This window comes from Dipteris shenzhenensis, chromosome 15 (genome assembly GCF_047967505.1).
Source record: "Dipteris shenzhenensis isolate YYH24624 ecotype China chromosome 15, Dip_SZ_1.0, whole genome shotgun sequence".
NCBI classification, from domain to species: domain Eukaryota; kingdom Viridiplantae; phylum Streptophyta; class Polypodiopsida; order Gleicheniales; family Dipteridaceae; genus Dipteris; species Dipteris shenzhenensis.
Window position 1 is genome coordinate 28,488,308 of NC_141610.1, and position 72,089 is coordinate 28,560,396.

General features: G+C 39.7%; 2 protein-coding genes across 2 annotated transcripts; one reads left to right on the forward strand and one right to left on the reverse strand.

Annotated features, from left to right (window-relative positions):
* Positions 1–19,654: 19,654 nt before the first annotated feature.
* Positions 19,655–32,709, reverse strand: LOC147893634 (protein TORMOZ EMBRYO DEFECTIVE-like). Its single transcript, XM_087386330.1, has 10 exons — positions 32,464–32,709; positions 28,951–29,085; positions 22,867–22,985; positions 22,601–22,763; positions 22,260–22,506; positions 22,105–22,181; positions 20,341–20,460; positions 20,133–20,263; positions 19,874–20,048; positions 19,655–19,765 (listed from the first exon to the last, which is right to left on the reverse strand). The coding sequence occupies exons 1-10, from the start codon at positions 32,707–32,709 to the stop codon at positions 19,655–19,657; spliced, it is 1,524 nt and encodes a 507-aa protein (XP_087242456.1).
* A 28,776-nt stretch (positions 32,710–61,485) lies between these two features.
* On the forward strand, positions 61,486–63,052 carry LOC147893635 (calcium-dependent protein kinase 20-like). Its single transcript, XM_087386512.1, has one exon. The coding sequence runs from the start codon at positions 61,690–61,692 to the stop codon at positions 62,605–62,607; it is 918 nt and encodes a 305-aa protein (XP_087242638.1). The 5' UTR covers positions 61,486–61,689; the 3' UTR covers positions 62,608–63,052.
* The last annotated feature ends 9,037 nt before the right edge of the window (positions 63,053–72,089 follow it).

Genomic DNA, 72,089 nt, shown 5'->3' on the forward strand with positions numbered 1-72,089 from the left:
CTTGTAGGTACATCCAACTTCATATGATAATCATGCACAAAAAGCATTCACAAAAGATCACTTATACCTAAGATAAGAAATAAGGGAATATCCAAAATATGCCAAAGGTTACCCTATAGGTTTTATGACAACCTTATTCTCCTATACACATCTACCCTAAATCTAGTGTCTGGCCTTTCTACATGTTGTACAAATTGCAACACTGATCTATGCTTGAACTTTATGAAACCAAGATGGTATAAGTAGCCTTATCTGTTCAGTTTATTGGTGTCGCACAACCTATTTTTGTGAATCAAAATGATGGACCATTTGTATTTTGTTGGTTTAGATTCTTTATGATGATTGTCATGGCAGTATATAAGTTTTGTTCTATGTAGTGGCAAGAAAGTGTTTGAATCACAATGAGTACAACACTCACCAGCTTTAAAAAAATGTTGCTTGAGTACATCCTTGTATGCACAAAGGAAGCCTTTGTAAATCTTTTGTGTAAAGAAAAATGTGTTTATTCTTGCTTGGATTTTTTATGCAACTTGTTGCTATTGTCAAAATATGTTGACCTTTGTGGTTGTGGAGATATATTTGGTGAATTTGAAGGTTAGCTCTCTAATTCAAATAATAATGCTACTGTCAAAATATGTTGAATTTTGTGTTTGTGGAGATATATTTGGTGAATTTGAAGGTTATCTCTCTAATTCAAATAATAATGGTTATTCTTTGGATGCACAATTGTGTCATCTCCTTTTGTTTCTTTTCAAGTATGACATCAGCCATGAGGTAATATGACAATGTGCTTTGATATGATTGTTTAGTGGTCATGCCATTGTAGGATTCTTATGATCCTACTTATGTCACTACAGATAGAAGGTTGATGATGGAGAACGAGTTTGGTAGACTTTGGAGTTGGAGTTGTAATTTTGTTGTGATTTAGCATTCTACCTCTTTGTCATCTATGAAGACTTCAAAAAAGCTTTTGTACATAGTTTGAATGCTCAATTCATATGCGTAAGACACATCATTGAGTTTTGTTCTTAGGTTAATGTCACTTGAATTTGTATCTCCTTTTATCCAAGGTTGAGGTCTATTGTTTAATAATGCCCCACTTGATCTTATGGCAATGATATGGCTATGAATGTGGCTTTTGTCTTTGGATCCAGCCATGTGCGACATTCCAATTCAATCACCGAGAAATATGCTTAATAGAAGACTGAGGACTAATTTTGAGAAGTGAGCTTACTAGAATCTAAGTACTATTGCAACTCTAGAGAGACAAAGTGAGAAACAATTGAATAAGTGTAGATAAAAGCATTTATTGGCTTGGAGAATCAATTCAAATATAACTCATCATATCCCAAATGAATTTGAGATGAATTGGGGATTCTCTCTACTAGAATCTCACTAGAATACAATCTATAGGTAGTGAGATTTAAATAAAGGGTTGTACCAAAATTGATTGAGCCCCATTTTAGTAGCCCAATAGGACTTGGAATTGGTAGACCAAAGAAATATTCCTTAGCTTTTAGGCTCACATGGCCCTATTAAGTATTCGATTGCACAATCTAACATGAAGCATCTTGTGCAGTCCTCTAGATTTTGGTAGTTTTAATCTACAAATTGAGAATGTTCTTAACAAATTAGAAGTTCTAATAAAGGGAGTCATCGATTGATTAATATGTTCTCTATCTAATAACTCTTATTTAGACCCAAGGTCCAAAATTGCATGTAATTTACAATTAAATTCACAAATGCCTTACCATATGCGTATATATATATATATATATATATATATACAATAAGCTAAAAAACATAATGATTACAATCCTCACATTAGCATGATGAGAAAGAAGGGAATTTAAGATCTTGATATCATTGATGACAAGTTGGTGATGACATCTATGTGCATTCCAGTGTCAAGGTAGATTACTTACATCCATCCAATAGAAGCTGATGTTAGAACAAACACAACTTCTAAGCCAGCTAGGACTGCAGGTGTCATAGACCCCAACTACTTGCTATCACATTCAATTTACACACTAGCATGTGACCAAGAGATCTGGCAAGAATTCAAATTTGAAAAAAAACCATTATGACTGACATTGTGGTAGGAATAGAAAAGGAGAAAGGAAAACTAGGGCAATCTAGGAATGCTTGAATTTAGGATACCACCTCTTTTTGATAGGTGAATACAAGTACCAATTTAGAGCGGGGAAGAGAAAGGGGATATCATCAATAAGCACGCGTTAGATTGATAGATATTTAGAGGCATACAGTAATGAGTGTAAGTAGGGGAAGAGAAAGGGGAGAATGCATTGACAAAGACTTATGCATAATCGCGTATGTTGGTTTGAATTAAAAAATATTATGAAAGGACTTATACCTACCACTAATTAGCTTTTAAAGGTCATTATTATGATAAAGCTTACAAAGATAAGAATTGCTCTAAAATCCAGAGTGTAAACCGTTAAACTAAGGCTATCTAGATCAGCATCAATAAAAGCTTGGCATTTTCCCTTCTTTGATAGTAATCAAAACATGGCATCCTTCCTGACAATAAATTAGTTAAGGCTCATGGCAATAAAGATGTACCATAAAGTCCTTAAGAGACTTGAAGACAAGAACAGTACGTGAGTGAAAAGTAAGTACAAGTATTAATGACCCTCTTTGACCACCACCGAACGGTGGAGGGAGGCCAAGTTTCCATAGTCATGGAAGCATCCTTAGACTAGTAGGATAAGGACATTTGTAAAATGTATCAGTGAAAGATGCTCGACTAGTTGGTCTAGGATATCAATCCCGAATATCAAAAGAACATCCTTTCCTTGAATATCAAATATCTAAAGAGGAAATGCATCTTCTCGTAGACCTTCCATACCATGGACAATGGATGTGTCCAATAACTTGATGCTAGTCCAAGCATCACAGCCTAACGACCAAGGTAAGGAGCTGGTCTCATAGTCCCCGTGTCATAATCAAGCCTGAAGCTTAAACTAGTTGAATCAAGTCGACTCAAGTATATCCATTAGTCATAACATTTTTCTGATCTTACAGTGGATATACCTCTATGTGTGTGTGTGCACGCTTATGTGCATGCATGTGTGCGTGTGTGTGTGTGTGCATGTGTGTGCGTGTGCATGTGCGTGTGCGTATACCTGTGCCTGTGCATGTGCGTGTGTTTCCAATCAAACAATCTAGCCTACTACACTACTGGACCAGTCTTCAGTGTTAGAGTAAACCAAATGCAAACAAATTCCATTGCACTTTTCAAACAACAAGTGAGAGTAATCCATTATTATTCAACCCCTTCAGACAAAATATCAAAGTGGGAGTCATAAAAAATACTCACATTCATATAAAATGTCAAAAATACAAAAAGAGTCAAAAGTAATCTCCAACAAACAATTCATTCCCATATTACAATAGATGGAGATTTAATCCACCATAAAGTTCTATCAAAAGTTGCCAATGTTGTATCTTATGTCCATCAAATCATGCTAAAGTTTTTACAATGCCAATCCAATGGAGAGGTATGCTGGCTCACCTGGCACCATCACAACCAAATGAAAGTTAGAACAATTCATTCAAGCTGTGGTAGGCAGGCTTCAATGCCGGCACATAGTTGTTATCCATGTCACTCTATCTAGATTAGCATAATCAAATCTTGGCAATCTAATGTTCAAAAATAATCAATAGCTGGGATTCATACAAATCATGAAATATTTATAAAATGTTAGAGTAATTCTCAATGGAATAAGTAGACTAATCAAAGGCCCCATTGTCCTTTGATCAATTCTCCACCAATCATAATATTGAATCATAAGAGGCCTATAAACAAGAACCCAAACTGATGCATAGAAACCATCATATAGACCCAAGGGTAAAACATGTCCACTCCTCTCGTATCCAAGACAATCCCATGATTCACATGAAAACAAATCTGGTACCTCATATAAGTGACAAATCTACAATCTGCCAAGGGAAACCCAATAGAACCTAGTGCAATCTATATGAGTAACATAAATATCCATGGCACTAGTAATTTCCAAGATCCCACTAAGACCAATCACTAAGTTTAATAAATAAGGAACTTGACCTGTAATTCAATAGACCAATAATTTGAAAGCTTAATAGCTAAGGATCTCAAATATGTCTATCCATTAATCTGAGGTATGCATGTCAAATTCATAAGGGAACTATGTAGAACCAAGGTCTGACAAAGGTATGTTCTACTTCCCAAAGAGTAGAGCTTAATATACAACCCATGAAATGAACAATCCAAGCTTAGTGCATAGCTCTTGAGGTCCATAGTTCCTTAATACAAAATCATCAAAGTTAATCAAAACAAAGCACTTATGAAAGGATCAAATGTTAGTAATCTCTAGGCAACAAATTAGAGGATCCCATGATTCTTAGCACTTCTTGGCTTCATAATTAGATTTTTTCTCCTAAATCAATACTACCAATGTAAAGAAGCATATCATAAAGTGTAAGCTATGTTTTGGTAGTTCTTTGCGACCATTCAAGTCCCTCATATATATTCATAGCCCGTCATTTGCTCCAAGCTACCAAAATATTAGGATTGTCTCACCAAAGTAGTAGAGGAAAGTTTGCAACAAACAAGACAAGAAGTAGATCTTTGAACAATCATTGCAACATGCTACGTCCAACTTTTAACGGCTCACGTTGAATGGATGAAGAAGAACTGAGGACCGTTTCTACATTCCAAATTACCCTGAGGGTTGTCTTTGTACTCAGATGAGGAACTACTTATTGCTCAATGGGAAGGCATAAGTGAATAGAAAGTTGTGTATTGCATTCTCCACGAAAGGGCTCGAGTTTCATACCTAGAATGATCCACCCACCCGCAGTAGCGTTCAATAAAGCTATGAGCTTATAATAACGAGACAACATTTGCTAGACAATTCAGCTCTCAGATAGACTCTTTGTTCCTCAAGAGGTGCACAAGGTTATCCAAACCAAAACCAATCTTCTCTCTTGTGAATAATTCAACGGGTGGGACTATGAGTATCCTCCATCTCCCATCTTCCTTCTTTCTTCTTAACACTCTGCTTGTAAATCCTGCCATTTAGGTAGCGCACCAAGGGACCATTAAGTCATTACTACCTTCATAAATGTTTTGAGTAATACAAATCCTCACTCTAAAGTACACCATTTACAATCCAACGTCTAAAGTAACAAGGGAGGTCCACAGCATAGGATTCCTTGTCCATAATCTCCCACTACACCCAAAATAATAAGGGACCTTAGAAGAGATATGTGAAAATTATTAATGTGTCACATAACTTGGTATTATTCCCAAAACTCTAATTCATATAATAATAATACTTCATTGAGTACAAGCATGATCACAAAGAGTTTAGTTTATGGGTAAAGTGGAATTCATTTCCCCTCAATATCAATGGAGCCCACCAATTATAGTTACACTCAACTATTACAAAGGTCCCCAAGTGTGTGTGTGTGTGTGTGTGTGTGTGTGTGTGTGTGTGTGTGTGTGTGTGTGTGTGTGTGTGTGTGTGTGTGTGTGTGTGTGTGTGTGTGTGTGTGTGTGTGTGTGTGTGTGTGTGTGTGTGTGTGTGTGTGTGTGTGTGTGTGTAAGACTTGACAACACCCCTTTGCATATTGAAAAGACAAAAGAGCAAAGCTAGACAATGGAATAGGACTAATTGCATTAATAGAAAAGTTTGTACAAGTCGGTCAATCCCTGTTTATAAAGGAAAGCAGCAGTGGGCCATTTTGTAGAAATGACTTTGTGGAACTGTATAGAAGTTGAGCTTGGATAAGCCCTAGCAAGCATCACTTTTATTGAAGAGGGGAGTCTGCCTACCTGCTACCATCCAACAAGAAAATTGGTGAGAACCAGCTTTAATCTTAGTTGGGAACTTAGGTGTCATAAATACCCCTCCCTTGTTATTGGGGTCACAATAAAAATAAAATCTTAAACACGAACTTATCAAGCTTGATGTAGACCAGTAAGTGAAAAAATAATTGGAGTAAACGTCTGCTTATGAGAAGAGTGTTCATGAATAAAAGCAAATTAACTTGGAACATTATCCATGTAATTTATAAAGAAAAAGTATAAAGGAGGATAATGTGAAAGAGGAAAATGAGGATTCAATGAATTCGTTTTGAAACAAAGTGTAGAAAATCTTTTAAAAAATAATTACTAATTGATAAATTTAAGTAAATTTTAACTAGAAAATTAATTGCTAGGGTAGTGTATGAAGCAGCAATGGTTTTACTAACAACCTATGAAACAAAGATATTTTTTTCAATACGATATCAAAATAAAATAAATTATCTATAGAGCGTGAAAGACACTTAAATTAAGATTCTAGCATGGAAGAGGTAATGTTTAATCATAGGATGCTTTAATAACCACCTAGTGAGCATTGAAACAGAGGCACTAGTAATGGAAAAAGGAAAGGGAAGAGTGTGAGAATTATCCTAAGTGAGAGCTAAAATTAAAGTACTAGGAATGAAAAAAGAAAAGGGAGAGTGTGGAAAATAACCTAAGTGAGAGCTTGAAATATAGTACTAGAAAAAAGGATAAAACAAAAGGGAAAAAATAATATAAATAGCCTAGTGAGAGCTTAAATTAAGGTTAGAGCACTTTAACGAAAAAGATGAATAAAAGTAAAAATGATAAATGATAAAAAATCCAAAGTAAACAATAAGGTATATATGGAAGGTACAAAGAGGGAGGGAAAAAGGATTAATATGGAAAATACAAAGGGGGGGTTAATGTGTAAAGAATAAAATGAAGGAAATAAGTGAAGGGGGCATGAGGGGGGTAAAAAATGAAGCAAAACAAAAACTAAAAAACTTAAGAGTCCATAAAGGTCGAGTCGTTGGAGATAGTGAAGATGCAACACGGCCCAAAAGTAGAGAGGAAGGGATGACCTTTGGAAGAGAGTCGACTGAAAGGAAATTCGAGCTAATTGTGCAGGACAATTAAGGATGGAATGCGAAGTGACCATGCGGGTTCGTGGGATATGAGGCATGAGGAAGTGTCGGAATTAGAGATAAAACAGGATAGACTAGGTGGATGGGATGGGTACAAGGACAAGGGAGTAGAGTAGTAAGCCATATGTGGCAGTACTACAGCAGAGGGAACAATATATGTGGCACAAGGTGGTGGGAATCAAAACAGTGAGGGCAGGCGAAGAAGAAATGGGAGCAGGCACAGTACGGGTGAGCACTTTATAAGGTGAGATCAAGGGTCGTGAACCCTTACGTAAAACCAAGGTAAGTAGAAGGAGCGACAATCCCAAGGGGATTTAGACAGGCGGGTCGGGGATCAAGGGGGGGTTTAGGTCACATGGAATTGGTAGAGTTATGTTTTAAGGAGAGCCATAGTGAATGTATGGAGTAATTAAGGAAAAAAGTTTTAAAAGTAAGAAAGTAAGAAAGATTAATAAATTGTTTTTACAAATTAGGAGAAAATAAGGCAAATTTTCTTCTTAAGAAGATAAGGGAAACTGAGAAAATTAAGAAAGGAAATAAAAATAACTAAATAAGGAAATTTTAAAGAAATAAAGAATAAATGGAGTAATAAGTGAAGAGGAGGGGAAAAGTAGAAAAGTAAGAAAAGTATAAGAAAAAAAGGGAAGTTTGAAAATAAAGAAAAAGAAGAAAGAAAAATAATAAGGAAGCTTTAAGAAAATAAAGAGATTAAGAAGAAATTAATAAATAACATTAAAATAAGAAGAGAGTAAGAACCAATAAGGGTAGTTAGGGAAATTTTAGAAAAAGGTTGGATTGAGAAACAAAGAGAGAGGGGGAAGAAGAGAGAGAGCAAGGGGGTTTAAAAGAGAGGAAGAGAGAGAGAGAGAGAGAGAGAGAGAGAGAGATAATGGAAATAATAGGGAGAATTAGGAAATAATTAGAGAAATTAGAAAAAAATATAGGAAGCACTAGGGAAAATTAGGGGAGAATAGAAAAAATTAGGAGAAAACTATGAAATTTAAAAAAGGTGCTAGAGTGGGGTAAGCTGAAAGGTTTTAGGGGAGTTTAGGAGAAAGAGAGGGGAGAAAAGAGTAGAGAGAGAGTGAGGGAAAATCTAGAGAGAGGGAGAAAGGGGGAAAGGCAGTAAAAAAGGTTTTTCAAGGGATTATAAAGAGAAGAAAAGTAATAAGTATGTTCAAGAGGACAAAAGAGGATAGTAAGAGTGTGTGTGTGTGTATCCACCATTAACCTCAAATTAAGTAACTTAATTTACTTTATATGATGGTATAATTCATATGGAATCCCCACTAGGTGTCATTTTAGGCTACCTAGTTTGTAGTTAGCCTATTACACACCTGATTTCCTACCTAGTAGATCACATCTTGACATGATGAATGTCTTTGATAGTGAATTTTTCTAGATCACATCTTGACAAGGTGAATTTCTTTAATAGTGAATTTTCTTTTTCTAGATCACATCTTGACATGGTGAATTTCTTTTATAGTGACCTTTTCACAATCCATATCAGCCATTGTATTTGGAATTTGTTGGTGTGGGATGCTTTTATTACTCTACATATTTTCACTGCTTTGCTTTCATCATTGATATGTAAACTATTGTTTGAATTTAGTCCTAATTTATTGAGATTATGATATTTTATGAGTAGGGAATAGGTTTGTTTGATTACCTATAGATATATTCTACTATAATGAATGTTAGCTCTCTCATTTCATACTTAATAATGTATGGTCTGCTATAGGCAAATCTCCATGTCAAATTGTCTATGGCAAGACCATTCCTACTTCATTGACCTGTCTTAAGCATTGAGTAGAGGTTGCTGACCAATTCACTAAGGATTTCTCTAGCATTTTGACTATTGTCTGTAAAAACATCAAGCTCACTCAAGCTGTCTACACTTCACGAGTGAACAAGGGTAAAAATAGAGTTTTATTCGCTAAAGGTGACCTCGTCATGCAATGTATTGAGAAGCACCGACTCAAGAGTGTTGGGACCCATCCTTTAGTTAAGATTTCCAATAAATTGTATGGTCATTTAAGATCTTGGAGCATATTAATGGCAATGCCCATCGGCTAGAATTACCCCCACACAAGCACATTCACAATTCTTTTAGTTTGCACCTAATGAGACCTTTCCATGGAGACCCACTAACTCCACCTATGGTAGAGGATGCACCTTTGCTCCAAGGAGAGGCCAAGTTCTTAGAGCCAAACCATATCATCGATAAACAAATCACTTAGATGAGATGTGGAAATTCCTATTCCATTTATCTTGTTACATTCAAGAATCACCCCATTGAGGATTCTAAATGAATGCTTGAGTAAATTTTCACCAGTACCCTAGTCTGTTGACTACCTTTTGTCGTGCAATTGAGGGCAATTGCAATTTGAAGCAAGAGGGATGTTATGAGAATTCGAATTATTGCATTAATTTAATCCTTCATTATTTAGTTGAGTGAGATCCAAGTTGTTTTTTTTTTATTTGTAGGATTTGTGAGCATTTCCTGTTGTAAATATAGCTTCTTTGATGAGGCTAGAAAGTGGGAAATAGTTAAATAAATGTACCAAATGCACTAGCATTCATAAATCATCAAGTCTCTCCTACACCAATCCTTTTGGATATATCCAAGAAATTTCGTGGTTATCAAAATAGAAACAAAAAACTTTGTTGAGAATAATCAGGGACAAATATCTAAAATATATATAACGCTTTTGGACATAGAACTATTTGTCATGTGAGTCAGCTTAGTGTTATTATAGGCAAATAATAAAATGTGTAAATATTTATCCCATGTGCTTGGTTGACCGAATATGTGACAATGTAACATGTCACAAATATTATTTTGTGTGATCTCAATTTGACCATTGGACTCGGGATGAAAAGCAGTGGAGAAGTCTAACTATGTACCAAGATTGTCATAGAGTGCGGTCTCAAAGTTACTACAGAATTTACTATCCCTGTCTGACATGATTACGTTCAGAAGGCCATTTGAAGCTTTCAATAAAGGCATCCCATTTAATGTGTCAATGCGAGATCGCCGGCTAAGTAAGGAGACGTCTATGACTTTGGTGATCGGTCTTAATGAGTAACTTGGAACCCATAAGATAGTGGTTCCATATTTTAAGGGCATGAACCACATCGGCTAACTCTTGGTCATCTGTGGAGTAGTTTAGCTTTGTTGGTTTTAACTTACATGACTCGAATGCAATTGGAGGGTTGTCTTGCATGAGCACAACCCCAAAACCCTGTCCACTAGCATTAGTGACCATGACAAAGAAAGGTCTCATGAAGTTTGGCATTGTCACACATGGTGTTTGGATCACTACCTCTTTAAGTCTCACACAAAAGCTAAAGTGCGCCGCTCGTCCCAAGAGAAAACATGAGTCTTACATAGGAGTGTGGTCAATGGATGTGCCTTGTGCAAGAAGTTCTTAATGAACCTACAACTCAAATGCCTTCAATTGAAACAATGTGTCCAAAGTATTCAATTTTGGACTAGAAAATCGACTTTTCTCTAGATTGGCATACAGTTGGTTCTCGTGTAAGAGAGAGAAAACAAGATCCATGTCTTTCTCATGTTCCTCTCAACTCTTGCTATAAACCATGATGTCATCAAAGAAAAACTACCACGATGTCTTGATAGGGTAGAAAGATATGGTTCATCATCCAACTAAATGTAGCAGGTGCATTGGTCAGTCCAAAAGGCATAACGAGGAATTTCTAGTGGCTAGTTTAGTCCTAAAAGCAGTCTTGAAAATATCAAGCTCGGACACTCTCACATAACGATCTGCTGACTTAGATCAACCTTGCTAAATATTCTGGCTCCTTTCAGCTTGTCGACTAACTCTCAAGATTGGGGTATTGATTCTTCACTATGATTTTATTCAAGGCACAATAATGGAAAGTCCCATTTTTCTTCTTGACAAAAAGAACGGTGCCCTAAATGGTGAACTTCTAGGTCAAATCAAGCCTCAGGTCAAAAGAACTTCTATTTGGGATTGAATTTCTTGTTGCTCAGTACAATCGTGTCTTTATAACGCTTTGCACAATGGTGCACTACCTAGGATAAGTTAAATCTTGTTATCCTCAGGTCTAGATTGAGGAAGGCCAGGGGGTAAGTCTTCCATAAAGGAGTCAATGTAGGTAGTAGAAATGGATCTAAAGGCTCTTGCTTATGTTTCTCATTCTTGGGACTAGCCTCGATCTTGTTAACCATAACAAGATATATCTTCTCACATTTACACAAAGCTCTTTTAGCTTAGGTATTGACGAAAAAGGCCACGAGGGAAGCATTCCAAAGTCATGGTCTCAGTCGAAAAAGGCCACAAGGGAAGGTTCTTCTCACATTCCAAAGTCATGGTCTCAGTATCATGGTCTCAGTGTCTTGAGTCACAGTAATGGTGCGCCCAAGATAGTTAGGTTGGCATTGTGATTGACACGCTAGGGCATACTTAGAATGAGATCTTGCTTGCATAAAGGAGCAACTAGGAAATCTCACCTCTTGACTAATGGCCCTAAAGTCACCTCAAGATCCCTAACAGTTTGCAAACAATTATAATACAATCCTTGAAAAGCTGATTTGACTTTATATTTTGTTTTGATGGATGAAAACCCTAGTTTTTTTTCAACAAAACGATGCAAAATGAAGTCATGGGTGCTTCCATCATCAAACAAGACATTATGTTCTTTTTTGTGTAATAGCGCAGTCATGTGTAACAAAGAGGTACGGAAAAGAGATGCACCTTTACCTGAAGAGTTGTTGTCAGTGTCTTTGGTCTCATTGCCCTCATCTCCACCCTCTTACTTGAACGATTTATCCTGAAATTCTTTAGTGATGTCATCAATATAGTTAATGTATGTGGGGTTGTTGCATTGTCCATTGCCATTGGTATGACCATTGGTTTCCTCTGTTGCTATTGATGGAATGATCCTTTTCTTTATTACCTGTCTTGTGTGAAGCAAGTGCATTTTTTGAGCATTCATAACAGTAGTGCCCCTTCTCTTTGAAATTGTAACATGTGACAAGTACATTATCTCTTCAATTTACAAGTAACTTAGCATGTTTCCAATTAGACTTACCATCATAACTACCAACTTTATCACTTATGCCCTCCTTCTTGAAGAATGGAGTATGTTTCCTTGCTCAGGGGGTGTGAGTAACAAAGCTTCTTCCTTGTTTCCTTTCTGACTCTAATGCTAAATCCATAGCATCAGAAGTTGTAGATGATTGAAGCATGCACACATCAGCATGAATAATAGGGCATAAACCTTCAATGAAGGTACATCATTGCTCCTTCCATGGCACTTTTTCAACGGTTTGCAATTGAAGCAGTGCAAAAAGATATTTCTTAGTGTATACATTCACATTTTCATCGTCCATCTGCATCATTCTTTGCCATTTCCTGGCAAGTATTCTCTTCAAATTGTGTAGGTAGGAAGCGCTTCTTAATTTTGTCTTTGAATACTTCCTATTTCTTTGGAATATCCATGCTTTTTGCAAGCACACTCCACCATAGTTGCACACTACTTGCCATGTGACTCACACCAGATAATCACCTTACTATATGCATCTCTGTTTCTAACCAAAGAGGTCAATTTGCACTAAGTGGACTAACCAAAAAGATAGAGATGGTCAAAGATATGATAAAAGGCCATAGGGAACTTAACAAATTGGCTCACAAAGAACATGTATTTTCCACTTCAAAGATAAGGCAAGTGAAAGGAATACTATAGGCTTTTCTTGTTCACATATATGCTATAGTTTCCACCTCTTCTACTTTGAGTAATGTTATGAGAATTGGAAATCATCCCATTAATTTAATCCTTCAATAGATAGTTGAGGATCTAGCCCGAAGAAAAAAGAAATCACTTGAAGAGAAAAGAAAAGGAAGAAGAAGTGGTGCCCAAATAGAATACCAAAATTAAAAAAGAGGAGCTCAAGAAGCTTCTAAAGGAGATGGGCATTTGTAAAAACCTAGAGAAGGGAGAGAACTGGTGCCAAAAATGCAAAGCCTAGGGTTATATGGTGAATGAGTGTTAGCCAAGTAGATCATGTGACAGTTGCAACTATCCAAGTAGAAAATATTTTGAGAGTAGAAAAGAACGTTTTACTCACTAGGAATGAGTACACTTTTAGGCTTCAACTCCAAACTCATGATGTAAGCTTGGAGTAGGTTGGCAATCCACAATGTACCATACCAAAGCACAACAGGTTAAAGTTTGCACAACTAAAAGGACAAACCAGACAAGTTCTACAAGACCATGAATTTCACTCCTACTTGTGTGACATTCATACCAATAGAAATACCACCAATTACTTCCAAAACATTGCCAATAGAAATAATTTTAATAGATTTGTGACATTAATACCAATAGGAATACCAAAACTTACTTCCAAAAGAGATTTGACATTTAAATTCACACCTATTGCTTTTCCCAAATTAACATTGGAAAAAACATACTACAAAACAAATGGCACATGAATGCTTACGAAAGGAATATTAACAAGAACCAATTGGATAAAGGAAGTATAATGAAATTAATTCAAAGGGGGTGAAACTTGTTTTAATTTTAGAAGAAGGTCGACAAGTCTTACTTCGAAACAAATTGCGTATAAATTTTAACAATTAGCATATAAAGTTTAACAAGAACCATGCAAAACCCAAAACCCATGTAGTCTCAAGTCTCACCATGCAAAATTAAGTCTTGATTTTTTCAATAGATCCCTTGATGTTGGGGGTCCAGAATATAACCACATCAGCTGTACCACAATAGGAGGCAAGAGTGTTCCTGATGCTCAGATGATCATGGCCCACCTCACTCGACCTTCCTTGCACTATGAGACTGGAGCCTGGAGCTACCGGCACTTCAGCGACAAATACTGCCACATATAAAATCTTAGCCAAGGTGTTGAGACATCGGTTGAGACCCCACCTCTCGGGCATCATTCATGCAGACCAGTTTTGTTCAGGAATGCAATATCTAGACAACATCTTTAGTTTTTTGGATGCAATGGATCGGGCTAGGGAGGAGTCACATCCTCTTTCCATCCTTGTCCTAAATTTTGAGAAGGCTCATGACAGGGTGGAGTGGTCCTTCCTAGAGGGTACTATGCATAGATTGTGCCTCTATGATAGGTGGATCAGGGGGTCTCAACTCTTTGTGTAGGAACCTCCATTGAGGTACTTATTGGAGAGGCCACACAAGGGAGGCATTTTCTCTATTCTGTTTGGTTTGACAAGCTATCCCCTTTCCCTCCTCCTCTTTCTTTTCATCGCTAAGGTGCTAGGTTATGTCTAGTGCTCTTAAGCAACAGAATTGGCAGGTATGAGGCTTTCGATCATATAGGAGGAGGAGTGACCGGATTCAAAGTTCATAGACAATATGACCTTATATGTGGAGGGCCCAACCATGAGCCTTAAGACATTCAAGGCTGCCTTGGCTATTTATTGCGATGCCTCAGGCACTTCGATCAAGTGGACCAAATCTATTGGCTTCTTCAAAGGGAGACTATCATTATCACTCGCAAGTGATAAAGAAGTGACAAGGACCCTCATGGTTACCTAGGTGATGAGGGTGTTATAGGAGGTCTTTTGGTGACATGAGGGTGACAAAGCAACTTCTTATCTGTGGTGACAAAGGGGTGACAAGGACCCTTGTCATCATCCAAGTGATAAGGAAGTGACAACATGATCTTTTGTCACATAAATGATGAGGGGGTCACAGGAACTTTTGGTCATCCTAGATTTGACAAAGGGGTCACAAGGACCCTTTGTGGTCACAAGCAACAAGGGGTGAACAAAAATTTTGGTTGTAATTTTATCAAGAGTGGCAAACATGCTTTTGGTCACCCAACCGATAGAAGAGTGACAAGGACCTCATGGCCACCCAAGTGACAAGGTGGTGAAAAGATGACGTAGTCATAAAAGTGACAAGGGAGTAATAAGAGGCCTCTTTGTCACCCAATCGATAAGGGGGTGGCAAGAGGACTTTTGGCCACACATTTGATCAGGGCTTGGTAAACACTTTTTGGTCACCCATGCAACAAGTGACAAGAAGACTTTTGGTTACACAAGTGGGGTGACAAGAGGTATTTTGGTCACACAAGTAACATGGAAGTGACAAAGACACCATTGGTCACACAAGTGATACGAGGATAACAAAGCCACTTTTGATCACATAGGTGACAAGGGTGGCAAGAACACGGTTGATGACAAATTCTAAAGGCTTTTGGTCAAGTGGGTGATAGGGTGACAAATAGGATTGTTATCACCCTTTCAGGCAAGGGATGATGAGGCATTGTGGTCACCCTATGTGAAAAGGCATGACCAAGAGGCTTGTTGTCACCCTAAGTGACGAGAGGGTGAAAAGAAACCTTGTTGCCACCCTAGGTGAAAGGGGGTGACAAGGAGGTCTTTAGTAACCCTAGGTTTAGCAAGTGACAAAGAGATTTGAAGCTCAATGGGTGATAAGCTTGGTGTCATGTTAGGATCAAAATGTCAAGGAGGTTAGGTGTATATAGGCTAAATCTAGCAAGTTTCCATGCCACCCTCCCTTTCTTCTCCTTTCAAAATTTCCCATCTCTCTCTATGCATCTATCACCCTTCAAAACCAATGCACACTTCCCCTTCCTATATTGTATCTCCACTCCAACCCCCTTCACGACTCGCAATTTACTCTCAACACCTCCGCTTGTTGCCACAGAAACCCTCCCACCCCCTTCTCCCTCCTTTCTTCTTACTACCAATGAACTACTCTCCAACATAATCTCTTTCCTACATGCATACAACCACCCCCTCTCTCTGATGTTGTCCAAATCACTGAGGCTATTTATCAATGCTTGAGCATCCTCCGCATTGAAATGTAATTTCCAATGGTATTGCACAAAGGTTTCCATAGCATTGCTTTGCAATAGGGCCTCCTTGTCCTATCAATCAGAATGGGAGGTTGGATTCCTATCTAGATTCGAAGTTTGGCAACATACAACCACTACCCCCATTGCCCGTAAATCCTAGTGCAAAGGTTTCCAAACCATTTCTATGCAATTGGGCCTCACATTATACACGAGCGAGAGAACGAAAGCATGCATGCTAATCATTTTAATTGAAACTAATTTTGACAATTCAACCTTTTATCAATATTGTTGCAAACTTGACAAGCTACCAAAAGCAATAGAAATATCCAACGATAGTGCAATCATTTCTCACAACACACTACCAATAATGCAATCATTTTTTCAAATCATTCATTCTGACATATGGGATTACATTTTTAAATTACCCAATAGGTAAAGACAATCAATTTTATCATCAAACCTATTAGATTCATTCTAAAGAAAAATTAAAGGAAAACCAAGCATAGTCAACTTAACTCCAATGGAATATTCAATCAGGTACGTCAAGTCATGGAGTACTCAATGCAACAAATGATAGATTGTCATAAGTATTCATGCACAATCAAACCCCTAAATTAATCATGATTCTCACAACTTAATCTTTGGAGAATTCTTGCATCGATGTAGAATGCTCCAAATGCATATCAATGATCCAAACTTGTTTCGACAATAGTACATTCATTTCTTAATCATGATATAGTACATTCTTTTTTATCATAAAAAACCCTCAATGATTTTGGCACTCAATACATGTCGAGAAGATACTCATCGAGCATATGAAAGCTATTCAACAATTGCAAGAGCAGAATCTTCTCAAACAATCAACAAATCAATTTTTCATTGTGACTATCAAGGACAGTCTTCTTAAAACAAATGCATCAAAATAGCACATTCGAAGGAAACAAAATTTTCCACAAGGAAAATGGCTTTTTTAAGTGATCAAACTTATGCTTTTACATGCCAAAGTAAAGATGTATCCATTTATTTCATTAATCATAATGTAGATGTATTTTGCAACTACTTAAAAATATAAATGACCTATTATTTATTTCTTCAATTATTATTTTTATATAAAAATGAGAATGTTGTATGTGCATGCAAGTATGATGTATAGATGTATAAACACATGCATGTATGTGTGCGTGCGTGTATGTACGCATGTATGTATATCAACAGATAGGTAGATGCATCTGTGCATCTATGGATACATATGTCTATATATCTACACACGTGCATGTGCACATGCACATATTTGTATATCAACAGATAGGTAGATGCATCTGTGCATCTATGGATACGTATGTCTATATATCTACACACGTGCATGTGCACATGCACGTATTTGTATAAATACGTGCATACATGTGCACGTGCGCACACACACACAACAAGATTCCATCACATAGAGACTACATACTATGCTGCTATGACATCCCCACGAATGTCAAAATAGAATGGGTGTAGACCTTTATAAAGATTTCTTCATGCATGTACATCTCTCCATACACACTACACACGAGCATCCATACATACAATGGTCTTCATATTGAGTTTCTTTCACCGTGCTGAGTTATGAGAAAGCCTAGCATTGAAGAACAAGACTACTCAAAGGTGGGGCCCACATATTCACCCAAGCTACAAGTGCATCTTCACATCTATATACATCTCCTTACCCACTTCAAGGGTCACCGTACATTTCCTTGCCTTAAAAAAAATGTTTGATTGATCTTTCATCAAAATTTAAATTTCTTGAAACAATGTCCTCCCAAAGCAAAGGCAAGCATAATTGGCTTCACGCCCACATGTTATTTTTTGTCCTGTCTCAAATATTGAAATGTATTTTAATATTTGCATCTCAAGAACATGAAACTAGATATAGATGGGTACCGAATGTGATAATTCTAATGCAAGAATGAAAACCAGGTTTGCAAAAGACATACCTTTCTATAGATCAATATATACATATCGATGTGTATCAATAGATATGTGTATCTAAAGATATGTCTATCTATATATCTATACACATGCATTACACAAGTGCACAGAGGCATGTACACATATGTACACATATATACGCATACACAGGCACATGTGTGAGCACGCACATACATATACACATACATGTACAAGCATGCCAAAGTTTTTTTGAAAAGACTATAGTTTTGACCTCATGGCAAGTTCCACAGAGCAAAGACTACATACTAAGCTACTATAACATCCGCACTGATGTCAAAACAGCGCCAAACAATAGGTGCAATCCATAGTCACATGAAAACGTGTTCTGTTCCATCAAAGCATTTTGTCCCAAAACGTTTCGGAAAAAAATATAAGACTCCACATGAAACCAAAAAAAATTCCACTTCACACAAATCATGGAGTATTTTCTTAAACATTTTTGCTCCATATTTTCTTCCGCTTGTAATGCATGTGACTCACTGTGACTCATGCCTTCTACCTTCCCATGTTGGAGACTTTTGAGCCAAGACTCATGAGCTGTTGCCATTCTGTTTTGTAACATACCGCATGTGTAATGTGTTATTCATCTAGATTCTAGAATCCATATGCTTTATGATTCCATAAATATTAAATGGACAGAAGTTGAAGCTTCAGAATCAACTTTGAAAGCTTTAAATAAATTTAAAGAATGTGTTCGTGCATTGAATTTCCTTTTTAGGTGTCTTGACTTGTATTCTCTGTTCACTTGAAACTTGAATGTAACATATGTTATTTGCCACTATCCTTATACATATTAAGTATCATTTCAAAAACTATCCATTTTCATCTAAAAAGACAAACAAAACAAAACATGCAGAAACGACAAAACAGATGTTGTGCCTATGGTGTGGACCTTGATATAAAGATTTTCCTCATGCATGCACATATCTCCACAAATCGACCACATGAGCATCCATATACAATGGTCTTCATACTGAGTTTAGCGGACTCAATGTGAGAAAGCCTAGCATTGAAGGAGAAGGCTACTCAAAAAGTGGGGTCCACAGTCTAGTCACCCAAGCTACAAGTGCATCTTCACATCTGTATACATCTGCTTACCTGCTTTGAGGGTCGCTGCAGACTTCCTTACCTTTTGACTGATATTTCAACAAATTTTAAATTTCTTGCAACAATTCATCCTCCCAAAGCAGAGGCAGGCACAATTAGTTTCACACCCACATGTTATTTTCTGCATTGATCGCAAATATTGAAGTGTGTTTAGATCTGTAGATCAAGAACGTGAAACCAGATTATAGATGGGTACTGGATGTGATAATTCCAATGCAAGAATGGAAAACATATGACTAACTGCACCAGATTTGCAAAAGACAAATACCTTTCTGTCACACAATACACACAGCATTAAACTATCAACAAAATTGCTCTATTGATCACGCTTAAAGCCCTGCATTACAAGAAGCAGTTTGTGAAATATCACGAAGCACTATGGTACCGTGTCAGCGCGATCCTTTATTCTTTGCCACCCTGTTGGCTTCTTTACTTCCAGATTTGAGTACTGTTTTTTTCCTCTTTTTCTTTTTGCCACGACCTGTAGGGCCTGAAAAAGCCTCAACAATGTCAGGTGTTTGTGATACACCATTTTCTTTAGTAGCAGTCAATGTGATTGGCCTCTTTTTAAATGAAGTCGAGTGCGCATTTTGCTTCTGAGAATCCTTGATACTATCTATCGATAAGCTTACATCAGGATCAGCTGACGGGCTTACACTGCAAACATTTCGATCCTCTTGCTCATGAAGGTGGACAATATTGCCATTGGATTCATTGATATCAAGAGGATTCAGAACTCAGGAAGGTACTTCTTAACAGTCTATCAATTCTGCTGAAATGCCTTTCAGTGTATGGTAGAATACCTTCAATCAACTCTCGAATACCTGGTATCTGCAGTAATAACATGCAACTCTTGGTCTTCCTGGCTCATACAGCATGTTCACTGTACTACTGAATGACAACTTATTAGCCAAAGTTACAGATTGTAGTTGATCTCACCTCAATAAATTCTGCTGGAGGGAAAACCTGGAAAAGTTCCAGGAGAGCACGCTGTGCGATATGGCAAAATTTAGGCTTTGCGTTCCATTCACGAATGTATTCCAAAAGCAACCGAAGGTGCTCCTTATCCAGCCCTTTCAGAATGGTTTGAATTTGCAGTTCTATGTTTTCTTGCCTGTAAGATGTCACTCCAGCTCAACAAATATTCACTTTACATCACCCATTGGCTGAATTTAAATACAACAATATGTGATCACACCTGAACAATTGAGTGAAGACACTGAGAAGTTTGAAAGGCCGTCTCAACTCAAAAGCAAGCTGTATGGCCTGTGCAAAATCAGCATCAGCCAGGGCATTTGCCAAATCTTGATCTTTCAAGATCTCTTCCTCCTGCACAGAGCGAGTAAGTCATATATTGCAGAAATCGAATGTAGGGCAGACAAAACTGTCCTACATGTTCATCTCACCTCTTGTTTCAGAGCTTCCTCCTCGTCAGCTTGGGTACAATCCTCCCATAAGTGTACAATTGAATCACTGCCACCGGTAGCCAGCATCTCATTCTTACTGTTCACATCCAGAGCCCATATCTGCAGCACCAGAAAAACTCCAATAAGGCATTAGTAATACAAAACGAGAACTGGAGCAGTAACTCTATTGTAATCTAAGTAACAGATAGATGATAACCATTTAAAATTGGTGGATGCCAAATTACAAACATAACCACCATACACAAAACATAACAAATCTAGACTACACTCTAGGTGGAAACACCAGCTAGATTGGATGTGCAAGGCTGTGTCACTAGCAATACCCAGTTGAACACCAACACTACTCCCAAGAGCGAGTTTGGCAGAGTCCAATCCAAAAGCTATGATGAACACTCTCTAGGACCACACCCACTGGTTGCTCTGCATCCAACCAAGCACCCAAATAACATGCACTCTCACCTCTAAGAATCCCTCAAAAGCCAAGAGTCTCTCACCACGTGAGAGTGCCTCTCTATCTGTTGGGAATGGAGTAAGAGTTCAAGAAGATGAAGGAAGCTGAAACGAGATTGCAGTAACAACAAAAAGAGAACACTAGGGTGGACAAAACCCTAGGATGGATGGTCAACATATATGTGGTGACTAGCTCAACCACAAACTCAAGTTCTAGCTAAGGTTAGGGGGAAAAACCTTATAAAGGGAAAACTATAAGTTTAAAGCTTGCAGAAAGCCTCCAACTTTGAATGAGGTAACTCCCTGACATATGATAATGCATCTCTATGCATTTCGTACGTGCATGAAAACACGATTCCGTGCCATGGCAATGGCACTCCAACTGTAGAATCGGAGTAGGCTCCTTCAATGAGCCATGTAGATCTACCAACAAATGTCTCAACAAAACACATTCACTGTGCTTGTGACAGCTTCCCTGTACTCAGCTTCACAACATGAGGTAGCAACCGTTGATTGTTTCTTACTCACCCAAGAAATACATGAATGTCCGAGATAGAAACAATTACCACTGGTTGACTGACTACACAAGGCCCGACAGATGGCCTGATCTACTAAGCTAATCGGATGGCAGTGACTGCCATCGTTCTGTTCAATAGGATTCACAGCAAGCCGTATGCTCATCTACTCTAGACAAGCTCTAACTGCCAGAAATTTGCCACACAATCTAACAGGGTAAAGGTAGCACCATGAAGCCGCGAGTTGAGGGGCCTGCAGCCAGCACCAGAGCAGCAAGGACAAAAGGAGGGGGGAGGCTGGTGAGCAGAGCAGAGGCGACTAGCAGAGCAAAAAGTGGGGAGGAGAGGGGCTCAAGGCAAAACAGCCAAAGATCGGCAGAGATACGAAGGTGTAGAACAAATTAGTTATTATCACCTCCCATGCGCTTCATATCCATGTATGCTATTAACAAAGCAACTGGCATCGATGCCCTGAATGTATAGAGCGCACAAGGAATAGACCTTGGCTGTGCTCATGAGGTATAGGATGAGCTTTAATGTCCTCATGCAGCAGCAGACTTATGTAGACAACATAGAGTGCACTCTCATTCAAACGGAATCTACAAGTAAAAATAACTCCCAAGGCACCAATTAACCTTTTTGGGAATTTGAATCTGATAAAGGTTAAAATATTTAGCAGCCCTTTCATTTGCTTCCCTTGCATGGCCTGACAGAAGCATATGTTGCAGCTGAGCCTCTTAGTTTTCCGAAATTAGAAAACCGGAAGTGAAGATGATACCTTGTCTTCATGACGATCAAATGTGTTCACACAATCATTTGTCTTTATGGTCCACAGTTTTAACAGACCATCAGCCCCTGCAAACATTCATAATAAGATTATTAATGAATTTGGTAGATTGCCGAAATTTCCATCTTCCAAGAAGTCCTGCTGACCTGAAGAGATAATCTGGGTTCCCCGAGATAGAAATGATGCCCTCAGAACACTAGAGGTGTGGCCTTCAAATGTCTTAAGACAAGACCCATCAGGAAGAGCCCATAAACGAATTGTTTTGTCACCCGAAGCTGTCATGATGCATTGATCAACAGGAGAAAATTGAACACACCAGATGCCCCTTTTGTGGCCACGTAGTGTCACAAGTGGGACTAGCTCAGGAAGTTTCCAAACACGAGCAGTTCGGTCCTGTAATTTGGCCCATTTAACAACATTTAACCCACAAAGATAATAAATATTAAAAACAGTAAAAGCTGAAGCTAGTCGAAACAGGCATGTGTACCTGGGAGCCACTACAAGCGAGACTATCATTTGGTGCCACAGCTATGGAGTTGATGTCTTTGTCATGAGCAGCAACCGTTGACTGAGAAGAAACCTTCTTAGGCCCCTCAGTTACAGAAGCTTGTTGGAATCCTTCAAGATTCCAGACTTTAATTGTGTGGTCACTGGAACAAAGAGAATCTGAATTCAAGTACCAAAAGTAAAAGTTTGGAATGAAAGAATGAAATATACAGTTCTTATGCTGTTAGAGAAATTAATTGCATATACCTGCTTCCACTGACCAGGAATTTTTTGGTTTTTTTGGAAAATGCAAGGGCTCCTACGGCTGCCATATGACCTTCAGCAATGGCTACACAAGAACCAGTCTCTACGTCCCAAATTCTGATCTGCCACACCAATATAGATCAAACAAATCATGTTTAATCAAAATGAATCTCTTGTTAATCTAGCAACCTTGCTTAAAATCCAGATTATGGTGGATCATGTAGAAACACAAAAAAACAAGCAGAAACTAGATGATATAACAAAGGAAGCAAAAGGTTAAAATTGGCAAGATAGATATCATCCATACAAAGCATGTGGTCACAAAGCCCTGAAACTGAGAGAGAACTTCAAAACTTGAGCTGTCTCTGAAGGTTGAGATCAAACTGATGGTACAGCACATGCATACATATATAAGAATGCATGCACACCCTTTCATACGTGTACATGCGCGCAGACACGCAGGCACATATCTTTAGTATATGTCCCAGCCAAATTAAGTAACCACGTATATTAAGAATATTCACACAAGAAGACCCTAGAACATCTTATGTTTGAATCGCCATCCAACCATAGAGTTAGTCAAAACTTTTGCTTGAGCTATAAAGTTAGGGTCTTGTGGGACCCACCCCATCAAAAAATGTTACACATCTCATGTAATATCAATCTAATGACAGCCACTCACAAGTTGAAAACTATAAACTGAGGCATGCATAGCAAGGACTAGCTACTCTCACACATACATATACACACACTGAGACATATTTGAGCATCCATTTATATAAATGGTCATCATGCTGAGTTTATTTAACACTCTACAGGAGAAGGGAAGACTTAAAAATGACAAAGGCTAGCACTAAAGAAGAAGGCTAATGAGAAGTAGTCCATATTGTCTTCATTCAAGCTACAACTACTTGTACAGAGTACACGATTTCATTCCCAACCAAACATTTCTAAGCAAAAAATGCTTAGACAATCCAGTTGATTCAACAATGCACCACTCAAGATGGAAATAATATATCACAATATCAACAACTCTTGACCATATTTGTTGCTCAATTCAGTTCAGGACAAAATCACATCCAGGCTAGAGCTTCAAGATCCAAAGCACCTTCAATTACATAAGAAATTGACCTTGTCTTTATAGCACTCTTAGCCTCATGAGAAGCATGGCTCATCGAATGACAATTTGTCCAAGGACTAGACAACTTACATAGACCAGCAACCAAATATAGGTATCAAATATCTTTTCCTCACTTATTTGATTGGGTAAGCGAAGGAGTGTTACATCGGATGTAGATGCAACTCATAATACATCCACCTGAAGGTTTGTACCTCTAAATAGTTAGTATAATGATGAGTGCCAAGTGCTTAGGCAATGCTAGCACTCCCTGGCCAAGAGTAGATTGGAAAAAAATGTCAACGTTTACTGCAACAAAAGAAATGACAGTTTCTTGCCCGCCATGAGAAAGAGCTCTTGAGCGTTGTATATGATAGTAATTCCAAATAATTTTGGAGGAAGCTTTTGGAAAGAACATCACCATATCATGTCAAGGACCCTACTGCTTAAAAAGCTGATACAAACACACTTTACGACCTTCCTGACTAATCCTTAGAAGATACCCTTCGCCCAACCACCTCCACGCTCTTTACCACAACATGCCTCAAAGAAGCCATCAAGAAGTTACAGAATGGCAAAGCCAAGGATCAAGAGGGCTTCCAAACTGAACTTCTAATCTACAAGTTGAGAGAAACTAGCTCCAATCCTAACCAAGCAGTTCAACTGCCAAGGTTCATGTGTAAACTCTTCAGATGCACATCAATTAGCATGCCAAGAGCGCAAGCATGCGAGCAACAAGGCAGGTAGTTTTCATATGAGGTCAATCCACACTAGATCAAATCTTCTACATTAGAGTCCTCATAAAGAAGCCATGAACTAGAAACAAAGAGCATATTGTGTCACGAGGCCGTGAATTCTAACTGGGAATATGATGCGCCTGCCTTCAGCCCCTTTTTTGCTCGTACACCTGTCTGCAACCTTTTGTACAGATCCCGTGCCTTGCTGATATCATTGCCCTGTCCACGCAGCTCTTGCTTGCTGGAAACCCTGCATAGATCTGCCCTTTCCATCTGTGGACAGCCCTCTGGAAATCTCCCCCAGAGATCTGCCCTCCATGCTCTGCTTGTTACTTCCTTCCTTTGTCTGCTGCCCACATGGCAGGCCATGTGCTGCCCATGTGGCAGCCCCATGTCCTTTTTTATTTTCCTATAGTCCACCTCCCTGATGCACTCCTCATTTGGGGCTCACAGCTGGGGGAGTGACCAACTCTAATCCAACATTGTGAGCATTAGTGAGTCCCACGACCACATTCGTGATCCCTCAATCGGCTGTTACGACCAGCCCGTGAACCAAGAAAGTAAACCCGACTAGCCCACAAGCTCTCTGGAGGTCCAATCAAGACGTTAGAACTTAGACCTTGAGCCCTTGACAGCTGAAGCACAACTATCCTACGTATGAGATTCGTGACCTCTGCCCACGAGCTCTTCACAGCCTGAGTTGTGATCATACCCTCTGGCAAATCTGGCTTGTACTACTCCACACTCACGCTCACGCGATGCGATTTGTCGATCTAGAAGCATTTTGCTATTTCCATTTCCATGCATGTAGGAACTTTGGATTTTAGAAAGTGCCATGTGGCACCTACGTTTCAATTTGCCCCTTTGGCCCCTCTTTGGATCACTCTAAAGGACCAAGTATAAATACATTCCAAAGGCACAACTAGTTCTAGGGGACCTTTGCGGACCTTACAACCCAAGGCCTTGCAAGGCTAAAGGTATTCACACGATTTGGGTCCATATGGGCCTGGTTTGGGGCACACAACAGGGTTGAAACTTGGGCCAGTGGCTGGGGCTGCTGCAACAAGAAGCTAGGGAAAAGAAGTATGATCGAATGGATCAGGATGATAAAGCAAGGGCTCGTGCAGATTTTCTTTCTCTTAAGTTAACAGGCAAGTTGGTAATCCATGCAAAAGAGATGGGACCGATGAGTGAGGCAAGCTTGGCTTGTCCAGGGTTATGTACACTTGTTACCCCTATCAATGGCATGTACAAAGTTTTGTGGATAGCGTGGAGTTTTATATCATGCACTTGGGGACTCTGATGTCTTGTTAGGAAGGATGTGGTGCCATAGGGTTGATGCTATACTGGATACTTACAATTGGAAGAACACTTTGGTGCATAGAGGAAAGACTCAAGTTTTGGATGTCAAACTTAAGGGATAGTCAATCCCTGTTGTATCTGGTTCTTCTCTTTACTCGGTGATAAAAAATCATCTTTTTGCATACTTAGTTTTTGCAAAGGATATGATCCAAAGCTTATTTTCTCTAAGCTGAATAAAGAGCGGACAGATTTCCTTTGTTAATTTTGGGGACTGTTTTTCTGACTCTTTGCCAGAGCAACTTCTACTCATGGCATTGACGTAGAATCAAGTAGTAGTCCACCGAACAAGCCACCATATAGAGTTAGTGTAGCCCAACAAGAAGAGATCAAGAGCTAGGTGAAGGATTTAAAAGGGACTGATTCAGCCTAGTTCACCTCCCTACTGTTCACAAGTATAGTTAGTCCAGAAGAGGGATTTCACCACAATGTAAATATCCTAAGTCAAAGTACAGTTGACCATTTATTTGATCATAATTAAAGAATTTCCCAGTCAACTAAGCCTGATTTCGATCAAGAAGACTTGGTTTATACCAAGGTTAACTGCGGTTAACCAAGCTGTGCCAACTTCGGACTATAATTAAGGCGCCTCGACCCTTGGTCAAAGCCCCTTAATTATGATCAAGAGTGTTGACTCCGGTCAACCAAAGAATAAATATATTTTTATATTTGTTATGTGTGCACATGTGTTCAATGGGGACGCCCATCGTGACTAGAATTAGTCCACAGTGTATTATTTGCATGCAAAGCACTAACAATTAATGGGTGCCATGGTGGTGCGCTTTAATTAATTGTTGCAAGTACTAAGAAGGGTTATTTTCCCAAGCGCTATGGAGCCTAACAAGCATCTAGGAGGCGGTTCGTGTGACCAAGTGCTTTGAAGACTCCAAAGTTGCCCTTAGTGGCATGTAATTAGGAAAGTAATGTAGAAATTGACAAGTGGCTTGTTGCCAAGAAAGAGAGCCTAAGAGCTCATGTAATGATGGATTCACGTTTTGGAATTTTAGAGAAGCAGCTTCACGCTGAACTCTTGTACTCACTTTCTCCTTATGAATAAAAACCTTTGAGGGATCCAGCCCGACGTTTGTCCTAGGCCCTAGTGTGCTTGTAGAGAGAGGGAGTGAAGGAGAGCAAGAGAGAGTGTTTGTAAAGGAAAAGAAAAAGCAGGAGGTTTTGTCTTCGAGGTTGCATTGGTATCAGAGCAATTGGCTTACCCTCTTCTTTAAGAAGGTGACCATTCAAGCGAACGAGTACGTTGGCCTGTGGAGGGCAATGGGCTAACATGGCGTTTCGAGCGCTGGCAGCTATCAGTCAGACCCGCTATGTCTATAATTGACGAAGAGCCAACCAAGAGAAGTGTGTACGCCCTCTGCCTGCTCCATTGCGTAGGCGCATGCGCACAGAGATAAAATTGTAATTGACGCTGAGGAAGGAGACGGGACACCTTGTGCGTATTGGACTCTAGAGGCCTGAGAGAAGCTTTGCTGACGGGACCATAGGCTCTACACGAAAGCTTCGTGGCAAGCAAGTGAAGGCACCGATGCCACGCTCACTTGAGAAGTTGGCCAAGCCCAAATTTCTACGTTTGGGAGCAGCCTCTGATCGCCATGCAAGAGCAGCGCTGCATTTGACAGAATCTAGGCGAATGGCGCACCTTCACGCCTGACACAGACGGACCTTCACGCAAGCTCCCGCAACACGCGACGCTGACCAGCAGCCAAGGTCTGGAAACCTTAGGCTGATGTGGCTTTTGCAAACGTGTCTGTGGCGCACACATGGCAAAGGTAGTCTTGACAGGTCAGCAAACACGTGGCACGTGGCAGCCACACGTGCAAGCTGACGTGGCAGCCAAGTGGCATACACGTGCAGGTGCTGACATGGCACACACATGTGGATAACATGGCAGTCCATGCTGGCAGACAGCTGAGATGGACAGATTAGTGGACGTGGCAGACAGCTCAGTGGATGACGTGGCAGGACATGTGGCAGCTGACCTGGAATGCCAGCTAGATAGCTGAGGTGGCAGACTTGAGGTTAAGCTAACCTAACTTTGGTTAGTGGACTGGTTAGAGGTCCAGTTAGTTGACCCAGCCAGACTAGTCTGTGACCAGTCCAGTTAGTCTAGACCTCCCTCTAATCTATTCCCATGCTGCTAATCATCCTCCCCCATGTCCTCATATGGGGAACCCCCAAACCCAACACATCCCAATATAGAGATAACCCTTTTCTATAAAGATAATGCTTTTCTATAAAGATAACCCTTTTTTGAACATGTTGAAATCTTCTTGCTCATGAAAATCCCTTTCTTGGAACGCCCTTTCTTTCTACATAGTATTTCCAAGTTTGTCTATCATAGGTAGACATAATTAGCAAGTAAAGCAACACTTATGCCGTCATCAGTGCCCAAACATAAGCAGCTATACTAGGATTCTAAAGACCCGCAGAGTCTCTTTGGGCAAACCCAAATATAAATTAAAACTTATATTAAAACCCAATATATCTCCAATCTTATAAATTAAAACTTTTTATGAAAGAAGTAAAAGAACAAAGACAAGAAGAAAGTTTGTAAGCGACTCTGAACTAAATTGAGAGTAAATGAGAACAATAAAAATAAAAAATAACTTAGTAATTAAAGCCACACTGTTCTCATCAGTACCTGAGCATAAGCTATCATCTAGGTTTCGAAAGATTCTGAAAAGACCTTTAACAAATCCGTGAATTCTATAAAAATAAAAAATAACTTAGTAATTAAAGCCACACTGTTCTCATCAGTACTTGAGCATAAGCTATCATCTAGGTTTCGAAAGATTCTGAAAAGACCTTTAACAAATCCGTGAATTCTATAGAAGGCATTATATAGCTTATAATACTTACCACATGATCTTTTCCTCCAGAAGCCAACAAAGTTGTTTGAATAGAGGAAACGCATGTGTCAAGACATAAGACGATATCTTTATGCCCAAAGAGCTCTTGCCTACAAGTCTTCGTCAGCAAATCATATATCTGGATCTGCAGACAGAGAATCACTTAGCTAATGTAAATTTGAATACTATTGAATTCAATTAAGCGTGGGATTCGAGAGAATGTTCTAATTAAATATAGCACATTAAAGATGTGTTAAAAGAACTAGTAAAGACACATATCATCCAACCTCAAGTACAACTACTATATTCATGTACAAAATAAGCAGAAGTAGGTACTCTAAAGCTACAAGTCATTTGCCAAATGTACAAATAACTCATGTATTGATTCTACGTCTCATACATCCTTTCAATCATTTGTAGGCCTTGGCAATCTCTCTCAGCCCCGCCTAGCTCTCTCTCTCAACCCCGCCAGTCCATCCTTCTCCCGTGAGGCCTCCTGAAGACAAAAATGCATCTCTCTCTCTATCTACCTGTGGAGGCTAACGTTGTTGCTGCCACCGTACCATCGCCGTCGTGCTGCTGCCACTGTTGGAAAGGTCACCTCCCCATCTCTAAGCCCCCAAATGAGGTGAGCATGGGGGAGGGAGACCTAGGGCAAGGTATGCCCAGAGAAAGGGGACAGCCACTGTACGGATCAGTACGGGCTGCTGCCGGGCAGTGTACGGAAGGTGTGCAGGGTGCGCCAGGGTCTGGACAGGGGCTGAGCAGAGGCGGATCAGTAGCAGCATGGAGTCACACTGTTGCAGCAGATATTGGGCAGGTCTATGGCCTGCAAACAGGGCTGGCAGGTGGCGGGGTAAGCACTCCAAAGGGGCTGGGCCCTGCATGGAACAAAGGGCTGGCAAAGGGCCCTAAATAGGGCTGGATAGGCAGCCAGCCAGCCAACCAGCTGGTCGGTTGGTTAGGGCTGCTACAGACCAGCCAGTCGGCCCAATTAGGGTTGGCTCGTCCGTTGGTTCTGGAGGGCCTTGTGCCCTATATAAGGAGCGCCTTTGTGCCCTCATAAATCCTCATCTAGAGCAGCCGTCTGACAGCAGACAGGAGCAGCAAGCAGGCTAGCCTTGGGCCTATCCATAGGAGGTGAAGGTGACCCTAAAGGAGCTGCAGACTGAGCTTGACTGGCAGCCCACCTAGGCTGGGTTCCAGACAGCAAGGTGGAGAAGATCTTTGGACGGAAAGTCTACTTACGCTCAAGGTGGAGCATGCGGGCTCGAGTCTAGAGATAGCCGACAGTGTCACCACAATGTAAATATCCTAAGTCAAAGTACAGTTGACCATTTATTTGATCATAATTAAAGAGTTTTATATGTGTTAATTATGGTCAAAGAGTTCTTTTAACGGTCAAAGGATTGACTATGGTCAAAGATACTTGACTCTAGTCAAGTAAACCTGACTTCGGTCGGGGAGACTTGGTTTATTACCAAGAGGGTTAACCCCGGTTAACCAAGATGTGCCAACTTCGGTTGGAGAGACTTGGCTATAATTAAGGCACCTCGACCCTTGGTCAAAGCTCCTTAATTATAATCAAGAGTGTTGACTCCGGTCAACCAGAGAATAAATATATATTTTTATATTTGTTTAGGTGTGCACATGTATTCAGTGGGGACGCCCACCATGACTAGAATTAGTCCACAGTGTGTTATTTGCATGCAAAGCACTAACAATTAATGGGTGCCATGGTGGTGCGCTTTAATTAATTGTTGCAGGTATTGGAAAGAGTTATTTTTCCTAAGCGTTACGGGAGCCTAATAAGCATCTAGGAGGCGGTTCATGTGACCAAGTGCTTTGAAGACTCCAGAGTGGCCCTTAGTGGCATGTAATAGGACTTAATCTAGATTTTAGACAAGTGGCATGTTGCCAATTTGAAATGAGCTTGAAGCTCTTGTAATAAAGGGATTTTCACGTTTTAAAAGGGTATTAGACAGCCCTACGCTGAACTTTTGTAACAGATTCTCTTCAAGTAATAAAATACCTTCGGGGGAGTCCAGCCCGACATGTTGTCCTGGGCCCTAGAGTCTTTGTAGAGGGAGAGAGAGAGGAAGAGAGAGAGAGAGAGAGAGGGAGAGCAAACAGAGAAGTGTGCTTGCTGTCTTTTACGAAGGAGGTTCCGTTCACAGTAATTGCCGTCTCTCAGAAGAGCGAGATGGATTTCATTGGTATCAGAGCAGGATTAAAGGCTTTTTCAAGCCTTTGACGATCCAAGCAGTAGCTTAGGCAAGGATGTGCAAGAAGAAGGATTCATGCCATCGCTGGATATTCATCGTTATATGAAAGCAAGGTGTGACAAGGCACCGGAAGACGTGAGAATTCTGTCAAGTGCAAAACTTCCGATCGGTGCTCAGTGCTAGAGGCTGTACATAAGATTGGCGACGGGAGAGTAAGGAGGGTAATACGAGAGTCGAGCGCTGATGGAGCGTTTCGTTGATAGACGGTTGACGTGGTCTTAGGGAGAAGGCCGTGTGGTAACCCAACTTCCAAGGCTTGGTCGTGGTGAAAAATTTCTAATGGATCCCTTCCGTCTGAGCACAGTGCCCGCCAATCCCATAGCCTAAGCAGCCCGCTGAACTGCGTATGCAATCCAAAAGCGTGCGGGCGATTTTCGGTTGCGTGTTCTCCTGTGTGTGCGTTTCATTTGGCGACGACCTCAACACTGAGTGCTTGCGGATGCTCAGGATGGTGTGGTTCACGAAGAAGATCTCGCGACGGACAAACTTGACTCTCCAGAAGGCTGGCTGACGGACAAATTGAGGCGGTGCGACACGCGACGCGCATCAATCAGCCAAGGTTTGGAACCTTAGGCTGATGTGGCACAGGACACGTGGTAGAGGGATCTGACACATGGCGCTGATGTGGCAGCCAACAGGTCCACACTTGCGATGATGATGTGGCAGCGCATGCAACTGACGTGGCCTTGACACGTGGTAGGTGCTGATGTGGGAGGGCTGACAGGAAGCTGATGTGGCAGCCAGCTTGGATGCTGACATGGCACTGACATGTGGCAGACAAGTGGCTAACCCGTGGTTAGTGTAACTTTGGTTAGTTGTCAGAGGTCCAGTTAGTTGGCCCAACCAAACCAGACCAGGTTTGACTAGCTAAGTCTAGGTGTAGTTAAACAGATTATAGCTGGTTAACCAGACCACAGCGGGTTAAGGCCGAGTTGGGAGCCAACCAAACCAGACCAGAACAGAACCAGTCTGGTCAGTTTACCAGACAGTAACCATCCAGTCAGACTAGAGCCAGTTAGTCTGGTTAGAGTAACCAGTCAGTTACTTCATCTGGTTACTGTTTCCACAAAAAAAAAAAAGGGACAGTTGCAGAGACTGTTTCTGCTAGCAGATTTCACCTATCTCTGTCTCTACAGGGTCAAAGCCCAGCATGAAAGGGTCAAAAAAATGTTTCTATGTCCCAAGCATAAGTATTTTCTTTGAGCACATCGCTCGCAGCCTGATAAATCAAAGACAACCTGGAAGACACCTCGCCTTAGTAAGTGAACATCTTTGAGTCGAGGGGTGAGGTATGAGGATAGCACCGTGAGCATCCAGTCTCTAGCTAGCACTCTGGAAGGGTGAGCCCCATAGATGCGCACAATCACAGTGATAGAACTTTCAAGTTCTACATCCCTCTTGAGTTGCCGCAGCTCGTCTTCTAAGAACATAACCATTTCCACGACCGATGAAAGTAGGATAGGACTAGTTGATTGGAAATCCATCGCCAATCGAGGTGGGAAGGCCGATTCAAACCCAGTTGAAAGATTCATCCGTCATGTCTATTGCAATTAGAAAGGGCGAGCAAGGAAGGACGGGGCTACAGAGGAGAAAAGCAAGAAAAGAGGGCAAGAAAGAAAAGGGGAGGTAGGGGGAGGGGCTGAGAAGGAGAGGGGCTGAGAAAAATAGAAAGGATTAGACATGCATTTACACATATATTCATTTACATTAAACTTTCAAATAGATGATACACATGGGAAAAATATTGAAAGATTAAAGCATTTGATATAGCAATCACAAATCCATTCATGTTCTTTAGTAAAGTGAATATTGCTACTTTCAAGTATATAAAGAGGAGGACGAGAGATCATTAAATCTCTCGTATACTTCAATCTATCCCATGAAAGCTTTGGCTTCAAATTCCTCTTTGACTTCAAAGGTCTCTCAATATCTATACTTCCTTTCTATATATAATTGTGTTTGTTGATCCACATGTAGATCCTATCTATTCAAATGCACTCCATACATAGTTTTCCCTTTGAATGACCACAGCTTCAAAAGTAAATAGAACTAGAAGCAGCTTCTCAAGTAGAAGTTTTGGACCACTTTGGATCCACTGGGAGTGTCAGAACTACAAATGGTGGCCTGGATATGGAGATCCAACATAGGAAATCCTTGCAGGAAATGAATTTCGTCACTTTTTGTAGGAGCTGTAACTTTTCACTAAAAAGTCGGATGACAGAGATGTTAGAAGTGAAAATGTAGCTCTCAATCTAATCTACAACTTCCTTGAAGACTTAAGTCAAAATTCTATCTCTAAGTCTAGATATTTGTACCTGTACATATGTGTGTATGAGAAGATTTGCTTATATCCTGCGCCTTCAACTTTGCAACCCAGCAAAACAAAATGCCAAAGAGGATTTTGCCCCTTTCTCTCCAACTGCTATAGCCGCTCCAAAATTTGCAGCTCCTCCTACTAAACAAGGATCTTTGGGATGCACCACTCTCTCTTCAGGCTAGAGGCTGCACCGGGCTGCTCACGCTACCACCAGGCTCTACTGCTAAGCTCTCATACTAGTTGTGACGACACAACAGAAGCTGAGAGGGTGAGAGGGAGCTTGAGAGACACAAGTTTTAGTGGGTCCAGAACACCCTAATCTTCTATTTCATCCATATATATGTGTGTTTGAGTATTGTACATATCAGGGTTAAGGTGTAGTGGCCTTTAACCCCCACATTACATAAACTAATTTTCATTGTAACAATGTGAATTAGGGATGGCCCTCTTCAACCTCTACATTGATGAGTTGACTTCTTTGGGCGAATCTTGGAAAGACTAAGATTAGGATGATCAACAACAGTGATGCCCAACTCCAATGCAAATTACTCCTGTAGTGTTACTAACATCCAAGAAAATTATTCACATTCGTTGGGGCATAGATCAACATTGTCCCATTATATGTGTTCTTGGGATGTAATCCCATAAGACTCTTATTCTCACCATGAAATGGGATACTTGAGCTAGAGTGACTACAAGCCATGCTGCATTGGCTAGATTGGAGAGAGAGAATGCTTTCAAACCCATTTTTCGCCTATTCACATAAAGACCTCCTCTTTGATTATGTGGTCAAACCAACCATGCTATATGCGAGAGCCTTTTGAAGAGTGGATCTTATAGAGACTAATTGGGTTGGATTGAAGAGGCTATAAGTCATGATGCTCTCACATATGATCTAGGTGAAGAGGTGCATTCCACATGACTTTATACTTGCAGAGTTTGTAGCTCGACTCTTACACACAGATGTGTCATTTCACACACTACAGGAAGTTATTAACAAGGTCATCAAGGACAATTGTGACATCTTTATTCTAGTTTTTGTTTTGAGAGCCAGCTTTGCTGTGTGAGGCACTTACACCCACCAGACATCTCATGGAGAGCTCTTTCTAATTGAGTTGGGTATTCGCGAGAGAGCCACATCCCGTTGAGATGATATTATAACAAAGGTACTTCATGCACTTGTTCAAGGAGATATTCATGAGACCACCAAGTTATGTATAGATTCGTATCACATGAAGTATGGAGAGGCATGGACTAGTTTCCGACCTCACTTTACCGGTTCCATATTGAGACTAGGCCAGAGGCGATGAGCCTCTACAACATTTGTGATCTATTGGAAGTTGACATAGCAGAGCATGTGCTTATGAGATGCTCCTAATACTATGATATGTGTGAAAGGTACCACTACCTCTCTGAGTGGGGTTTTTAGAATATGGACATAGTCATTTACCACCCGGACCTGTAGCACACAGCCCATTGTGTCTCAAAGGCACACTCATATCTAAAAGTGGTGTCATGAGTGTCCACATTTCTAACCCAATCTGAATGAAAATACTCATGGAACTCAATTCCACTCCTCTAGGTGCTTCCATACCCAATGGTACCCTTCAGGTATTCTCGAGTACACATAGGCATGCCTTTCAATGTGGCTCCATTGGTTTTAAAGCAAATTGACATAGGAGGTTGCTAGTAAAGAATGTGATGTGGGGCCATGTATTGGGTAGGTAGAATAAGCTTACAACCATTTGAGAATACCAGACTATATCTACTAGTTGAGCAACATCCTCATTGCTCAACTTGGTCCTAACATCAATTGGAGTGACTATGACTTTGGAACCCTCCATTCTAAATTGCTTTAGTATGCCCATGGATTGCCATAATACTTATAGATTTTGATCCCAATAAGATAATGGAGCTTTTAGATTCATCATGTAAAACTTCTTTTTCAATAACGTCTTCACATTTCCAATCTTCTCCATGTGATCCTTGGTTAGGATCATGTCATCAACAAGATCACAATCACTCCTTATTCCCCTCTAGGTTGAGGTACAAGTTGGCATTCAGGATTAGGACAATTCTATCTAAGTAATCATTGATTATTTGGTACCACACTCATCGGGTGTGTTACACATTATATGTAAATCCTTCCTTAGTCTACATATATTTTCACCTTGGAATTGGAAATTGGATGGATAATAGACTTTACATCTATTTGAAAGATGGGCCATTGCAAATGGGCATTTGTCCATAACCATTTGCCACCAACTTGGCTTTGTACCACATGAGTTGTACTAGACCTTCTATATCCATTTGGTACCAATGATCTTCTTAGTTGGTCTAGAGATCAGATCCCATGTCTAGTGGTTGTTCTTTGCCACTTCAAAGGAGTTTGTCTGACCTAAAACTAGTCTTTGAGAGATTTGCATTTTCACAGTTTTCCCATGTGAATCATACACCACGATGGTCTTTTCTTCTCATTCAATTCTCCCTAGATTTAGATAGATCCAGGTCTAAGTCTGTATACTTTGATCATAGATTTGGCCCTAGTTTTGGGAGTGGTATTGGGTTTGCATTGAAATGTGGGAACTCCACCATTTGGGGAGTCGATCTCTTGTAAGACACATCTTTGTCGATTGGCCTCTATCAACCACTCAAAGGCATCTACTTTAAGATTACAATTTTAAAGAACTTGTACTCACTCAAAGCCATATGCCTTAAGATTACAATTTTAAAGGACTTGTACTCAATGTGAATGATTTGGTCAATTACACCAACATAATCCAACTATAGCATCTGAAGCAACTATCATCCTGTATAAGAAAATCTAGCCAGATGTTGACTTTAAAGCCTTTCTTATTTTCATAAATCAAATTATTAAGGGTTTCAAGGTAACAATGTCTAGTATAGCTTGCATAAGAAAAAACCTGCATTAAACGCACGTCATGCTCACAGAGAACCAAGAGGGGCAATATGAGATGTTTCTTTGACTTGAATAGAGGGATGTTGTAATTTGCAACCAGGGTGGGCCATGTGGACCATTTTGTTGGTTGTAACACTAGGATGTTACTCCAACTATATTTTGCTTTAATGTTTGGAATTAAGAAACTTGAAGAATACCACATTTTCATAGATCGGGGGCTTTGCTCCTTGTTTAGGTCACTCATGACTTCTTTTCTATTTCTAATTTGATTTGGGTCATTTGCATCTTTTGAAGGTGGTGGTTCATTGACTTTTCAATCGAACCAATTACAAAGCATCTCACATATTGCATCCCCATATATGCCATCTTAAAATGCACTAGACATTAGGGAGGGTAGCTCGCGAGCCTGTTGCCTTAGTTTCATATAAAGATCAAGGTCGACACTCCTAGTAGTCATGTCTTCGTATTCTCATGATGACAACTAGGACGTGTAGTCTACAATGAAGAATGTGAGTAACATTCATCAACATTAAATAGGAGAAATGAACATGTGAGAGAAAACATAAAATAGCAAATTTACAAAAAAATTAAAGCATATCATGAGATACAATGCCTCATAATATGCTTGCAATATGGTGCAACACATTATAAATGCTACATGTCAATCCTTGTGGACCATATGATAAGGTGCAATGCCTCATAATATTCTTGCAATATGGTGCATCACATTATAATTGCTACATGTCAATCCTCATGGGAGAAAATTCAAGACTACTTGTAGGAATAATTGTGGATAGACATTCCTAAGGGAGAAATGTCACGATTGCTTGTAGAGCACATCTATGGTGCTTACAGTCCTAATATGTGTAGTTGTTGCTTTAGTAGACTACTAGAATATGCATACTAACATCTCCCCTTCTCCTCTTCTATTCATATATACTATAAATCAATAGTAAATAGATACATGACCCCTTGGGGTTAGGGTATCTAATCAACGTGCCTTTTCAGCACTCTATAGGCTACATACCATTCCATTGTATATAAACATGTGACCACGTTGAGCTTGCAATCCCATGGTATTGGTTCTCATCCCTGCACATCCCATTTCTCGATTTCACATCCCAATGGTGTGACCCATTTGGATGGATGCCAATACTCTTTGCATTTGCTTAGGCATTCGCTCCGACAATAGCTTCCCAAGCGTGGGGAGAAGGAAGAGTGGAGGCTATGAGTCCTTAGAAGGAGAATGGAGCAAGATGTGGTGTTTCTTTTACACCCAATAAACTCCTTTACTCTGAGCCTTTCTCTAAGGAGGATAGAGTAAGATGTGGTTTCTCTTATGGGCTCATGTCATGGAAGGAAAAGGCATAAAAAATGCATATTTTGAAGTGCCGTGCATTGTGCTGATCAAAAATGTGTCAGAAATGGGTCTCCACCCATAAGGTTCTCATGTCATGGTGGGGGAAAAAGGGGGAAATAGGCAAAAGCCCCTAAGACCCCTTGACTAAGTGAGCTTTATCCCTCACCTTCTCCCTCCCACTCCTTTCTTCCTAAGCTTATGACATGGAGCATTAAAAGTTGAAGGGGAAAAAGTTTTTCCTATACAAAAGCATTGCTCCGTTCTCTCTAGAGGCTACCTTAACCCCATACAAAAAAGAGAATGATGATGACAATGACGATGGTGTTAATGTTCATGTATGACCTACGTACATCCATGATAGGTTGTATGGCCGATTATATATGGTGGGACACATGCTACATGTCATGATCCAATAAATGATGCCGTGTCTCCATAACCTTTGGAATCTATGCTCATATAACTAAGCTATGTCCAAGTTGGGAGAGAAGACTAGCAGTTTTCAAATGCCATTGAGGTGAAAGTCTTGAAATTCTCTTTGATCCTTGATGAGGCATCACATTCCAAAGTCACAAAACTCTCTTGTGCCCTAATGGGATAGTGTTCATAGTCTTTTGGTTAAGCTATGGCCAAGCTGGGAGAGAAAACTTGCAATGCTAAAATGTGATGCTTGAGTAGGCATCACATTCCAAAGTCGTGAGACTCTATTGTGCCCTAATGGGAAAGAGTTCATAGTCTTAGCTATGGCCAAGTTGGGAGAGGAAATTAATGCCTGAGATTGTAAGAAATTCTCTCGTAAAGGCATCAATATTGCAAAGGGGAGTGTGGCTAAGACTCTATTGTGCCCTGATGGCATAGTAGTGTTCATAGCATAGTAGTGCAGAATGCTTGAGCTTGCAAGGTTGTGCCCTAATGGCATAGTGTTCATAGCATTTTTGAAGGTCCCTCTAGGATCCTTGAGCTTGCAAGCTAGAATACTTTCTTGCTGCGAGATTATGCCCTTGAGATGAAAGTCTTGAAATTCACGTTAAAGCTGAAAGAGGTATCACATTTCAAAGTAGTGAGACTCGATTGTGCCCTAATGGGATAGAGTTCATAGTCTTTGTGATTAAGCTATGGCAAAGGTGGGAGAGGAAACTAGGAAAGCTAAAATGCCCCGAGATGATAAGTCTTGAAATTCTCAGTGATGCTTGAGAGGAGTGTTTTTTTGCAATGAATCCTATTGTTGTAATTTAAAGATTGATTGTTTCATTTGAATAATTTTGAGTGGCTAGAGATTTTTATTTTGTAAATGTGGATGTGTAAGGATGGCTATAGGCATGCCATAAGTGCTTGATTGTTGTGTTGAAATTATATGTTGTCAAACTTTGATTCTAGATAGGAATCCAAACTCTCCATTTGATGGATTGGAAATGGGAGAGTGAGGCCCAATTGCATAGAAATGGTTTGGAAACCTTTGCACTAGGATTTACGGGCAATGGGGGTAGTGGTTGTATGTTGCCAACTTCGAATCTAGATAGGAATCCAACCTCCCATTCTAATTGATAGGACAAGGAGGCCCTATTGCAAAGCAATGGTATGGAAAGCTTTGAGCAATACCATTGGAAATTACATTTCAATGCCGAGGATGCTCAAGCATTGATAAATAGCCTCAGTGATTTGGACATCAGAGAGAGGGGGTGGTTGTATGCATGTAGGAAAGAGATTATGTTGGAGAGTAGTTCATTGGTAGTAAGAGGAAAGGAGGGAGAAGGATGTGGGACGGTTTCTGTGGCAACAAGCGGAGGTGTTGAGAGTAGATTGCAAGTCGTGAAGGGGGTTGGAGTGGAGATACAATATAGGAAGGGGAAGTGTGCATTGGTTTTGAAGGGTGATAGATGCATAGAGAGAGATGGGAAATTTTGAAAGGAGAAGAAAGGGAGGGTGGCATGGAAACTTGCTAGATTTAGCCTATATACACCTAACCTCCCTGACATTCTGATACTAACATGACACCAAGCTTATCACCCATTGAGCTTCAAATCTCTTTGTCACTTGCTAAACCTAGGGTTACTAAAGACCTCCTTGTCACCCCCTTTCACCTAGGGTGACAACAACATTTCTTTTCACCCTCTCGTCACTTAGAGTGACAACAAGCCTCTTGGTCATGCCTTTTCATGTAGGGTGACCACAATGCCTCATCATCCCTTGTCTGAAAGGGTGATAACAATCCTCTTTGTCACCCTATCACCCACTTGACCAAGAGCCTTTAGAATTTGTCATCAACCGTGTTCTTGCCACCCTTGTCACCTATGTGATCAAAAGTGGCTTTGTTATTCTCGTATCACTTGTGTGACCAATGGTGTCTTTGTCACTTCCATGTTACTTGTGTGACCAAAATACCTCTTGTCACCCCACTTGTGTAACCAAAAGTCTTCTTGTCACTTGTTGCATGGGTTACCAAAAAGTGTTTATCAAGCCCTGATCAAATGTGTGGCCAAAAGTCCTCTTGCCACCCCCTTATCGATTGGGTGACAAAGAGGCCTCTTATTACTCCCTTGTCACTTTTATGACTAAGTCATCTTTTCACCACCTTGTCACTTGGGTGACCATGAGGTCCTTGTCACTCTTCTATCAGTTGGGTGACCAAAAGCATATTTGCCACTCTTGATAAAATTACAACCAAAATTTTTGTTCACCCCTTGTTGCTTGGGTGACCACAAAGGGTCCTTGTGACCCCTTTGTCAAATCTAGGATGACCAAAAGTTCCTGTCACCCCCCCACCATTTATGTGACCAAAGACCATGTTGTCACTGCCTTGTCACTTGGATGATGACAAGGGTCCTTGTCACCCCCTTGTCACCACAGATAAGAAGTTGCTTTGTCACCCTCATGTCACCAAAAGTCCTCCTATAACACCCTCATCACCTAGGTAACCATGAGTGTCCTTGCCACTTCTTTATCACTTGCGAGTGATAAAGATAGTCTCCCTTTGAAGAAGCCAATAGATTTGGTCCACTTGATCGAAGTGCCTGAGGCATCACAATAAATAGCCAAGGCACCCTTGAATGTCTTAAGGCTCATGGTTGGGCCCTCCACATATAAGGTCATATCGTCTATGAACTTTGAATCCAGTTACTCCTCCTATATGATCGAAAGCCTCATACCTACCAATTTTGTTGCTTAAGAGCACTAGACATAACCTAGCACCTTAGCGATGAAAAGAAAGAGGAAGAGGGAAAGGGGATAGCCTCGTCAAACCAAACAGAATAGAGAAAATGCCTCCCTTGTGTGGCCTCCCCAATAAGCACCTCAATGGAGGTTCCTGCATAAAGAGTTGAGACCCCCTGATCCACCTATCATAGAGGCACAATCTATGCATAGTACCCTCTAGGAAGGACCATTCCACACTGTCATGAGCCTTCTCAAAATCTAGGACAAGGATGGAAAGAGGATGTGACTCCTCCCTAGCCCAATCCATTGCGTCCAAAAAACTGAAGATGTTGTCTAGATACTGCATTCCTAAAAAAACCTGGTCTGTATGAATAATACCCGAGAGGTGGGGTCTCGACCGATGTCTCAACACCTTGGCTAAGATTTTATATGTTGCAGTATTTGTTGCTGAAGTGCCGGTAGCTCCAGGCTCCAGTCTCATAGTGCAAGGAAGGTCGAGTGAGGTGGGCCATGATCACATAAGCATCAGGAACACTCTTGCCTCCTATTGTGGTACAGCTGATGTGGTTATATTTTGGACCCCCACCATCAAGGGATCTATTGAAAAAATCAAGACTTAATTTTGCATGGTGAGACTTGAGATTGGGTATTGGGTTTTGCATGGTTCTTGTTAAACTTTATATTCTAATTGTTAAAATTTATATGCAATTTGTTTCGAAGTAAGACTTGTCGACCTTCTTCTAAAATTAAAACTAAGTTTCACCCCCTTTGAATTAATTTCATTATACTTCCTTTATCCAATTGGTTCTTGTTAATATTCATTTCATAAGCATTCATGTGCCATTTGTTCTGTAGTATGTTTTTTCCAATGTTAATTTGGGAAAAGCAATAGGTGTGAATTTAGATGTCAAATCTCTTTTGGAAGTAAGTTTTGGTATTCCTATTGGTATTAATGTCACAAGTCTATTAAAATTATTTCTATTGGCAATCTTTTGGAAGTAATTGGTGGTATTTCTATTGGTATGAATGTCACACAAGTAGGAGTGAAATTCGTGGTCTTGTAGAATTTGTCTAGTTTGTCCTTTTAGTTGTGCAAACTTTAACCTGTTGTGCTTTGGTATGGTACATTGTGGATTGCCATCCTACTCCAAGCTTACATCATGAGTTTAGAGTTGAAGCCTAAAAGTGTACTCATTCCTAGTGAGTAAAACATTCTTTTCTACTCTCAAAATATTTTCTACTTGGATAGTTGCAATTGTCACATGATCTACTTGGCTGACACTCATTCACCATATAACCCTATGCTTTGCATTTTTGGCACCAATTCTCTCCCTTCTCTAGGTTTTCACAAATGCCCATCTCCTTTAGAAGCTTCTTGAGCTCCTCTTTTTTAATTTTGGTATTCTATTTGGGCACCCCTTCTTCTTCCTTTTCTTTTCTCTTCAAGTCATTTCTTTTTTCTTCGGGCTAGATCCTCAACTAAATATTGAAGGATTAAATTAATGGGATAATTTCCAATTCTCATAACATTACTCAAAGTAGAAGAGGTGGAAACTATAGCATATATGTGAACAAGAAAAGCCTATAGTATTCCTTTCACTTGCCTTATCTTTGAAGTGGAATTTGCATGTTCTTTGTGAGCCAATTTGTTAAATTCCCTATGGCCTTTTATCATATCTTTGAGCATCTCTATCTTTTTGGTCAGTCCACTCAGTGCAAATTGACCTCTTTGGTTAGAAACAGAGATGCATATAGTAAGGTGATTATCTAGTGTGAGTCACATGACAAGTAGTGTGCAACTATGGTGGAGTATGCTTGCAAAAAGAATGCATATTCCAAAGAAATAGGAAGTATTCAAAGACAAAATTAAGAAGCGCTTCCTACCTACACAATTTGAAGAGAATTGGCAAAGAATGATGCAGATGGATGATGAAAATGTGAATGTATACACTAAGAAATATCTTTCTGCACTGCTTCAATTGCAAACCGTTCAAAAAGTGCCATGGAAGGAGCAATGATGTACCTTCATTGAAGGTTTATGCCCTATTATTCATGCTGATGTGTGCATGCTTCAATCATCTACAACTTCTGATGCTATGGATTTAGCATTAGAGTCAAAAAGGAAACAAGGAAGAAGCTTTGTTACTCACACCCCCTGAGCAAGGAAACATACTCCATTCTTCAAGAAGGAGGGCATAAGTGATAAGGTTGGTAGTTATGATGGTAAGTCTAATTGGAAACATGTTGAGTGACTTGTAAATTGAAGAGATAATGTACTTGTCACATGTTACAATGTCAAAGAGAAAGGGCGCTACTCTTATGAATGCTCAAAAAATGCACTTGCTTCACACAAGACAGGTAATAAAGAAAAGGATCATTCCACCAATAGCAACAGAGGAAACCAATGGTCGTACCAATGGCAATGGACAATGCAACAACCCCACATACATTAACTATATTGATGACATCACTAAAGAATTTGAGGATAAATCGTTCAAGTAAGAGGGTGGAGATGAGGGCAATGAGACCAAAGACACTGACAACAACTCTTCAGGTAAAGGTGCATCTCTTTTCCATACCTCTTTGTTACACATGACTGCGCTATTGCACAAAAAAGAACATAATGTCTTGTTTGATGATGGACGCACCCATGACTTCATTTTGCATCGTTTTGTTGAAAAAAAACTAGGGCTTTCATCCATCAAAACATAATATAAAGTCAAATCAGCTTTTCAAGGATTGTATTATAATTGTTTGCAAACTGTTAGGGATCTTGAGGTGACTTTAGGGCCATTAGTCAAGAGGTGAGATTTCCTAGTTGCTCCTTTATGCAAGCAAGATCTCATTCTAAGTATGCCCTAGCGTGTCAATCACAATGCCAACCTAACTATCTTGGGCATGCCATTACTGTGACTCAGGACACTGAGACCATGATAACTGAGACCATGACTTTGGAATGTGACAAGAACCTTCCCTCGTGGCCTTTTTCGACTGAGACCATGACTTTGGAATGCTTCCCTCGTGGCCTTTTTCGTCAATACCCAAGCTAAAAGAGCTTTGTGCAAACGTGAGAAGACATATCTTGTTATGGTTAACAAGATCGAGGCTAGTAGTCCCAATAACGAGAAACATAAGCAAGAGCCTTTGGATCCCTTTTTACTACCTACATTGACTCCTTTATGGAAGACTTATCGCATGGCCTTCCTCAATCTAGACCTGAGGATGACAAGATTGACCTTATCCTAGGTAGTGCAACATTGTGCAAAGCATCATAAAGACACGATTGTACTGAGCAACAAGAAATTCAATCCCAAATAGAAGTTCTTTTGACCTGAGGCTTGATTTGACCTAGAAGTTCACCATTTAGGGCACAGTTCTTTTTGTCAAGAAGAAAAATGGGACTTTCCATTATTGTGCCTTGAATAAAATCATAGTGAAGAATCAATACCCCAATCTTGAGAGTTATCGACAAGTTGAAAGGAGCTAGAATATTTAGCAAGGTTGATCTAAGTCAGCGGATCGTTATGTGAGAGTGTCCGAACCTGATATTTTCAAGACTGCTTTTAGGACTAAACTAGCCACTAGAAATTCCTCGTTTGGATTGACTAATGCACCTGCTACATTTAGTTGGATGATGAACCATATCTTTCTACCCTATCAAGACGTCGTGGTAGTTTTTCTTTGATGACATCATGGTTTATAGCAAGAGTTGAGAGGAACACGAGAAAGACATGGATCTTGTTTTCTCTCTCTTACACGAGAACCAACTGTATGCCAATCTAGAGAAAAGTCGATTTTCTAGTCCAAAATTGAATACTTTGGACACATTGTTTCAATTGAAGGCATTTGAGTTGTAGGTTCATTAAGAACTTCTTGCACAAGGCACATCCATTGACCACACTCCTACGTAAGACTCACATTTTGTTTTGGGTCGAGCGGTGCACTTTAGCTTTCGTGTGAGACTTAAAGAGGTAGTGATCCAAACACCATGTGTGACAATGCCAAACTTCATGAGACCTTTCTTTGTCATGGTCACTAATGCTAGTGGACAGGGTTTTGGGGTTGTACTCATGCAAGACAACCATCCAATTGCATTCGAGTCATGTAAGTTAAAACCAACAAAGCTAAACTATTCCACATATGACCAAGAGTTAGCCGATGTGGTTCATGCCCTTAAAATATGGAACCACTATCTTATGGGTTCCAAGTTACTCATGAAGACCGATCACCAAAGTCGTAGACATCTCCTTACTTAGCTGGCGATCTCGCATTAACACATTAAATGGGATGCCTTTATTGAAAGCTTCAAACCGATTATCCACCAATACCAACTAGGAAAGACAATGTAGTTGCCGATGCATTGAGCCAACAACCTAGCATACATAATATCTTAGTCATTATTGACGGTGAACCTTTCGAGCCTAGGAAGGAGACCTATGCCACTGATCGAAACTTTTTGGAAATCTAACATAAAATTAAGCAAGCCAATGGTATCCTATCACCTCATATTCCATTCATGATGATTACCTATTCTATAAAAAGCATTTGTGTGTCATTGCACCTTCTGTCAATTGTACTAGAGTAGGTGCATCAGCCACCTACATGGGGCATAGAGGTATCACTACGACGTATCAAACTATAATTCAAGATTTTTTCTAACCTAAGCTTATCGTTGATGTTGCATATTTTGCACCATGCCTAATTTGCCAAAAATTCAAGAGCTACAAGGGTAAATATAAGGGTTTGCTTATGCCTTTACCGATTCCTTACCATCCATGGGAACACATCTCTATAGACTTCATTACTAGATTTCCCTACAACTAGACTAGGGTTACATTGCCGATGGTATCCTATCACCTCATATTCCATTCATGATGATTACCTATTCTATAAAAAGCATTTGTGTGTCACTGCACCTTTTGTCAATTGTACTAGAATAGGTGCATCAGCCACCTACATGGGGCATAGAGGTATCGCTACGACGTATCAAACTATAATTCAAGATTTTTTCTAACCTAAGCTTATCGTTGATGTTGCATATTTTGCACCATACCTAATTTGCCAAAAATTCAAGAGCTACAAGGGCAAATATAAGGGTTTTCTTATGCCTTTACCGATTCCTTACCATCCATGGGAACACATCTCTATAGACTTCATTACTGGATTTCCCTACAACTAGATTAGGATTTCCCTATGACTAGCTTAGGCTTCGATATGATTTGGACTATCATTGATAGATCTACCAAATAGGCTTACTTTATTCCTTACGAGAAGACTTGACCACCGTATAGGCTACTCATTATTCCTCAAGAACGTCTTGGTACACCATGGCCTTCCGAACGTAATCATGTCAGATAGGGATAGTAAATTCTGTAGTAACTTTGAGACCACACTCTATGACAATCTTGGTACATAGTTAGACTTCTCCACTGCTTTTCATCCCGAGTCCAATGGTCAAATTGAGATCACACAAAATACTATTTGTGACATGTTATGTTGTCACATATTCGGTCAACCAAGCACATGGGATAAATATTTACACATTTTATTATTTGCCATAATAACACTAAGCACTCTGCTATAGGCAAATCTCCATGTCAAATTGTCTATGGCAAGACCATTCCTACTGCATTGAATTGTCTTAAGCATTGAGTAGAGGTTGCTGACCAATTCATATAGGATTTCTTTAGCATTTTGACTATTGTCTGTAAAAACATCACGCTCACTCAAGCTGTCTACACTGCACGAGTGAACAAGGGTAAAAAGAGAGTTTTATTCACTGAAGGTGACCTCGTCATGCAATGTATTGAGAAGTGCCGACTCAAGAGTGTTGGGACCCATCCTGTAGTTACGATTTCTAATAAATTGTATGGTCATTTAAGATCTTGGAGCATATTAATGGCAATGCCCATCGGCTAGAATTACCCCCACACAAGCACATTCACAATTCTTTTAGTTTGCACCTAATGAGACCTTTCCATGGAGACCCACTAACTCGACCTATGGTAGAGTATGCACCTTTTCTCCAAGGAGAGGCCAAGTTCTTAGAGCCAAACTATATCATTGATAAACAAATCACTTAGATGAGATGTGGAAATTCCTATCCCATTTATCTTGTTACATTCAAGAATCACCCCATAGAGGATTCTAAATGAATGCTTGAGTAAATTTTCACTAGTACCCTAGTCTGTTGACTACCTTTTGTCATGCAATTGAGGGCAATTGCAATTTGAAGCAAGAGGGATGTTATGAGAATTAGAATTATTACATTAATTTAATCCTTCATTATTTAGTTGAGTGAGATCCAAGTTGTTTCTTTTTTAATTTGTAGGTTTTGTGAGCATTTCCCATCGTAAATATAGCTTCTTTAAAAGATTGATGAGGCTAGAAAGTGGGAAATAGTTAAATAAATGTACCAAATGCACTAGCATTCATAAATCATCAAGTCTCTCCTACACCAATCCTTTTGGATATATCCAAGAAATTTCGTGGATATCAAAATAGAAACAAAAAACTTTGTCGAGAATAATCAGGGACAAATATCTAAAATATAGGACATAGAACTATTTGTCATGTGAGTCAGCTTTAGGGCATACATTATTAAGTATGAAATGAGAGAGCTAACATTCATTATAGTAGAATATATCTATAGGTAATCAAACAAACCTATTCCCTACTCATAAAATATCATAATCTCAATAAATTGGGACTAAATTCAAATAATAGTTTACATATCAATGATGAAAGCAAAGCAGTGAAAATATGTAGAGTAATAAAAGCATCCCACACCAACAAATTCCAAATACAATGGCTGATATGGATTGTGAAAAGGTCACTATAAAAGAAATTCACCATGTCAAGATGTGATCTAGAAAAAGAAAATTCACTATTAAAGAAATTCACCTTGTCAAGATGTGATCTAGAAAAATTCACTATCAGAGACATTCATCATGTCAAGATGTGATCTACTAGGTAGGAAATCAAGTGTGTAATAGGCTAACTACAAACTAGGTAGCCTAAAATGACACCTAGTGGGGATTCCATATGAATTATACCATCATATAAAGTAAATTAAGTTACTTAATTTGAGGTTAATGGTGGACACACACACACACACACACACACACACACACACTTACTATCCTCTTTTTTCCTCTTGAGCATACTTATTACTTTTCTTCCCTTTATAATCCCTTGAAAAACCTTTTTTACTGCCTTTCCCCCTTTCTCCCTCTCTCTAGATTTTCCCTCACTCTCTCTCTACTCTTTTCTCCCCTCTCTTTCTCCCAAACTCCCCTAAAACCTTTCAGCTTACCCCACTCTAGCACCTTTTTTAAATTTCATAGTTTTCTCCTAATTTTTTCTATTCTCCCCTATTTTTCCCTAGTGCTTCCTATATTTTTTCCTAATTTCGCTAATTATTTCCTAATTCTCCCTATTATTTCCATTATCTCTCTCTCTCTCTCTCTCTCTCTCTCTCTCTCTCTCTCTCTCTCTCTCTCTCTCCCTCTCTTTCAAACCCCCTTGCTCTCTCTCTTCTTCCCCCTCTCTCTTTGTTTCTCAATCCAACCTTTTTCTAAAATTTCCCTAACTACCCTTATTGGTTCTTACTCTCTTCTTATTTTAATATTATTTATTAATTTCTTCTTAATCTCTTTATTTTCTTAAAGTTTCCTTATTATTTTTCTTTCTTCTTTTTCTTTATTTTCAAACTTTCCTTTTTTTCTTATACTTTTCTTACTTTTCTACTTTTCCCCTCCTCTTCACTTATTATTCCATTTATTCTTTATTTCTTTAAAATTTCCTTATTTAATTCTTTTTATTTCCTTTCTTAATTTTCTCAGTTTCCCTTATCTTCTTACAAAGAACATTTGCCTTATTTTCTCCTAATTTGTAAAAACAATTTATTAATCTTTCTTACTTTCTTAGTTTTAGAACTTTTTTCCTTAATTACTCCATATATTCACTATGGCTCTCCCTAAAACATAACTCTACCAATCCCACGTGACCTAAACCCCCCCCTGATCCCTGACCCCGCCTGTCTAAATCCCCTTGGGATTGTTGCTCCTTCTACTTACAATGGTTTTATGTAAAGGTTCCCGACCCTTGATCTCACCTTATAAAGTGCTCACCCGTACTGTGCCTGCTCCCATTCCTTCTTCGCCTACCCTCACTATTTTGATTCCCACCACTTGTGCCACATATATTGTTCCCTCTGCTGTAGTACTACCACCTAAGGCTTACTACTCTACTCCCTTGTCCTTGTAACCGTCCCATCCACCTAGTCTATCCTGTTTTATCTCCAATGCCCACACTTCCTCATGCCTCATATCCCGCGAACCCGCATGGTCACCTTGCATTCCATCCTTAACTGTCCCGCACAATTAGCTCGAATTTCCTTTCTGTCAGCTCTCTTCCAAAGGTCATCCTTTCCTCTCTACTTTTGGGCCATGTTGCATCTTCACCGCCTCCAACGACTCGACCTTTATGGACTCTTAGGTTTTTTAGTTTTTGTTTTGCTTCATTTTTTACCCCCCTCATGCCCCCTTCACTTATTTCCTTCATTTTATTCTTTACACATTAACCCCCCCTCTTTGTACTTTCCATATTAATCCTTTTTCCCTCCCTCTTTGTACCTTCCATATATACCTTATTATTTACTTTGTATTTTTTATCATTTATCATTTTTACTTTTATTCATCTTTTTCGTTAAAGTGCTCTAACCTTAATTTAAGCTCTCACTAGGCTATTTATATTATTTTTTCCCTTTTATTTCATCCTTTTTTCTAGTACTATATTTCAAGCTCTCACTTAGGTTATTTTCCACACTCTTCCTTTTCTTTTTTCATTCCTAGTACTTTAATTTTAGCTCTCACTTAGGGTAATTCTCACACTCGTCCCTTTCCTTTTTCCATTACTAGTGCCTCTATTTAAATGCTCACTAGGTGGTTATTAAAGCATCCTATGATTAAACATTACCTCTTCCATGCCAGAATCTTAATTTAAGTCTCTTTCATGCTCTATAGATAATTTATTTTATTTTTATATCGTATTGAAAAAAACATCTTTGTTTCATAGGTTGTCAGTAAAACCATTGCTACTTTATACTCTACCCTAGCAATTAATTTTCTAGTTAAAATTTACTTAAATTTATCAAGTAGTAATTATTTTTTAAAAGATTTTCTATACTTTGTTTCAAAACAAATTCATTGAATCCTCATTTTCCTCTTTCACATTATCCTCCTTTATACTTTTTCTTTATAAATTACATAAACAATGTTCCAAGTTAATTTGCTTTTATTCATCAACACTCTTCTCATAAGTAGACGTTTACTCCAATTATTTTTTCACTTACTAGTCTACATCAAGCTTGATAAGCTCCTGTTTAAGATTTTATTTTTATTGTGACCCCAATCACAAGGGAGGGGTATTTATGACACCTAAGTACCCAACTAAGGTTAAAGCTAGTTCTCACCAATTTTCTTGTTGGATGGTGGCAGGTAGGCAGGCTCCCCTCTTCAATAAAAGTGATGCTTGCTAGGACTTATCCAAGCTCAACTTCTATACAGTTCCACAAAGTCATTTCTACAAAATGGCCCACTGCTGCTTTCCTTTATAAACAAGGATTGATCGACTTGTACAAACTTTTCTGTTAATGCAATTAGTCCTATTCCATTGTCTAGCTTTGCTCTTTTGTCTTTTCAATATGCAAAGGGGTGTTGTCAAGTCTTACACACACACACACACACACACTTGGGGACCTTTGTAATAGTTGAGTGTAACTATAATTGGTGGGCTCCATTGATATTGAGGGGAGATGAATTCCACTTTGCCCATAGACTAAACTCTTTGTGATCATGCTTGTACTCAATGAACTTGTATTATTATTATATGAATTAGAGTTTTGGGAATAATACCAAGTTATGTGACACATTAATAATTTTCACATATCTCTTCTAAGGTCCCTTATTATTTTGGGTGTAGCGGGAGATTATGGACAAGGAATCCTATGCTGTGGACCTCCCTTGTTACTTTAGACGTTGGATTGTAAATGGTGTACTTTAGAGTGAGGATTTGTATCACTCAAAACATTTATGAAGGTAGTAATGACTTAATGGTCCCTTGGTGCGCTACCTAAATGGCAGGATTTACAAGCAGAATGTTAAGAAGAAAGAAGGAAGATGGGAGATGGAGGATACTCATAGTCCCACCCGTTGAATTATTCACAAGAGAGAAGATTGGTTTTGGTTTGGATAACCTTGTGCACCTCTTGAGGAACAAGGAGTCTACCTAAGAGCTGAATTGTCTAGCAAATGTTGTCTCGTTATTATAAGCTCACAGCTTTATTGAACACTACAGTGGGTGGGTGGATCATTCTAGGTATGAAACTCGAGCCCCTTTTGTGGAGAATGCAATATACAACTTTCTATTCACTTATGCCTTCCCATTGAGCAATAAGTAGTTCCTCACCTGAGTACAAAGACAACCCTCAGGGTAATTTGGAATGTAGAAACGGTCCTCAGTTCTTCTTCATCCATTCAACGTGAGCCGTTAAAAGTTGGACGTAGCATGTTGCAATGATTGTTCAAAGATTTACTTCTTGTCTTGTTTGTTGCAAACTTTGGTAGAGTGTAGACCTAGTTTCCTCTACTACTTTGGTGAGACAATCCTAATATTTTGGTAGCTTGGAGCAAATGACGGGCTATGAATATATATGAGGGACTGGAATGGTCGCAAAGAACTACCAAAACACAGCTTACACTTTACGATATGCTTCTTTACGCTGGTAGTATTGTTTTAGGAGAAAAAATCTAGTTCTAAAGCCAAGAAGTGCTAAGAATCATGGGATCCTCTAATTTGTTGCCTAGAGATTACTAACATTTGATCCTTTCATAAGTACATTGTTTTGATTAACTTTGATGATTTTGTATTAAGGAACTATGGACCTCAAGAGCTATGCACTAAGCTTGGATTGTTCATTTCATGGGTTATATATTAAGCTCTACACTTTGGGAAGTAGAACATACCTTTGTCAGACCTTGGTTCTACATGGTTCCCTTATGAATTTGACATGCATACCTCAGATTAATGGATAGACATATTTGAGATCCTTAGCTATTAAGCTTTCAAATTATTGGTCTATTGAATTACAGGTCAAGTTCCTTATTTATTAAACTTAGTGATTGGTCTTTGTGGGATCTTGGAAATTACTAGTGCCAGGTTGTGATGGGTGCTAGGTGAGTCAGCATACCTCTCGATTGGATTGGCATTGTAAAAACTTTGGCATGATTTGATGGACATAAGATACAACATTGGCAACTTTTGATAGAACTTTATGGTGGATTAAATCTCCATCTATTGTAATATGGGAATGAATTATTTGTTGGAGATTACTTTTGACTCTTTTTGTATTTTTGACATTGTATATGAAGGTGAGTATTTTTTTTTGACTCCCACTTTAATATTTTGTCTGAAGGGGTTGAATAATAATGGATTACTCTCACTGGTTATTTGAAAGGGGCAATGGAATTTGTTTGCATTTGGTTTACTCTAACACTAAAGACTGGTCCAGTAGTGTAGTAGGCTAGATTGTTTGATAGGAAACACACGCACACGCACATGCACAGGCACAGGCATACGCACATGCACATGCACACGCACACACATGCACGCATGCATACACGCACACACACATGCACATAAGCGTGCACACACACACATAGAGGTATATGCACTGTAAGATAAGAAAAACCTTATGACTAATGGATATACCTGAGTCGACTTGATTCAACTAGTTTAAGCTTCAGGCTTGATTATGACATGAGGACTATGAGACCAGCTCCTTCCCTTGGTCGCTAGGCCGTGATGCTTGGACTAGCATCAAGTTATTGGACGCATCCATTGTCCATGGTATGGAAGGTCTACGAGAAGATGCATTTCCTCTTCAGATTTGATATTCAAGAAAAGGATGTTCTTTTGATATTCGGGATTGATATCCTAGACCAACTAGTCGAGCGTCTTTCACTGATACATTTTATGAATGTCCTTATGCTACTGGTCTAAGGATGCTTCCATGACTATGAAAACTTGGCCTCCCTCCACCGATCGGTGGTGGTCAAAAAGGGTCATTAATACTTGTACTTACTTTTCACTCACATGTTGTTCTTGTCTTCAAGTCTCTTAAGGACTTTATGGTACATCTTTATTGCCATGAGCCTTAACTAATTTATTGTCAAGAATGATGCCATGTTTTGATTACTATCAAAGAAGGGAAAATGCCAAGCTTTTATTGATGCTGATCTAGATAGCCTTAGTTTAACGGTTTACACTCTAGATTTTAGAGCATAATCTCCTAATCTTAATTGGATTAAGCACATATTCCTTATCAACACTTTCCTTATCAACACTTTCCTTAGTGGGAGTTTACCATAGTCTTTGGTTAATTCATTATAATACTTTCCTTATAGTTGCTTTCCATGGCGACCTTTTTGCCATTGGAATTTAGAGATATTTTGGCTATTTATTGTTAGGATTGTTTTTTCACAAGGTAGTACTTAGAGTGGGTGGGATTAGTACTTGTATTTTTTCCTTGTTTGCATGTGGAAAGAAGGATGGAGCACTTGTGTAGTGATTCTTTTTTCTCGGTCTAGGATTATGCTAGCAAAGAGAAGGCCTCCTCCCACAGTTACAATCGATAGTCATGTGCGTAGATAGTGCATGAGTTTGTTTGCTTGTTTGTTGTTTATGCACTATTTATTGGTTAGGTTCTCTGTTAAGTATCTCTAGTATCTAGCTAGCATTGAAAGCAAGGTTGTTTGTCTTTGGTTTTTTGATGGGTTGCTATGGTTTCTTGTGTAATATTTATAGCCTTTACTTTTTAGGATTGTACTTCTTCGATGGCTTGACTCTTTAGTTGGTTCGTAAAATATAAATTCCTTATAGGTTCTCCAAGTTCCAGTGGTGTGTTTAGATAATTAATCTAATAAATTTATTTTTAATTATATATTGTTATCATGTTGTTGATTAGTTGATTTTCATTTTAGGGATGACTCTACTTTGTTTATATATGTATGTATGCATGCGCGTGTGTGTGTGTGACACACACAATAAAGTACATTGAAAATGAAGATAAGGGGAATACACACAGACCCTTTAGGTTAGCATTAGGTGTAAGGTTTGTCCCATAACCCCTTGTAGTCCTCAATGGATAGGTGTAATCTATATTGCATCCAATGTGATATGTATAGAGAAATTTATTTATTTACTTATATAAGAAGCAATGGAGGTGAATGAACATTCCTATATATTTTTTGCTATCTTGAACGCCCTTAGAAACTCATAAGTTATCACAAGCTAAACCAAAAGAGACCCAACCACTCAATGGAAAAATGCAATTACTAATTAATACACCACATACCATGTGCGGTCAAGTCTAATATTGCTTAAACTAAGAAAAAATGAATAAACAAGAGCTTGTGATTGAGTTGAAACATTACATCAATAGCCCTACAATCATTCGACTCCCCAAAGCACACATAGAACTTAAACTAAAAGAAAATAGATAAACATAGGCAAAGTGGAGAAAAATCTCCTTAACAACAAATGGTACTAAGAGTTCAGCTTGCTCATTGTCGCACCAACCCATCAAAACCATGAAGCACTAGTAGGAACACACATTGGAAGGTTTGAAATAGTACAATCCTAAAACAAAGTAGTAAATTTTAGCTACTTATCCTACATGCAATGGAGAATATCATAGTTCCTATATTTGACCAATGACCTACACCCCTAGAAAAACTTGTTCCCATCTACAAAGTAAAATAGAATAGCACAGCCACAATAAAAATGACAACACGAAATACCTTATCAAAACTCTGCTCGAGCATACATAATGAGCATGGATACTTCTGCATGGGAATAGAGTGATTAGTGTTAGTATAGCTTGGAAAAATTTCAATTGAAGAATCACATGAAAACAAAATCATAACTTTAGTATGTATACTTTCAATGGGCTTAGATGTGCTCTTTCATATGAAGCGTAGGTCCAAGCTTGAAGAATTTCACTTGAAGAATGATATCAACACACAGTCATAGGCTTTGGTATGTGAGAGGCTCTTAGTCAATCGCCTCTAGAAAGCAAGGCGTTGCTATCTACAAGTAGTGGCACAAAAATTCAGAATGTAGATCCTAGAATCATTTAAGTGTAAACCCATTCATACTACCTCTCCTATGATCAACTCACTTTAATCATATATATTCGTAGCCATCACGTGTGAGACCAAAATGAAAACCCTCCACTCCTACATACTGGCAAGGACCACACCTCTAAGCCAATAGATGGCATCGAGGTCCTAACATCTGCTATTGAAAATAGCTCTTGTATCAGAAGAAAATCCATTGGCCATCTTACCACCACAGCCCTCCGCAACTTGTGGCAAAGTATCATATGCTATGGCTGCTGTGCTGCATAGGTTTGTAAAGCTTGTGTACATTCCAACTCATTATGGTTCACCTTATGGAGGGGATAAGAAGAAAAAGAGGCACCTATGAGGGGGATCTTGCACCACAACCTTAAACTTTTTTTAATTTCGAGGGAGGCTTAGTTGAAGAATAGTCTGTATTGAAGCACATGCATACCAAGGACATGACATGCTCTACACCCACCTTCAAGTACGGGTTATATTTTAATTAAATTTTTTCTTTCTTGATTAATTAATTAATTAATTTTTTTGAAAATGCGGGTTATATTAATATGGAGTCAAATATATATACAATTTTCAAAAAAGACCAACAGACTTCTGACAGAAGTTCTGATCATTAACAGTGCCACCTCTAATGATAATCAAAACCTTCTGTTCAGCTGAAAACCTAGTGGTAGAATAAAAAACAGAGACGAATAGTGAACTAGGCCGTCTCTTGCTTGATTAATTAATTAATTAATTTTTTTGAAAATGCGGGTTATATTAATATGGAGTCAAATATATATACAATTGTCAAAAAAGACCAACAGACTTCTGACAGAAGTTCTGATCATTAACAGTGCCACCTCTAATGATAATCGAAACCTTCTGTTCAGCTGAAAACCTAGTGGTAGAAACAAAAATAGAGACGAACAGTGAACTAGGCCGTCTCTTGCAGCTCTTCCTTGGGTGCCAGGTGTGCAACCACATGCAGAGCAATCATGCCTGGGATGCGAGGATGGGGGCATGGCTTTCGAACTTCGGAGGCTTGAAGTCCGAAGGAGGAGTGACTTCATTACGAATCTTGAAAGTAACTCCAGCGGGGTCGTTCAGTGACGCCGGTCTCTTGTAGACAACCAAGGGAGGGGGGGCCAGTGGAGAAGGTGTAGTGCAAGCTGGTGAGACATGCAAGGATGCCGTGGTGGTGAAAAGAGGTTGTGTCACAGAGGAGGTTGGGAGAAGTTGACCTGAAGGTACATGTTAAGAAAGAACAGGCTCACGAACCTTGACCGTGGATGTTGCCTAGCCATGAGGAAGTACCATCTATGGGGTGGCGGTCGTGAGGAACTCTTCTTTTTCGGCCTATTTTTGTAGTTGGGCCAGTAGGGTAGTCTCTTTCTTCACAAAATGTTCATCTTTTTTGCAGCACTCTTGAATTTTCTGCTGCAGTCGTGGTATCTGTTCAAGATTTGCACATAAAAATTATAAGGCCTTTTTATTAATTTAGGCATAATAACCCTCATCTTTGATTTTTAGGCCTTCTAATTTTTATGTTTTAATTTATTAATTTCTACCTATTTAATTATTTATATGTTTCATATTTCTTTATTACATTTTCTTCTCTTCCTTCTACTTATTTCTCTCTTTATTTCCTTCTTGGTCACCTACTAACTTATTGTAACTCTCTCTCTCTCTCTCTCTCTCTCTCTCTCTATATATATATATATATATATATATATATATATATAGATTTATAAGCCTTATCTTGGGAATTTAAGCTTTATAACCTTATAATTTTATTTTATTAGTAATATATTAATTTCTACTTATACCCTTCAATTACATTTTTAAATTTGTTAAATTGTAAAGCGAGAACCATTCTTTCTTTCACTTTCTAATACCCTTATTAAACATGGGTTTTACTTTTGTTGGTGAATTGCCATGGGTGAGGATTACCTCCCAGTTTTAATGAAGGGTACCTCAGGTGGATTCTCTTAGTAATTAAAACTTCTAAATTTTTACCTCTCTACTTTCATTTTTACTTTTTTAAAACTTTCATAGGAGGGGTTTACCTCCCTAGCTTGAATCCAATTAATTTATTTAGCCCTTAAATACCACTAAGGGATGCAGATTACCCCCCTTAGGGTTTTTAAAAATTCTTTAGATTGTAAACCTCAACTATTTTCTTACATTCCTATAAAGCTCCTTTTTTTCTCTTAGAATTTCGAAAGGTATGTTGATGTTCTTTGGTAAAGCGATAACAAGCCAGGGGATACAGGCATTACCTATCTACCCAAATTCAACTTCATTGTTCTCCTGGGGCGCCAACTCCAAAATCTTGAGTATGAGATGAATTAAACAATATGCCATGCATAGAAATTAATCAAATTAACGTAGTTGTATTCTACACTAAAAGAGCTTCAAATGTGTCTTTACACCTTGAAATTTGGGTAACACATGAAAAAGTTACATTCATTTGAAAGGGGATGGATTTTCATATTTTATTGTATTTTTTGTTTTACCCCCCTCATCCAAAAGACCCCCCCCTTTGGGCCTCACATATTATGAAAAATATGTACAAATCTTAAAATCTTGCATATTTTTCAAGGTATATACCTTATATTTGGTGGGAGGGGGGACATGAAAGTTTTATATTTTCCCCTTGCATGTTTCAAAAATTTTAACAAAATCCATGCACATTGTTTATGGACCTTGTCCCCCCATACCTTGGATTTTGGAAGAGGGTAGTAACATATTACATATTGAGTTGGCGCCCAAGGATTTTGTTCTAACAATTGGTTGGTTTGGATGGTGGCAGGTAAGTGGACCTTGACCTTGGAGCCTGAACTACCTGACGGATTCAACATTTTTGTACTAATTCTAGTTAGCAAACTCAATATAAAGAAAAATTCTTTTGCCAGCTCGCCTATTTCGTTTTTCATAAAAGTTTTGGATTGCATTATTGTCAAAAGGTAATTCAATTTAGTTTTATATATTTATATTTTCCAACCAGTGCTTTTTTATCCAAATGATTGAATTAATTGTATGGCTCATGTATTGATGGGATTATTAATTCTTAACACACACACATTTTTGCACTTGAACGTTCTCTGTGCTCACATTTTGTGTTAACTTTCTCATCTTGTTGTGTGATTTCTTTGTCTCTCTATGGTTATAAGTTGTTGAAATGAAAGTTTGTGGTCACTTTTCGTTCAACTTTTCTTTTTTTTACAGATTTTCAAATTATGGCCAATAGTGCTATCATTAGAGAGGTCTTGATTTAGGTAGTGTTGAGATCTCTATGGATAGGCATAATCTACATTGCATCCAATGTGATATGTATAGAAAATTTTATTTGTTTACATATGTAAGAAGCAATGGAGGTGAATGAACATTCCTGTATATTTTTTGCTATCTTGAACACCCTTAGAAACTCACAAGTTATCACAAGATAACCCAAAAGAGACCCAACCACTTAATCGAAAAACGCAATTAGTAATTAATACACCACATACCATGTGCAATCAAGCCTAATATTGCTTACACTACAAAAAAATAAATAAACAAGAGCTTGTGATTGAGTTGAAACCTTACATCAATAGCCCTACAATCATTCGACTCCCCAAAGCACACATAGAACTTAGATAAGCAAAATCGACCCATCAAAGAAACTAAAAGAAAATAGATAAACATGGAGAAAAATCTCCTTAACAACAAATGGTACTGAGAGTTCAACTTGCTCATTGTTGCACCAACCCACCAAAATCACGAAGCAGTAGTAGGAACACACATTGGAAGGTTTGAAATAGTACAATCTTAAAAAAAGTAGTAAATTTTAGCTACTTATCCTACAGGCAATGGAGAATATCATAGTTCCTATATTTGACCAATGACCTACACCCCTAGAAAAACTTGTTCCCATCTACAAAGTAAAATAGAAAAGCACAGCCACAATACAAATGACAACACGAAATACCCTATCAAAACTCTGCTCGAGATACATAATGAGTATGGATACTTCTGCATGGGAATAGAGTGATAAGTGTTGGTATAGCTTGGAAAAATTTCAATTGAAGAATCACATGAAAACAAAATCATAACTTTGGTATGTATACTTTCAATGGGCTTAGATGTGCTCTTTCATATGAAGCGTAGGTCCAAGCTTGAAGAATTTCACTTGAAGAATGATATCAACACACAGTCATAGGATTTGGTATGTATATTGCCAATGGATCACTATGAGACCAAATTCATTGTTCATCACATCAATGGGCTTAGATGTGCGCTTTCATCTGTAGCATGGGTCCAAGCTTGAAGAATTTTCAGTTGAAGAATCATATGAATACATAATCATAGCTTTGGTATGTATACCATCACTGGAAGGGTGAAGGATGAACTATGGATTAGTTCATTGTTCATCACATCAAGGAAGGGTGAGGGAAGAACTATGGATTAGTTCATTAATTCACCCTTGGTGTGATTGTTAGTTAGGATCAATAAACGGTTCTTAGAGCCATAGTTAGAACTTATGTCCTTAGGGATGACCGTGCTATGACATTATGTCATCGGTAGTAGTTAGAAATTTTAAGGCCCACGTGATGTGGTGTACCCCCACATACATGGAGGAAATACTTTCTATTGGTCTAACCTAAGTGGCTTTGCCAGGTGGCAGATGTACAACACTACTAAGATAAATACCAAGAAAACCTAAAACAATCAAAGCCACACAAAGGCAATCACCAGTGCATTTGCAAGTACAAATTTATATTATTCAAATCAAATAGATCCTTACTAAGGGAAAAGAAAAACATGGGGCCAATACATCCGTCAGAACAAAAAAAATCCTTTCAAACCAAACCAAATATATCCTTAACAGCACAAAGCCAGTTCATCAAACCTAAGAGAGCCTCCCAACTAACAAATCCCACTCCCTACCAAGACTAACACCCAACTTGAATCTTCTCGAATGTAAACTAAAATATGTAGTTATCAACTAGAAATGAGGAGCCATGGCCTATCCTCTATTCAGTAGTATCATGGCCAAGAAGACTATAATGAAGTAAAGTCATGAAACCAATGAGAAAGGCAAAGTTGAACCATGACCCCGATCCAAAATGTAAAAGGGGGCTTTATACTCTACCCACTTTTGTAAACCATAGACTATATGGATTAAGCATAGCACAAAAACAAACGATTGCTACTACATCCTTGAAAAATACTAGAGACTAGAGGAAGAACCCACCTCAGATGAGTAATCACAACATGATCATCTAACATTAAAAAAAAAACCCAACCATATGAGGAACCTCCAAACGAGCTATGCACATTTTCTAGTGGGAATGAAAAGGGAGTTATCATAGCATGAGAAAAATGGATTTACCCTTTGTTGAAGGGAAATCATTAAATTAATAATACACCATTTTAAATACTTAGAATGCATGGGTTTAAACCCATACATGAATGTAACTGAAAGACACCCCTTAAGGATTTGTCCCTAGAGTCATCACTTCAACAACATTTGTTCTTACACTTAGCCAAACTGAAATAAGATAGTCCTATGCATTGTCATGCTCCTTAATCAATGATTACTACTCTTATGTACTTAGTCAATGATTACTACTCTTACGTATTGACAAGTCTTTCCCCTCCAAACAGATTTTCCCTAAGTTTTATAGGCAACACTTTGACATAATAACCAAAAAGAAGAAACACTAAGAAGGAAGCATGCTTTGGCCATTCTTCACACGAATTCATCATGCATATTAACCTCCCTTAAGGTGCCTTGAGTGCAAAACATCAAATAATTAAGCTGTAGCTTTTGGTAAAACTAGAGAGCTGGTGCACACTCTCCTATGAGTGAATCCAACCATTATACTTTGAGTCCACATTGACTCAATTGACGATCTATGTTCACGTGGTCGAAGTATGAAGCTATATAGTCTATGGTCATTGCGACTTTATTCAAGCTCGCGATGCCTTAATGATGGCAGCAAGGATTGTTGATAGCCATCTGCATGACAGAGCCATTCGATTGGCCAGGGCTTTAAACAAGGCGGGCTGCACATTGGTGCTCCTGAACACACCAATCTGCAGCTAATTGCACTTTCAATATTGGCCACACCAAATTTTTGTCTACTTAAACTCGATGGCAACAAGGACGGCTGATAGTAGGGAGTTGCATAGGGCTTTGGTTGCATAGCTAATTGCAATCTCAATATCGGCCGGGAAGCGTGAACATAGGAACACTATAACAAGCTTACAAGTGGCAAGTCTACATAGAAACGCGTGTCGCGTTTTTATAACACCACGTGCTTTTCGTTTTGCATGAACAAGACAAGACAGAGCTCTCTTCTTCCCTGTTGTCTCAGAAGAGAAGAGTGCCCAACAAGACATGGCGAGCTCTCTTCTTCCCTGTCTCCTCAGAAGCCGTCTCTTCACCCCATCAATCCATCCACCCACCTAGCTTCACCTCCCTTCCCATTCGCCCTTCCTCTTCCTTTTCATCCACGCTCATCTGCCTCGCCATCTCGACACACCATGCCTCCGACCAACAATTTCGGAGCAGGCATCACTATTGGCAATTACCAACTCGGAGCCCTTCTTGGCAAGGGCGGTCAGGGTGCTGTCTATCTTTGTTTTGAGAAGATGACCGGTAATCAAGTAGCTTGCAAGATGTTTAAGGACGTCACGTCCTTTCCCACAGAGATCAAAGAGGCTTTACGGAGAGAGATAGATATCCACCGCCGTTTGTCTTTCTGCTCGTGCAACATAGTTCACCTAAAGGACCTCATTGTGGATCGGGACTGCATTTTTATCATCATGGATTTTTGCAAGGGAGGATCGTTGGCCAATCGCTTGCTGCACAAGGGACCCTTGACTGAGTACGAGGCAAAGTTGGTCATTACAGTACTATCAGAGACGCTAATGTTGTGCCATCAAGAAGGGGTCATTCACAGGGATGTTAAACCGGACAATATCCTCTTAGCTGACCCGAGGGACTTGAAGTCAGTTAAGCTTGCAGACTTTGGCCTATCGACTTATGCATTCCCTCATCAAGTACAACGCTTACAGCAGGTGGTAGGCACTCTTTGGTACATGGCACCTGAGGTGTTAGACGGATGTTACTCCACAGCTGTTGACATATGGAGCCTGGGTATCACCTTTTACCAGCTTCTCACTGGGCACTTGCCGTCACAACATCTTGGAGGAATCCACGGCTTGATGGAAGAGCTAGGCGGACAAAATCACTGTCTTTTAACACCTGCTTGCAGAGATTTATTGCTCAAGATGCTGAAGGAAGATCCACTGGAGCGGATAACTGCAAGAAGCATTTTGGATCACCCTTGGTTAAACCATGTAGCACCAGCCTCCACCCACAATATTTGCTGGCCAGAGAAAACATTTAGTGATCGTGGGCATTGTTATGTCAGGAAGCAGCTTATTCATGCCCTTTGATGATCATCAAACAATACGCGCCACGGGAAGTTGTTTCATAGTCTACCTATGCTCCTCGAAATGTAATAATGGCTGAAAAACGAAAAAATTATATGCTTGCATCTTTGGTGGCTCCCCTAAGCAAGGGAGTCATTATCAGATGATTGCTTATACTCTAAAGCTAAGATGACACAGCGGTGGGAGCGTCTTTCCTGCCTCCCCTGAGCAAGGGATGCTGGTTAGAATGATTGCCTACACTGTTGTCTCCTACAAGGGTTGGTATATCTTTTCTTGCCTCCCCTGAGCAAGGGAGGCTTGATTAGGTTGATTCTAATCCTTGGTTGACACAGCCACACTCTCATGAACAGGAGCATATGGTCAGATTGATGGAGCAATTCCTATTGGTTGGTGTTGTTTGCTGAGCATCTTGGTTGATGTTGTTTGCTGAGCATCTTGCTTACTTCTGCCCAAGCATAATAACTTGTGCTGTGTTTCATTCATTTTGGAAGGTAAACACATTCATTTTGCAAGGAATTACTAATCCTAGCAAGAGTTTTGTCCTCTTTTTAAATGTGAAGTAAGCTCTAGCTAGCGAGGCATTGGAAAGGAGGAAGGTGAAGAAAATCGTCATATGGAGATCTTACAAGAGGTGGACCATCTTGGAACTATTTTGTATGATAAATTTCACATGACAAATCTTTAGAAACCTGGCAAATGTAATAGTGATAAATTATAGCCTACATTTGCAAGACCAAAAACAACTTTTTAGTGAAAATGTGGGACAATACATGAAACTCCCCATCAAGGGGCCTTCAAGCTTTGATAGCTGCTAGGCGTTCTCAGCCTGACCAGGCCTGTTAAGCGCGACAGAAATTGCAGTAGTAACTTCTAGACTATGTCTAAGCACAAAGCAAGCCGCCTTGTATGGAAAGCTGCTCACCGCCGGAGCTGTGGTGGTCTCTCCTCAAATTCCTCAGCCTTAGAAGATGCTTTTGGACAAATTGCCAATCATACAAAAGCCTCATGCTCGAATGTGTTCCCTCACTCAAGCTGAAATTCAGTCAATTCAATAAATATGACAGTCCTACTCTCCACCTAAGCTATGGCAGCATCTCCACTACTTCAGATATTCTCCAACGCACATCAGCAGAGGCTTCACACAAAATCGGGGTGTACTAATAAGTTGCAACCCTTCTGTTCACCACCCAGCATGCAGAGGCCTCATACTTAAGCAACCTGGTTATCCTTTAGGCAATGTCGTCTATTTTGGACCTGCTCTGCAATAATCACCCAACTTCAAAGGCACACCAACACGTGCTTGCTTTTGTGCGCGTATGAGAATAAATGCGGGATTGGGTTGCATAAGTGTTTACAATTTTTGTTACTGTTTGCCAATAAACTGGATACTACTGTAGCCCAAAGGGCTCAGAAAGACAAGGGAGATGCCTTCGTGTAATGGAGATGGAGGGAGGCAAACTGCTCCATCTCCATATCTGCTGCTGCTGAGCCTCGCTTCTGTGACATGCTAGGTCCCTGGCTGTTAAACAAGTCAATGACTTGTAAAAGACGGTGAAGGCCTGCTGGTCCTCCCCGGTGCTGCTGGAGGCTGTACTGAGGCTGCAAGGGGGAGATGAAGAATAAAGGGAAACGTACCTTTATATGGACCTTTAATGAAAATACCTTCCACAGACTGAATTTGTAAATTTGCAGACCGAGTCTGTACTAGAAAGGCACCACCTGCCCCGGTACTCTGCTGCTATTTCTGCCTTGTCTGTTGCTGCTGTACTTGTGAAGCCACACTACTGCTGTCCTGCTGCTGAGGCTGCAAGGCTGCCACCTAGACAGCCATGCCATGGGCTGTAGATGCCCATGACAACTAGCATAAATGACCCATAGGCCAGGACCAATGGACATTGATCTCCAGCAACTCTTACTGTTTTCTCATCACTAAAAAATTTCAGTGGACCTGGATATAAATGATATAACGATCTTGCAGAACATGCTTCCGCACTTGAGTTAGATAACCATCTAGAGAGGAGTGAGTTAGCTCCCTTGTCTGTTACATTGGTATCAGAGCTTCAGAGTTTCTTTTTTGAGAGTGAGAGGTAAAGATTACGAAGGGTTTGTCAGTGCGCGGTTACTAATTGCTCTGGCAAGTCAGCCATGAGCAACTTGACACCTTCCAACCCCAAGCGACGTCCATATCAGGCAGAACCCCACCAGTAGAAACTCCACCCATAGGTGACTCCAGATGCAGTTGAAGGCACAGCAGCCCTGCAACCACAAGGCTGAGGAGGCCAAAGAAGACTGAGAACGCGAGGCTTGAGTGGTGAAGGACGAATGGGATCACACATTACTGTTGCTAGAACCTTTTCATTTGGATGCTGCAACTCCAAGAGATGAGAGAAGATTAGGACCGAGTTAAGCATGAGACCCCAACATCTGTGAGGCTCAGAAAGCAAAGAAAGTCCGATCAAACAGCATGCATCAGAGAATAGAGAAAGGTCTTCATTCCCTAGCAAGCTTCAACTTCCAAAGGTAAGACGGCAAGACTGATCCCTTGGTTTTGATCTCGTGGCTGAATCAGTTTGAGAGCTACTTCTCTGTAGTCTCCATAGAGGACAATGAGAAGTACAATCTAGATCCATGCATCTTTCAAGTGAAGCTGTAAGGTGGTGGCACAATTGGCGAGCTGATCACTATGATGTAGTGCTAGAAGTAGCCAGTACATGAGAGTTCCTAGGGACATTAGGACATGCTTTCTTCTGCCACAATAATTGGACCGGTTGGATACTCAATTCTTTGAGCTCTCCCAGGGCCTCAACAAATCGTTCAATCACTATGCCAACCGATCCACACAGATAACCATTCAGCTACAAAAGAGGAACGGGTGATGAGACAAATCACTCAACAGTGCCAATTGTTTTTATATGATGTAAAATGCTTCCAATTTGTATGGAAAATGCTTTTTATATGATGTAAAATGCTTCCAATTTGTGTGGAGAAGGGATGTCATTGCCATGTCCTCTACAAATTTATCATATCGTCCATGAATTTATTTATTTTACATATGTTGACAAAATATTGCATCATCATTGTGTGATTTTTTTTATCAATATGACTAAATGCATATTATGTATAGTTAGATCAAATTCATGTATGCATGTGCATTCATCCATGTATGGACACCTCTGTCCACTTGTACACATGAAAAAGGCACACAAACATTTAATAATGTGTGCAAGTGTGTATGTGCATATTAATGTTGGTGTGTATGTATACATATACATTCACATATGACATGTCTATAAGTGTAGATGCATATGGGCATGTTGGGTTTGCATGTGCATATGAATATATCCACATGTGTTTATGTGAGCATGTGCACCATGCATGTACACAATTAGGGGATCATCAATGCTAAACTTCAATGTTGGTCAAATTATTAACACATCACGATACAACCCTTGGATGTGGTATGGAATAATGATGTGCATCCTAGCTCAATGATGGCGAAGACATATTGGGGTTGGACTGGGCTATTCCACGTAGTCTATCGGTTGATTGTTACAACAGTGATGAAAAACCTTTCTTCAGATTATCTCTGATTTAAAAATGCGTAACCATAGCCTCCAGTCCTACAAGCTTTAAATTAGAATAGTTCTCTTGCCTAGCAACTATGGGGAGTATACCAAACTCATCGCCCATCATTTCTGCACAACTTACTACCACTGAAGTTGGACAAGTCCATTAAGGTGATCTTATATCAGTATTAGAATACTGCATGCGCGGTTGAATAAGTGTCTGCTTGGAACCCTACCTTTTCAATATTTTTCCATGAACATTATATGATACACATGATTCGCGAAGATACAAAGGACATTTTCTAAGATATGTTACTCACTTTTTAGATAAAATTCTTCAACCGATTTATTCCCCTTACAAACTTATACCCTTTGAAATGCAGCACTTTTCATCTCGCAATCTAATTCCCACCAAAAAGAAATATCTCAATCAAGATGTGGTGCTAGTGCTGGAGATATGGCATTGTGCTGCTTTGTATGCCTTAGATGGCATAGTGAGTGTCAAAGCCGCCATTGCATAAGCTAAGAGTTTAATGCACTTGGGAAGTACAAATGAAGGAATATGGAATTACTGAGAGTGTTGTTGATTACAAGTAATGTTGGCAATAGTGGTGGTTACAAATAGTGGTACTTCTAGTGCTGGGAGAGTAAATATGGGAATGGTTACGTATTTGTGATTACATGCCTTCATGATGCATGCCTTTCTATCAACCCCAAAAGTTTCCAACTGAAAACATTGGCCAATGCGGGTGGTGTATGAAAACAAGGGCGTCTCCTCAACCCTATACGAGTGCCTTACTCGAGCGGGGGCCAAAACCACTCACCCACATCCCACTAAATCTCCCAAAGAGGCTAGTCCTCCCATAATCGGAGTTGCCACATGCACCCTCCTGCCATGTCAAGACTCTTCCAGAGTTGATAGTCCATACTTTTCCCAACCAGCCCACAACTTGACCCTCTGCAAGTCTATCAACCCCAAAACCTCATCATCCTGGAGGTCTTTCATCATATTCACGTTGAAGGTGTGAAGATAGTGGGAGAGAGGGAAGGAGTCTCACTTGCGGCTTTCTCACAATCACAAATGGGGGAATACACACAAAGGTGGAGGCTGAAAACAGTTTTCCTCTTCTTAGTTGTGAAAGCCAAAAGAACTCTAGTACAAAGAAATAGAAGAACCCTATATGTGGGTCTCAAACCAAACTCAACTAACTAAGGTGGCATACTAACTGAGCCACGAACTAGTGTAGATAAGGATAGCTGTCATCCAGCTATTATTCGTGGGCGGTGTACCAACCGCATCTCCAGCTAAACAAGTCGGTGACATAAGTACCCAACGGTCACCCTGGCATATCTCGAGTGGAGCTCGATATCTCAACACTCCCCCTCGAGCTCAATCCCAAATCCTGCACACCAAGCAGGTCTCTGAACTTGCGCAGCTTCTCTGCGCCCAATGCTTTTGTGAATATGTCAGCTACCTAATCCTCTGTTCTGACATAGACTAGATCAATAAGACCTAGTAAAACCTTCTCCCGCACATAGTGATAATGCACCTCAATGTGCTTTGTTCTGGCATGAAAGACTGGGTTCTTTGCCAAGTGTATACTGCTCATGTTGTCATAATAAATGACAACCGGCCCATCTGTAGACTGATGCATATCATAGAGTAGCTTATGCAACCTACTATGCGTCTGTACATAGTAGGGTCTTCCAGAAGCTCACCTGCATCTGTGCTCAGCTTCACATTCTGCTCCAAAGGAACTGAAATAGGCTTACAGCCTGTCATCCCATATTTGGACAGCATGTCCAATCCATACTGCCTCTGCAAGAGCTGTATCCCACTTGGTGATCTAATCACCTCAATGCCCAAGAAATAGCGCAGCTCTCCCAAATCCTTCATCTCAAACTTCTGCCTCAATAGCATTTTCACATGAAGGATATCTTCATCACTATCACCTGTGATGATCAAATCATCAACATAAATGACCAGCAGCGTAATCCCTTTCTCTGTTTTTCTCACATAGAGTGAGAAATCTGCCTTGGAAATCTGAAAGCCAATAGTGACAAGATACTGTCCTATCTTGTCAGACCATGCTCTAGGTGCTTGCTTCAAGCCATACAAGGCTTTCTTCAACCTGCAAACAAACTCAGGATGAGTAGCATGAACATAACCTGCTGGCTGCTCCATGAAGACCTCTTCTTGCAAATCACCATGCAAGAAGGCATTCTTTACATCCATCTGATGTAAAGACCATCCCTTTGATGCAGCCATAGCAATGGCTGCTCTTACGGTTGCCATCCTTGCAACCGGGCTGAAAGTTTCTTCATAATCAATGCCATATGTCTGTGCATACCCCTTGACAACTAATCTTGCCTTGTATCTATTCACAGAACCATCTGCATTGTGCTTGATCTTATAAACCCACTTACAACCAATTGCATTCTTGCCTTTAGGCAAAGGCACCAATTCCCATGTAGCATTAGCATCCAAGGCATCCATTTCTTCATCCATGGCTTTCTCCCATTTTTCATTTCCCATGGCTTGCTCAAAAGAAGTGGGTTCTGGTTCCTGTATCACTTTGACCATATAGGCATAGTGAATGGCTGTAAATCCATCATATTTCAGCCTATCCACAGGATACCTAACCCTGGTAGACCTGCGCAAAATAGGCTCACTTCCAGGTGCTCTCAAAACATCCCTGGTCTTCCTTACTCCAGGTGTAACAACAGAAGGAATACCCAACTCATCATCAATGCTCTGTTCTGAGCCACTGGATTCACCATCCACATAAGAGTGACCTGCATTCACATCAAACATGGGCTGATCTACCTTCTCTTTTCCTTTTCGTGATACCTGCGTACCACTATCTGCATTGCTTTGAGGGGATTCCCCTGATCTCAATCTGCCTGTCCATGGCGAAGTATGTGAACCACTGGTAGAGGACACTCCAGGTCCACTGATATTTTGTGATTGCTGCTGTGCAATCTGTGCAGCATTACCATTTTGTGCATCTACATCAATCATCACATTTACTGGTTTATACCAGCTGCTCATCTCATCAAAAACAACATCTCTGCTCACTGTGAACTTACGTGTAGAAGGGTTATAGCATCTATACCCTTTCTGCTGCAGAGAATAACCAATAAAGACGCACTTCTCAGCTTTTGGATCCAACTTGGACCTCAACTCATCTGGCACATGGACATAAGCAATGCAACCAAAAATCTTCAAATGAGAAATATCTGGTTTCCTACCAGTATACATCTCCTCTAGTGTCATGCCATGTATTGCTGCAGTGGGAGTCCTGTTCATTATATAGACTACTGTAGCAACTGCTTCAGCCCAATAATAATCTGGTAGATCTTTTTCATTTAGCATAGCCCGAGACACCTCTCCAATATGCCTGTTTTTTCTTTCTGCAATTCCATTTTGCTGTGGGGTATGACTGCATGAATATTGCTGCTTTATACCATGCTCCTGCAAGAACCTTGCAAACTCATTTGAGAGGTACTCTCCCCCTCCATCTGACCTTAGGCATTTTATTTGCAGGCCTGTTTCTTTTTCAACCATAGCTTTGAAAGCTTTGAAGTGCCCAAACACTTCACTTTTCTTTTTCATAAAATACACCCACAGTTTTCTGCTGAAGTCATCAATAAATGTGACAAAATAGTGACAGCCTCCAATAGATGCAGCTTTTGTAGTCCACACATCAGAGTGTATTAATTCCAATGGTTTTTTACTCTCTTGAACATGCCTAGGAAAAGGTTTCCTTGCCTGTTTCCCAAATTGACAGGCTTCACAAATCTTGTGCATTTCTGCAACCTTGAATTTTGGCAATCCTGCAACAATATTTTGGGCTTGCATTGATTTTAGTCGCTGTATATTAACATGACCAATGCGTTTGTGCCAGATATCAATATCTGCAACTACACCGGTCCCATGTGCAAACATTGCTGCACTCAATTCAGGCATGTCTGCATCCAACGTAAACATCCTGCCCTTCTTCTTTCCTTTTGCTATCAAGCGACCATTATTTTTCATATCCTCAACAAAGCATCCATGAGGATTAAATCTGACCTACAAGCCCTGCTCAACCATCTGACCAACAGAAACCAGGTTCTTGGTGATATTCGGGACATGAAATACATCAGACAAGTACTTCTTTTTCCCATCCTGCATAGACAAAGGAATTTTGCCAATCTGCACAATAGGATGTGCAGTATCATCACCAGTCTCCACAAATCCTCGTTTTTCCATTTTTCTTGCATCCTGCATCCATTCAGCATGACCTGTCATGTGGTTTGACGCACCCGAGTCAACATACCACACATCATTGCTTTCTTCTGCACTTGTTACAGAATTTGTCATATGCTGCACCATAAACAAATGCTCATTTCTGTCATCGCCTTGTCTACTAGAGGATGCATAATTGCCTTGCTGCAATTTTCCACTCATAATGTCATTCTGCTTTTTGTAGCAGTCTTTAGCCATATGACCCATTTTGCCACAATAGTAGCATTCAACATCACTGTTTGCATTTTGGCTTCTCTGCCATCCACCACGGCCTCTTTGGCTCCCCCTGCCTCTAGAGTTACCACGTCCTCCTGCATAGGACTGGTTTTCTTGCGTTTGCTGCATATTCTGATTTCTACCACGGCCTGCAGATCGGCCTCCTCTACCTCTGCCTCTACCTCTGCCAGCATTTGAGTAGAAGACAGTTTCTTTTGAAGTTCCTACTGAAGAAGATGCACCCCCATTTCTCTGCTCTTCAGAAATTAGAAGAGCAATCAACTCCTCAAAATCAGGAAAGTTTTCACGGACGGCAATGGATGTTCGGAACTGTGCATAATCCTTTCCTAGACCATTCAAGGTCACAGAAACCAAATCATCATCATCCACTGGCGACCCAATGGAAGCAAGTGCATCTGCAATTTTCTTCACTTTCATGTGGTAGTCATTTATGCTCAAATTTTCTCTCTGCACATTGTGCAACTCCTGTTTGAGTTGCATTTTCCTGGCTTGCGTATTTGTGCTATACATTTTTGCCAAAGTATCCCATGCCTCCTTTGGCGTATTTGCATCCTGAATATGCACAATCATGGAGTCCGAAATACTGATAGATAGCCAGTACATAACTTTCCTGGCTCTCTCATGCCATCCTTTGAATGCCTGCATTTCCTATTGACTGGGAACATTAGGAAGAACAGGTTCTTCTTCATTTCCTGTAATGAATTCCCAATAGCCTTTTCTCATCAAGAAATTCGTCATTCTAAACTTCCATGCCTGGAAGTTGTTCTTGTCAAGCTTTTCAGTGACAATCTGTGAAAGAGAATCAGATGCCATTACAGAACACTGCAAAATATTCTGTCACTGCAAAAAACACAGCTTTTGCCTCACACGGGCAAATCTGCAAAACTGACGAAAGTGGTATTTCACCACACAGTCACTTCCTAGTGACGATTTTGCATCAACAGGCAACAGGCATGAATCTGCAACTCCCAATATCTCTGCACACAGGCATACGATGCAATTTCTGCGGCACCTTTCCACCGACTAGCCGCGCAGTGGTCGCACAGCAAAAAACAGGGCCTTTTTCTGAGTGCATGCGAAGAACTTCCGCCTTCAAAACGGGCCCCGAAACGGCCTCAAATCAGAAAAATAAAGTCACTAAAGGCTTCGCCCTTTCCCGCAGCATATACTGCGCTCTCGCCACACTGCGAAGGGCGTCTCAATTTGAAACAGTGCACTCCTGCACTTCTAGCTGTGCTACCTACAGAGATTTGCTCCCAAACTCGAAATAGGAAAGAAAGCACCACTTGTCCTCTTACCAAGACACCACGAACTTGGCTTGCTTTCTTGAGCTCCTTACCACGAACAAGGCTCTGATACCATGTGAAGATAGTGGGAGAGAGGGAAGGAGT

Coding starts and splice junctions, on each gene's coding strand:
- LOC147893634 (XM_087386330.1), bottom strand. CDS start 32,709: ATGGATTTCCAATCAACTAGTCCTATCCTACTTTCATCGGTCGTGGAA. Junction 22,764..22,866: donor TTCCTGGTCAGTGGAAGCAG/GTATATGCAATT, acceptor TCTTTGTTCCAG/TGACCACACAATTAAAGTCT. Junction 20,049..20,132: donor GTCTTCACTCAATTGTTCAG/GTGTGATCACAT, acceptor GACATCTTACAG/GCAAGAAAACATAGAACTGC.
- LOC147893635 (XM_087386512.1), top strand. CDS start 61,690: ATGCCTCCGACCAACAATTTCGGAGCAGGCATCACTATTGGCAATTAC.